This window comes from Quercus robur, chromosome 2 (genome assembly GCF_932294415.1).
Source record: "Quercus robur chromosome 2, dhQueRobu3.1, whole genome shotgun sequence".
NCBI classification, from domain to species: domain Eukaryota; kingdom Viridiplantae; phylum Streptophyta; class Magnoliopsida; order Fagales; family Fagaceae; genus Quercus; species Quercus robur.
The window spans coordinates 64191089-64262148 of record NC_065535.1 but is presented as its reverse complement, the minus strand read 5'-3'; the positions used below and the strand labels follow the sequence as shown (position 1 = coordinate 64262148).

Sequence of the window (71060 nt, the reverse complement as noted above, 5' to 3'; positions counted from 1 at the left end):
GCTTCTCGAATCTACTACACCATAGAGTTCCAAGCAGCTTTGCATATTTTATAGCCCAAATACTCAAGTGGCCTAAGAAAACCCTGCTTTTACTCACCCTTTATTTTTTTAACCCTCCAATATGCAAATAGAGGGAGAGGACTTCAAATCATTGGAATATCCCTCGAACCTCCTGTACTATTCAAATTTAGAATTGGTTGCACTTCTCTTTGAGGATTATCTATACTTAAAGGTGTGTTTGGAATATAAGAAGATGGGAAGGAGAGAAATATTAGAAAAAATTTAGGACCACAATCAATTCTACACTCATTTTCACAATTATCGATATGACTGATTATGAGTGGTAAAAAAAAATTAGTAGGCTTATATGAAAGTGACAGATAATTGGTCAATTTGCCACATGAAATATTATGAATATTAGTATAAAATTGGTTGTGATTCTAAAATAATTAGAGATAATGGACTACATGTATTTCAGTATTGGGGTAATTCCATCCAAACATTAGGTAAGTGAACTCTAAGTTATAAAGCATCCACCTATCCTCATGGTGAGTTGTCCAATCTTAAACAGGCCAGACTAAAAGGTGCAATACATTATTTATGTTGTCGGGATACCTTGTTGATTGAAACATATCGGTCTTAACGGAAAAGAAAAAATGAATTAGAAAAGTAGCTTTAATTTCACATTCCTAAATTTCTACACAATGAACAGAAATAATTCTTAACAGGACAACAGCTAGTAGAAAAGGCAAAGCACCACAGAGCTCCTCTTATGGTCATTGGCTATTACACAGATAACAAATGATTTTCGCAGCATGTAAAGTGGTTGGGTAGGTAAAAGCACATGAACATCGGTGGGCCTAAAAGGCAAAAGTACTACCAAAAAAATAATAATAATAATATTTCAAAATGTCCACCGTCATTCATCAAACACATTCCAAATATCTACTGTGATAGCTCACCATTAAAGTAAACCAAAGTGGAGGACATTCCAACGTTACAAATCCATACATTACACTATCATCATGATCCCATATCCATTAAATAAGATCCCCAATAACTAGAAGAAATACTAATATATAGGCAAACAAATGGATGGGAAAGAAAAAAGTTCAAAAAAAATTTACAATATGTATGTGAAATATGGGAATGGTAGATCCAAAATGGATCTATGAGAGTGCATGATGATACATAATAAACTTAATTAGTGAGTTCCTCTAGCAAGCATTTGCTCATATTGCAAATCCTGGTACTGCAGCAATTGCCTATGGCTTTGTACCCTTAGCTGCTCATAGAACCTTCTGATGAATTCCTCAGCTTCATGATCAACTTGTTCATTTTCACCCTCAATCTCATCCTCTGATGAATAATTAGATACCCTTACAGAAAATGGAGACAGTAAAGGGCTATGCTTTTCGCCGGAAGCAAAATCAGACGCATGATCAAACCGGAAGTTGAAAGTGTACTCCGGGGTCTTGGGGACCAAAACAACAGCCTTAGGTTCTTGATGAGGTTGAGGTAGTGGTTCTTCTACTTCTTCAAGAACTGCAGGGGCATTGATGCAAGGGAAGTAATGGTGTTTACGCTTCGGCACGTGGAAAAAAACAGGATTAGGGCTGTTGCTGCAAGAGAATTCGTATTCCTGTATGCCATAGCCAGCACGTGCCATGTTCTTGGAGTGGTGGTGATGAGACATGAGGTTGCTTAATGATTTCCTCAAGAGCTTTCCTCTCTTCATCATCAAGTTCATGTCCATGATCAACTTCCTCTTTGATATCAATCCCTTCCTTATCATGAAGAATGTTACCCTCAACACGTTCCATAGCCTCTTGGCTATCACTGGAGAATGTACTTCCATGATACAACACTTGAAAAACAAACACTACTTGGTTTATATTATATGACTAGGAGCGAGCTTGTTCAATTCGCTCTTTAGAGTAAAGGTAATGATAAAAACAAGAACAACAAAGAAGAATGGAATATAAGAAGGTTTTGATGATGAGAAGGGGATTGGGCGGGTTTTCTTTTCTTGTTCCTGCGAGGTTTGGTAGACCTCGCAGAAGAAAAGAAAACCCTATGATTCATGGAAGGTGAATTTGGTTGGATTTTATAGCTGGGAGATGATAAAGCTCTAATGATTATAATAAAGGATTAATAATTTTTTAAAGAAAAACATTGCTGTTATAATCATATGGACCCAACGAGCGCTCCTCCTAATTTCCCTTTTGATTTATTTGAGAGAAATAAAAGAAGGCATACAAGAAGAAAACATTTGTTATCAAAAAAATTGAAGCAAACATGTGGGTCATAGGTTTTTTTTATTTTTTATTTTATTTAAATAATTATGACAGAAAGTAAAGATTTGAAATTGGAATGTCTTCCTTGGAAATAACAAGAATATACTAACTGATTAAATTATAAAACGCTTTACTATGCAAGTTTTTGTTAATTCAACTAATAAAGTCTATAAAAAAGTAAAAACAGAAAAGGCATACACAACTTATAATATATGCTATAGGCCTATAACCTTAAACATATTAGTTGAGGTGCTGAAGTTCAATACAGCTAACACAGTGTTTGAAAATTCTAAAATAAAGTGGATTAGTGTTGGTCGGAGGGAGAAATATCAAATTAATGTGTTTGCTTTTTCAACGGTTCATATACATTATCTGGCAAAAGCACACAATGGGAGCGTATATGTATCTTTTTAAGTAATGGGAAATTCATTTCAATTTTATATTAAATTAGCAACTAAGCCTGCCTGTATTAATTACATTTTTTGAATAATCAATGTGAATATACAGAGGCATTCTTCACGTACTCATATTGTTACATTACATCTTTCAATTTTCTGCATTGAGGCTCTCCCATTTTTTGAAAAAGTATCAAAGATATAGATGCTCCCAAAAAAAAATTTAAAATTGAAAAAAAATCGAGCCATAATGGCGTTTATAAACCGCGAGCGTAATGCATTGGTCGGCTTTTATAAGTTGAGTAGGGTTTTTCTAAAAAAATTATTTATTAATTTTAAGATAGCTACCTTAAAGAAGAGAAATTTAAACCTTGAAAGTCTAAGATACCAATAGGGAATTTGATAAGTTTAGTAGCTTTAAAGAGGGGAAATGAGAGATTCAAGTCAATTTCAATGTTTAATGTCTTGTCTTAACGTGGTATGATGGAGAAGTTAAACGAGGTTTAGAAGGACAAGAGACAGAACAATGGCTGTCTAGGTCTTTATGGTTCATGGTTGACCTCTTCAACTGAAAGCTGGAACACACAGAAGTTGGTGGTCACCGCGTAGATGAATACTAATTTAAGCTTGATTGTCCAATAATTAAGAGTTAATAAAATAACAATATTTCTCATCTAATAAATAAATGGATTGTGAGAGGAAATTAATAACTCACGTTAGGTGTTTTTTTTTTTGGGTGTAATTCAACAGGACCAGCTTAAAAAATAAAAATCATCATACTATTAGCTGTTGGGCCACAATCTAGTCTTATATGAATTAAGGAAACCATTTAAGAATTTTAATCAATATTTAAAATATATTATCATCGAAATTATCCAATCAAAATATCAATCATACACAACAATACAAATATTTTTATGGAAAAATTTTATCTTTAAATGAAAAATCATGAAACAAACTTCGAATATAAATATAATAATGAATTTCACAAATATAATAATCAATTACAATTTTTTCTCAAGCTTGTAAACTCCATGAATATAATAATGAATTCTCTTTAGGAATTAATATGAACTCACTTGACATCTTCGCTCACTTTAAATACAACACTTATATGTGAAAAAAATTTCAAATTAATGCATCTTTCCATCTAAAAAGAACTCTGTTTTTTTTACACATTATTTTTCTCTCTTTTTCCTTTTTGCACCCGCACTATGAGTGCGGCTTGCACTTTCTTTTTACGGCTGCCTTCTCTTCTTTTTTTTTTTTTTTGAGAAAAGCCTTCTCTTCTTTTTATTGCACACACTACACAGTGGCCTTGATTTTATATTAGCAGCACCAACATGAAATTTATTTTATTTAATTTTTTTGCATGATCATTTAATGGTCATATTAATTAATGATACTTTAAATCCACTATTTTACATTTATATTTTCACACTCACTTTTATTTTTTAAATATGGATGTAAACATAGATTATTAGCATATTGTAATTATTTATATATATATATATATATATGTATGTATATATATTTAAACGAGTGGAAGATGATATTTTCTCTAATATTAATTATTAAAAGCAAGAAAATTGTTGTGGGCATTAATTTCATGTGAGTTGGACCTAATGCTCTCGCGCACCCAGCAACAATTTGATAAGAAACTCATTCATATTTCATGGTTTGTGCTAAAAATATGTCAAGGTTACAAAGATAATTAGCTCATTTTCAATAATTTTCCACTAAAACCTCTTTTAAATTTGGGCTAGGATTTTAAATGTCGTCTTTCTTTACTTATAAACCACTTTGAATAAAAAATAAAAACAAAACAAAACAAAAAGTACATAAATACAGAAAATAATAAAACAAGGAAATACATAAAACATTAAATAAAAGTCATCATTTTCTTGGAGATGACAGTAGGCCCATTGGGCAGTGGTTGAATAACAATTTTAATACAATTAATCATTCGACAAAAGAGGTGCACACTCCACACCACGGACCAAAATACACAATAAATCAAACAATAATAGCAGCCAACAGGTAAAGTGAAAGAAAGATGGAGGAAAGTAAGTTTGGCTACTGCCAAGTTGGTCTTGTATTGCATATATATTTTATCCAAATCTAACCATATAATATATATATATATATATATATATATATACACACACTTCATATGATATAGAGCTTTAAGCACATCAAATTTCTCCATATATACCTAGAAATTTCATGCGAAACACCAGTTATCTGTGTGGTAATTAAATTATAGATAGAGGCTCAATCATGCAAGGTATTGCTTGGTGCTAGGCGGCTAGGAGTCATCTTTGTTGCTTTATATGATGCTTGACAGGAATAGAGTTGTTTTTTTTTGTTAGATAGGAATAGAGTTGTTCAAGTTATATCACTTCAATGAATGTGTTTTGCATATGATGATATTAAACGTGGTATTATCCATTGCATATCATATAATGTGGAGTCAATGAACTCACATAAGTGATCCTATTTTTTATTTAGAAAATAGTAAAATTATAAAGACACTATAAAAAAATTATTAAAAAAAATTAGAGGCAGAAAGTACGGTCGAAGTTCCCCTATTAATTTCTCCTTTTCAACGCATAAAGTACGGGAAAAGCTAAAGTTTCATTTTCATTTTTGGTTCTGATGGCAACCACTACGAAATTGACAAGAAAACGATAGCGAAGACGAACAAGGCAGGTTCTCTCCCTTTTTTTTTTTTCCCACTGGGTTCCACACTTTTTAACTCTCTTCATTCCTTTTCCGTCACTTCAAAGGGACTGACTTTTGTTTGTTTAACTCTGTTTACTTTCCGTGTTTTAGGCCAATCAAACTAGTTAACAATGGGATGAATTAGAAAGGGAACAAAAGCCCACTCAAATCCTTGACCAAACCCCCATTTGAACTTTGAAGTTCATTTATATATTATATTTTATTTGAGCTTCTTCATATAATGGCCAACGTTTTATTATAATTATAATTATTTAAATTTTTTGAAAGTATGAAAAAGATATTTTCGTTGCCACGTTAATTTCTTTATTTTTGAGTAGATGTTATATATGCATGTAACGTGATAGACCGTTTAGAAATAAATGTTAACACTTAATAGTATCAGAACAAATTGATTATACACCAAATATTTTAGACATATAATAGAGAGAGGTAATCTTATGAGTTTTTTTTTTTTTTTTTTTTGTGAGATGAGCCTTGCTCGGGGGGGGGGGGGGGGGGGGGAGTGTCCCCTGACCCCTCAAAAAATGACTTTTAAATGAAAAACTTTAACTCTTTTAAGGTCTTGTCCTTCTTGACATGAGAAAAGAAAAAACAAAGAAGCATTCCCACAATAACCCAACCTATATTACTGAATTAATAAGCCTAGCACCTAAGAAAAAGACACTAGTTCTCACTTATTGAAAACCACTGTCACACATGATTTCACCACACCACACCATTCCCACTACTCTTTTATATTTTCTCCCCAATCTTTTTTTTTTTTTTTTTTCCCTTTCAAACCAGCCACAACAACTCAATCAATGGGCCCCATATTAATATTATACACAATATAACATAATAATAATAAGTAATGTTAGAGACACAACAAAATGTTATAGCAATTATAGTTGTTTACAGTTTATTTATTTATTATTAATATTGATTGATTTTCTTTAGGAGTGTTAATTCGGGTTAGCGTGTCAGGTTCGTGTCATGTCGAGGTAGGAGTATTCGACTAAATGGCTCAACTCTAACCCGATCCATTTAATAATCGTGTCATGATCCTTCAACCCTAACCCGACCTGTTAATAAGGCGGGTTGACCTAGCCCAACCCATTTGACACACTTAATAAACGAGTCGTATTGGGTTGATATGAATGTAACATAACTCATTTTAACCTGCATAATATTAAATATAACATCCATCTAGATTTTTTTTTTTTTTTTTTTTTTTTTTTTTTTTTTTTTACATCCTAAAAGCAATGCATACACTTCAAGTTTTCAACCCACATTCTTGTAATCTTTAAAAGCAATACCCATCAGATCTAGTTTATAAACTATCTCAATAAACCCACTTGCAAGATATGTAGACGTGTCAAACACTAATACAAAAAAACAAAAACACACGGCACAAGACAAAGCTACAACTGTGGCCTTAATCAACAATTAATATATCTCATATATTAATAAAGGCACATGGGTTCAAAGTTTGTAGAGCAAAAGCATTGTATAGAAAAAAATAAACACATGAGAGAGAGAGGGAGAGAGAGAGAGAGAGAGTGAAATAACTGGTTTGAGACTTTGAGTTTAAGAATTCGGCGTGAAACTATAAGATAGTAGAGTGAGTAGTATAGCTGAAATTTAAAAAAAAAAAATTAGATATTTATAAGAAGGTTTAGAGATTTAGGGCTTTTAGGGTTTGTAAAGTTTCAATTTCCAATTATATCCCTTGTAAGTTTTTGTAATTACTCACTTTTCTTTTTAAAATTAATATATATGTTGGATATAAAAGGTATTTGACAAATTTAAAATAAAATAAAAATTTATTTATTTGGTATATAAATTAAACAAGTTATGTTAAGTGGGTCATTTTGGGTTGACACAAATAATTAGCGTGTCAAACGTGTCTATTACAAGCTACGCGAGTTGACTCACTTATGACAAATTTTTATCGTGTCGCTTTTGGGTTGATTCATTTATGACCTAAACCCATTAAGGACCAACTCTAACCCGAAAAAACCCGTGTCGGGTTCGTGTCATGTTCACAGGTTGGGTCGAGCATTGACAGCCCTAATTTTCTTTAGGCTATATATATATATATTATATATATATATATATATATATATATATATATATTGTCTTTTAATTTCTCTCCCTAAACTGAAATCATATATATATATATATATATATATATATTGTCTTTTAATTTCTCTCCCTAAACTAAAATCATGGCTCCGCCACTAGCATTGCTTAAAGTGATAAAACTGAAATAAAAGATTTCATAATTTTTTAATTTTTATTTATTTTTTAAAAAAAAAGTGATAAAAGGAGGCTAAAAATCTCGTAGTTCAATTAGTTGAATATTTTTCTTGTTTTTAAAACATCTAAGTTTCAAATCCAACCATTGTAACTATTGAATTATAGAAAAAAAAAAAAAGTGATAAAATGAGGAAAATAGATCATCAAACATCATAACAAAGCCACCACAAAAAAAGAAAGAAAAAGGAAATATAGAAAGCACCTGTGGCCGGGGCCTTTTCTTAGGTTTAGCTTTATGTCACAATGGGATTAACCAACTTGTGGACCCTAGTTCAAGGAGAGGAATTAAGTCCAAAACTCGCAGCTAAATGGGCTTCTCGTTCAGCCACATTTGACACACTTTACTGACTTAGGCCCAATCTATACATCCGAGACCATATTGCCATTTTTCAAGAGTGGCGTCCAAATCAGTGAAATAGTATAGAAAGATGATGATTAATAGAGGAAGTTTTGCGTTCAACGATTAAAGTCTTCCCAATTTAGTCGTGAGAATCTTCTTTGTTATGCGATAGGAAATTTGTCAATTATGGATGTGTGACAAAAAGAATGGTAAAAGTGTTCAGTTGAGCTAAAAATCAAAAGTTCAAATTATTCATTTACTAATTATTTTAATAGGGTTGAACTCGAGCTCATTACCAAATTAGATTATATATTCAATATTAGTTTATTTTTTTTCGAATAAGTTCAAGCTTTGTTTATAAGTTACTTGATTGTTTTTTCTTTCTCTACATAGAATAAGAGTAGTGTGGATGAAATGGAGAAGTGCTTTCTACAACGAAAACTGTGGTGGTGGCATAGATGATTTGAGAGAGAAGGAGATGATTTGGGAGAAATTAATGGTGGCGCAAATGGTGTAGGAGAGAAGGAGATGATTTAAGGAAGTAATAATAACAAAAATAAATAAATATTTTAATATAATAGAGTATAGAATTGAGAATTAAATGTGAACATTCATTGAAAAGTGATTAGCCAAAATAGAGAAAATATATTATTATTTTAAAATAAGCTTTATGTGAATAATTTAACTCTTGTAAAATTACATTTGGTGTAATTCTCTCTCTATATATGTGTGTGTAAATTCTTTGAGATTTTAGAATATTAATTTATTATGTCATTTAGAAACTGATTGACATTTTGATGTATTGAGGTTTAAAATTTCTGTCTATTGGATTTTTTTTTTTTTTTTTTTTTTTTTGGGTGGTAATGTGGGTGTATATGGGTCGGGCCAAGCTGAGGTTATACAGGCCCACGATACAAAATTAAATGTAGTGCTGATCAAAGCCCAGTACAAACTTATTATAATTATTACATTTTTGAGAAACAGCCCAAACTTAATATAAAATACATAAATAGGTCCTGGTCCGGCCTGTTTTTAAGTATCCCATTGATTAATATCAGGATTCAGGACCTAAAACTTAAAGGAGCCACTAGACAATGCTACAATTTTGTCTTGTTTTGTTTTGTTTCGTTTTGTTTTGTTTTATTTTGTTTTGTTTTGTTTTATTTTTTTTAAAGAACAAATTACTGATTGATTATTGTTACCATACTGATTACTAGTTTATTGAGTGTAATTAAGTAAGGTTCCTTAACTCAGTTTTAGTAAGTAATAATTAATCCCTTTCTCTTTCAGTTTGGAATGCACGGAAGATGGATGTTTGTCTTCTTTAATGAAAGTTCTCTCTTTATCAAAAAAGAAAACCATGTAAGATTTCCAACGTTATTATTTTGGTCATTGTGTGTTACACTCACACATGCCTTCCATATGCTTTTGCTATGTTATGACAACCTTTCACACGTGGTTTTGCTTGGATTAAAACTAACTAAACCAAATCCAGAAGAAAAATGTGTTTCGACTTTATAGATAGATTTTAATAGTCAGAATAATTGCTTATAATAGATTTTTGTAATCTAATTCATGTTATAAAAGAAAATAAGCTAGCTAGAATCAGCCTAGAATGGAAGAATTAGAAGGCACTATCCATGGGCTTTATCAACTTTTGTTACAGATCTTTACAGGCCATAGTGCACCAAAAACACAAGCTTATTCTTTCCAAAGTAGTCCAATACAAACTTGTTTACCCAAAACTTTAAATAATATATATCTACTTCAACTTTTTCTAACTTTTCAGAGTGTCGAATAGAGGGAGCCTCACTTTCCATCTTTTGTTGTGTACTGGAGCTAGTCTTTCAATCTTTCTGTAATCTTGAAATTATTGTACTTGCAACTGTTGGTTTTTTTGAAATATTTAGGTTCATGAATATAGACCTCTCATATTAACAAAAAGTTTGTTTAAAAGTCAATATTTTGATAGGAAAAAAAAAAGGATTCTATTACCTATTACGGAAGCTCTTTCTGATGGAAAGTCTAAACAAATGACATCAATTACATTATGGTAGACTTTGAATGTAACAATTGTAGCATCACTCTAGGTCTCATCTTTTTCTCCTTACTTATATAGCAAAAATAAAAATAAAAATGATTGCATTACTCTTGCAGATTTCCCATATTCTTGAAATTAGGGTGAATCACTGACTGCTATAGCGAAGCAAATAAGTGTGCAAATGCCTTTGTTAGGAAAGGAGTAGATTAACTAGTTGATTATATATGTTAAATTTTCATTGTTCTCCTACGGACATTTTAGATGTCTTTTATTCTGATCTTAATGGGTTGAATGTTAACAAGTTATGTCTTTATACAAGTGCTTTTAATTTGTTTAATCTATGAATGCTCCAACCTCCATTTCTAATTAAATCATTATTATAGATATATGAAGGAGTAATATATTGCACAAGACCACTTTGGGATAAGGCTTGTTCCATTTGCAACTTAATCTTGAGGAGGAGACAACTTTAATAATAAAGACAAACACTCTTATATAAAATAAAAAAAAAGGAAGGAAGAGGAAGACAAACACGGGCATACACGTGTAAAGAGAAGAAAATCATTATTATAATAATAATTATTATTTTTTGATAATAATAAAAAGAGAGAGTTTGCAGGTGTGATCACTATCCTTAACCTACTTAAACCCTATTCATGAATGGTGTAAGACCACTTCCACAATAGTGGAGCTTACCACTACTTGTACTCACAAGGTGATGAGTTACGAGGGCTTTCTATTACTAGGCCACTTCCATAAGTGGTAGAAAAGAAGATCATTGTATAAAAGTAAAGAACATGAATTGTATAGTTCTAATTAACCCAATAATCTAATAAATAGACTAATGCATGTTAAGGTTTGGTGGGTGGTAGGTCCTAAGCATGAATCCTGATATAGAAAGAGCTTAGGATTTTCTTCAGTCCATTGGCTCGATGTCAACTAGTGCCTTTGTTGGAGTTGGGTTAGGCTATGGCTTAACAAGCTCCCCTACTTCATAGGTCAAGTTCTAGCAAGTAGGATACAACTATGGTGAAACCCAAAAAAGGATCCCACCTTCTATCACCCTTTGTTACCCTTTTTTTCCATTAAAAAAAAAAAAAACTAGTACAAGTTGGAATTGTAAAGGGAAAAAATAAAATTTGTAGGACTTCAAATTATTATTATTACTAAATTACTACTACATCCTAAAAGTTTGGTGTAATTTTGATTTGCCTCCTAAAGTTTTAAATTTTAGATTTGCTTCGTTAACATTAGGATCTGTTTGGATCTACTCATTTTCATCCATGCGTCATGATGAGCTTCCCATTGAGTGCCATGTCATCCTTTTTTTTTTTTTTTTCATTTTCCTTTTTCTTCATCTAATTCCAGATGCACAGCCAACAATCCCCTCATTTTCTCAGAAATCACAATTTTATGGGAAAACAAACTCACTAAAAAGCTAAAAAGCATCTCTCTCTATACTTGGGGATAAAGCCATAAATCTGTTCTGTATGAAATTCAATTGTGTATAAATATACACGAACATGCACAAACTCATACATATATAGTTATATATGCATTTAGTATTTTGCTTGAAAAGGTGATTGAAAATTTTAAATTCTCAAAGTTTTGTGAACGTTATTATTTTTGGGAAGTTATTAGAGAAGTTTAAGTTTGGGGGGGGGGGGGGGGGGGGGAGGTGGGAATGTGCTGTCTAGTGTATACAATAGCCTCTTGCAGGCTAAGTAAGAATTTGCACAATAATGATAGGTACACTAAGTGAGTTAAAAAAGTGTGTAGTGGTCAATAACCATTATTCAAAGAAGCAGCCCACCTTTAGACTTGTTTACAGCCTCGAGTATTGAACACAGCACGATTAAGCAAACAAAATTCCCATTCTACCTATGGTTACTGATAGAATTCAAAGAACTGGATGATTACTGTGGTGCCCCCAGAATCAGATGCGATTATGCAAAAGCTAAAAAGCATGCGGCTATTTTTGTCACTAGCTTTACCAAACGAAGTTGTAATTCCCAAATTTTGCAATAGCAGTTGTCCTTGATGCTTGCTTAGTTGGGTTCCTCATAATTGTCACATTATCTTATCCCATAGTTAATGGGAAAAATATCCTTAATCAATCATTTATAGCTACTAATTTACATGAATGTTTACAATCCATGAAAAATGTAAATATTAACATCTAAAACATGAAAAAAAATGGATGTAAAAGGCCTAGTTAATTTCCTTCAAAGGGTCAATAATAATTAGTAGATATAATCAATCATTTATATCTACTAATTAATTTACACGAATGTTTACAATCAATGAAAAATGTAAAAATCAGCATCTAGAACATGAAAAAAAAAAATGGATGTGAAGGCCTAGTTAATTTCCTTCAAAGGGTCAATAATAATGCCTGGATTTCTCCTCCTCGCTAAGGAATGCCCTACTAGTCTCTATCACCTTCTTTTCTGGTATTTGTGACCTAAAAAAAGAAGGGTTCGAATCCACCTAACCATAAAGAAGCCAATGGAATAGGGACAGCTAGCTGTCCATCACTTTATTAACGTTTTTTTTTGCTTTCACTTCTCTTTTTCTTTTCTTAGCTCGCACCCTTTCCTTATTATACACTCACACTTGCTCTCTCTCTCTCTCTCTGAGTGTCTCCTAGGAAAATGACACAATTATCATAAAGAGTAAAGGCATACAATCATACATTGCTAATGCTATATAAGCAACTGCACCCACCTCTTAGTCTTTCATGCCAATTCCACTTCTTTTGCTTTTGCTTGTGCAAAGAACAAATTCAGTACCACAATCTCTCTCTCTCTTTAGCTCTTTTCTTTACAATAATATATCCTTCTCTATTGTGTCTCAGATATTTTTTTTTGGTTTCTGGAACGAGCTTAGCCTTGTAGTACTTCTTCTCTCAGTCCAAAGATAGTAATTAAGCCAAAGATGAAGAACAAAGCATCTACAATATTGAAGCAGATAATAGCCACTTTGAGCTCCATGGCCAAGGCTAAAACCCTTGCTCTCAAGAACAAAACAAGGGCCATCAAGACTCGCCTGATTATATTCTCCTTGCTTAAGAACAAGAAGATCTTCATGAGCTCCCTCTCTCACAGTATTCATCAGAAGAAGAGCTACATCTCTCACAAGCTCAACGCTTTGCTTAGCCATCATCATCATGACAAAGACTCCAACGATTTTGAAGACGATTTTGTAGACCAAGACAAGGCCATAGTACAGTACAAAGACAACCTTGATGCCATGGCTCACAAGTACCTCCCCGACCCAACTCACACAGAAGAGGCAGATGTACAGAAAAATGACAAGTACCCCGACCTGACTCACTCGCTGTTTTATTCAGAGGACTTGGACTTTGAATATCCAGGAGGGTCAGTGATAGACTTGGTGAAGAACTCAAAGGAAGAAGCAGGGGAAGAATTCATGTTGGAAAACGAGATAGACCGCGTGGCAGACCTTTTCATAAAGAGGTTCCATAAGCAGATGATGATGCAGAAGCAGCTTTCTTTGAAGAGGCACCAGGAGAGGCTGGAGAAGAGTTCCTAGCTTATATTCTTTGCTTCTATATATAATAGTTTATTACTGACCAATCCACTACTAGTATATATCATCTTCTAAGAGCTAGAGAGCCCTGTGTTTCCGTTTGGATAAAAAGGATGAGAATAACCCAGGCGAGTTCAGAGTTGTCTCTGCAGATTTCGTCGACCTCCAAAGTTTGGGAGATGCACTTTCTATAATTGCTGTCATATATGGATAAATTCCGAAGTAAGAAAATAGGGAAATGTCTGTACACAACCTTATTTTTTAGTGTGTGTACCATGTCTATGCGTGCAAATAGTGTGTAATAGACGCTCCCCACAAAAATATCTCCTTGAATTATATGTATTTGTTGTACCAAAATAGGATTATCAAGTTATTAAAAAAAAAAAAATAATCTAATTTTGAACAAATGTTTGATTCTTAAGTATACTAGTACATCCATTCTCTGAAAAAAGCAAACCTTCCCACATGTAGCACTAGCACCTTTTTCTCTAGAAAAAAAGAAAAAGAAAAAGCAAACCTTGGTAACGTCACTTTCTTTTGATTTTTCTTTTTAAGTTTTAACGAGTTTTTGAGCAATTTTAAGAGCATTCATGGTAGTGGGGCTAAAAATTTAGTAATCTAGCACTACAAAAATTACTTTATCTATTTTACTTACACGCATGCTGTAGCAGAGGATCTATTTTAGCTTTCAAGACAATAAAATAATATAAATATCACAATAAAATAAAATATCTACTATAATAAAATAATATATCTACTACACACAACCATCACAGCCACACATGCACAACCACTACACATAAAATAGTATTTTTTTTAATTTTTTATTTTTACCTTTGAGCTACAGTGCACATCTAAAGATAAATGTGCATCATAACTGAGAAGTTAAAATTTTTAGCTTTAGCTCCACTGCTAGAACCCTTTTTTTTGTGTTTTGGTGTAGCTAAAATAGCTATATAGCTATTTAGCTACACTGCTACAAGTGCTCTAAGCAACTACAATTTTTGAACAAATTTATAGTAGAATATTAATACTACTACAATTTAAATTAAAAAAAAAAAAAAAAAAAAAAAAACTTTAACATTTTCCTTTTAACAATTGTCGAGCAAAGATTTCAAGACCATTAGAATCTTATCTCTTAAGAGCACTAATTTTTTATTTTTTTTTTACTTACACACATGTTGTAGTAGAGGATCTATTTTAACTTTCAACACAATAAAATAATATAAATATCACAATAAAATAAAATATCTACTATAGTAAAATAATATATCTACTACACACAACCATCACAGCCACACACGCACAACCACTACACATAAAATAGTTTTTTTTTTTTTTTTTTTTTTTTTTTTTTTTTTTTTTTTACCTTTGAGCTACAGTGCATATCTAAACATAGATGTGCACTATAACTGAGAAGTTAAAAATTTTAGCTTTAGCTCCACTACTAGAACCCTTTTTTTTTTTTTTTTTTTGTGTTTTGGTGTAGCTAAAATAGCTATATAGCTATTTAGCTACACTGCTATAAGTGCTCTAAGCAACTACAATTTTGAACAAATTTATAGTAGAATATTAATACTACTACAATTAAAAAAAAAAAAAGAAAAAAAAAAAAAAAAAAAATTTAACATTTTCCTTTTAACAATTGTCGAGCAAAGATTTCAAGACCATTAGAATCTTATCTCTTAAGAGCACTAATTTTATTTTTTTATTTTATTAAAAAAAGGTGTACCGAAGGCATGCTCGTATAGGAATATCTTAATTAATTTTAATAGGCAAAATTTATGTATAATTCTTTAAATATTGTACCTTAGATTTTTTTTTAATTAAATTTAAGCATACAATTGTACTAATCAATGAAACTTAAACATGTTACCTATAAAAAAAAAACAATGTCACATTTTTCAAGAACAATTAAATTCAATGTAACTATATGTTTGAATTTAAATTTTTTTTTTTTTTTGAAGGTAATGTGTTTCCGTTTGGAGAAAAAGGATGAGAATAACCCAGGCGAGTTCAGAGTTGTCTCTGCAGATTTCGTCGACCTCCAAAGTTTGGGAGATGCACTTACTATAATTGCTGTCATACATGGATAAATTCCGAAGTAAGAAAATAGGGAAATGTCTGTACACAACCTTATTTTTTTAGTGTGTACCATGTCTATGAGTGCAAATAGTGTGTAATAGACGCTCCCCACAAAAATATCTCCTTGAATTATATGTATTTGTTGTACCAAAATAGGATTATCAAGTTATATATAAAAAAAAAAAAAATCTAATTTTGAACAAATGTTTGATTCTTAATTATACTAGTACATCCATTCTCTGAAAAGCAAACCTTCCCACCTGTAGCATTAGCACCTTTTTCTCTAAAATAAATAAATAAATAAATAAATAAAGAAAAAAAGAAAAAGAAAAAGCAAACCTTCGTAACGTCACTTTCTTTTGATTTTTCTTTTAAGTTTTAACGAGTTTTTGAGCAATTGTAAGCAACTACAATTTTTGAACAAATTTATTGTAGAATATTAATAAACGTAAGCTATACTACAATTTAAAAAATAAAAAATCCCTGGTAAAACTTTAACATTTTCCTTTTAACAATTGTCGAGCAAAGATTGCAAGACCATTAGAATCTTATCTCTTAAGAGCACTATTTTTATTTTTTATTTTATTAAAAAAGGTGTACCAAAGGCATGCTCTTATAGGAATATCTTAATTAATTTTAATAGGTAAAATTTATGTATAATTCTTTAAATATTGTACCTTAGATTTTTAATTAAATTTAAGCATAAGATTGTACTAATCAATGAAACTTAAACATGTTACCTATAAAAAAAAAAAACAATGTCACATTTTTCAAGAACAATTAAACTCAATGTAACTATATGTTTGAATTAATTTTTTTTTTTTTTTGAAGGTAATGTTTGAATTTAATTTGATAATTTAATATATTACACTTAAGAAATTATATCTAAGTTTTACTCAATTTTAATCGGTCATTTAAAAGATTAATTCCTATTAAGTCCAAATAACATATAACGTGCGTTTGGATTGGGCATTTTGCCCAATTTGTGCGTTCTGCGTTTTCTAGTAGGTCTTATGGGTATTGTTCATTTTTCTACCCAACTCAGCAAAACACAAATTTCAATGCATTTTTGGGTCTTATAGTACTATTCACATTTTAAAAAATTATTTTGTTACAGTATTTTCAGCAAATAAGCGATATCTAAATATACCCATAGATAGTTGTAAACATGCAAGCACAAGAAAATTCCATAAAGATACTATTCAATTTCTTGAATAGTTTCAAATAATATTTCATCTCGATCGATAATGTAATTATCTCGATAATTTAAAGAAGGATTTTAGTTTGCGATAACTTAATTAAGGAGTCCATGCTCCATAGCAAGCTTAAAACCTGATTTATCTCTCAAAAAGAAGCTAAATCACCATCGAACCTGATTTATCTTTCTACGACCTCATCGTGATCCGTCTCCACCAATGCAACAACATCGTTGCCATCCTCACTTGCATTGCCGACCGAATATTAGGATTAGTTTACCTTATTTTTGGTTCTTTGTGTTGAATTTGATGACTTGGAATTTCCATTAGTTCATTGGAGTTTTGATCTTGTCCAAGATAACGTGATTATTCAACTTGGTGTCAGTAAAGGAAAGAAAGCTTGAGAGAAAGAGAGTCGTTGAAAAAAAAAAAAAAAGATAACTCAACTTTAGTTGCTTTCTCATTCTGGAGATCACGTGGTATATTAATTTTTTTTTTTAAAGACATTACCATTTCACCAAGCCTTTATTATAAAATTTTAGTTTTACTTTTTTGTTGGTTCATTTTCAATCTAATTTTATATTCTTAAATCTTAAATTATGTTAAAAGCACAAAGGAGACATTGCACCTAGATGACCTCCAGGCCTAGGAGACTTTCGATACACTTAGACGATACAATATGAAGTTAAACCCAAGCAAGTGTGCCTTTAGAGTATCATCGGGGAAGCTCCTTGGAGTCATGGTCTCGTAGAGGGGGATTGAGGCAAACCCTGACAAAATCCAAGCAATACTAGGCATGGAGCCACCAAAGAATGACAAAGAAGTGCAAAGCCTCATTGGATGAGTAGCATCTCTCAACAGGTTTGTCTTAAAAGCTACTAACAAGTGTTTGTCATTCTTCAAGGTGTTAAGGAAAGCATTCAAATAGACGGATGAGTGTCAGGAAGTATTTGAAGAACTCAAGACGTATCTCACAACAACTCCCTTATTGAGTTCGTCCAAGCCAAGTGAAGAACTGTACCTATATCTAGAAGTCTCTCCTCAGGCAGTGAGCTTAGCCTTAGTCAAAGAAGAAGGGAAGGCACAGAAGCCCGTCTACTACACTAGCAAGGTGTTAAGAGGAGTTGAAGGATGATATCCCCCAATTGAAAAGTTAGCTTTTTTCCTTGGTAATAGCAGCAAGGAAGCTCTAACCTTACTTCCAAGTTCATGTCATCAACGTCCTAATGGATCACCCACTCAAGAAGGCCATGAATAAGCTAGAGGTAGTTGGACGACTGATCTAGTGGGTAGCTAAACTCAATGAGTTGGACATAAGGTATCGACAAAGAAAAGCAATAAAAGCCCAAGCACTTGTGGAGGTCATTGTAGAGTTTACTCTAGTTCATGACCAACATAATGAAGACTAGGGGGGCAAAAGAATGGATCATCCACCCAACATGCAAGAGGAGTTCGAGTAATCTTGCAATTGCCCAAAGGAGATCATTTGGAATACGCATTTCATCTATAATTCCATACAACAAATAATGAAACTGAGTATAAAGCTCTCGTCAAAGGCTTGGATTTGGCTAAGGCATTGGGAGTCAAATTAGTGGTCATCCAAGGAAATTCACAACTGATCATAGGCCAAGTGAATGGAACATGCGAAGCCAAGGAAGAATGAATAAAGAGATATTTGAGCAAAGTCAAGCATTGCATCAAAGGCTTTACAACGGCAAAGTTCCATAAGATCTCAAGAGAAGAAAACACGGAAGCTAACAACCTAGTTAGAGTAGCCTTTGTGGATGACTTGATTGACGATCAAATTAAAGTCATGTATATTCCGAGCATAGACGCTCCCGAGGTGCAACAAATAGACGAGGAAGCTAACTAGACTACACTAATTGTGTCCTATCTCAAGGACAAACTCCTCCCCGAGGATAAGGAAGAAGCTTGGAAGCTAAGGTTTAGAGCAGCAAAATTTTTTCTTATGGACGAGGTGTTATGGTTCAAAAATGCCACTACATCCCTATATTTAAGTAAAGATAAAAGTAAATGACAATCCGATAAAAATACAACTCTAACTCTCATTAAAACATTGCCTAAAAAATAGGCCACTCTCTTGTTGATTTTCAAATTTTTTTATCTACTTATAAATTAGATTCTCAAAATAAAAATTATATATATAAAATAAAAAAACATTAATTTTCTTTTGTTACAAAATAGGACCACTAAAAAAAATAAAAGCCTTATCGCACGCGCGAAGCGCATGTGACGAGGCTAGTAAATATATATATATATATGTATGTATGTATGTATACTACTATTTAAGAGACTTCCCCTATTTGAATTCCTAATTTTTTGGTTTAAAAATGCTTTTACACCCTTATGTTTAAATAAAGACAAAACTAAAGGAGAATTCGGTAAAAATACAACTCTAACTCCCATTATAACATTACCTAAAAAATAAATAGGGCCACTCTCCTGTTGATTTTCAAATTGCTTTATCCATTTATAAATTAAATTCTTAAAATAAAAATTATATATATAAAATAAAGGCATAAATGCACTTTTAGTCCCTACATTTTGACTTTTTTCTATTTTAGTCCTTACATTTTATTTTTACTACTTTTAGTCCTTAAACCAATTAACGTGGGATATTTAAGTCCTTGAAGCACCATTCCATCACCAAACTAACAGGGAAACTGACGGATCAATAAAATAATAATAAAAATTCACTGTAGCACTGACACATCACCATATAAATTTAAAAAATTAATTTATTAATTTTAACTAAATAAAATAAATAAAAACATAATTAAAAAATCATGTTCAAACCTTGCCCAGAATAAAAACATGTGTTCTTCCCCATTAATCATGTTCTTCATTTTCTTCCCAACAAACCTTGCCTAGAAATTTAAAAAATCAATATTTTTGTTTCTCTTCTTGCATTTTCTTAGCAATCAAACATGCAAAACACACAGCAATCTTCAAATGAGAACAAAACCCAACAATCACAAAAATACAGATCTCCTGTAAAATCAATTTCCAACAAAGAACTAAACCCAAGTCTCCAATAAAACAACCAAACCCATAAACCCAACAACCAAACCGATCTCCGACAAAGTAAACCTTAACCTTCAAACCCATAAACCTTCTTGGGAAACAAATACAAAAAATCTAGATTGGTTGAATTGTGAGAGAGAGAAAATGAATCGTTGATAAAGATCAGGTCAGAGACCCATAGGAAAAAAAAAACCAAAACCCCCAAAATTCTCAAACCCAAACAAAATCATCAAATCCAAAAACTCAAAGTCTCCCATCGTTTTCTCTGGATCAAGAATCCATGGCATCCATTATTTAAACCTTGAAGATCTACCCCTTGCTTTGCTCTTCATTGGTCGAAGGAGAACCCGAAGGGTGAAAGGGTCGGGTTTAGAGATGGACCAAAGGGCGAAAGGGCCGAGTCATTAGGCACAATGCAAGCTTGCAACTCGGCGAACTCGTCCATGCCTTTCCGAACTCGAACTAGAATTGAAGTCTCTTTCTTCTTGAACGACTCGTGCAAAGTCTTCTAGACTCCACCTTTTCCTTTCTTGAACGCCAATTTGGACCAACTCGAGTTTCTGATTCAAAGCTCCTCAGCTATGTCTCCGGTCTAGAGAAAATTGCCGGTCCACTTGTCGGCGGTGGAAGTACCATTAAGGCACTTGATGGAGAGGACCGTCAGAGAAAAAGAAATAAGAGAAAGCCAAGAGAGGAGTTTGACCCAAGAGGGAAAGGGAGAGAGAGATCTAGGAAAATGAAAAATGAGTTTGGCACTGTGTTTGAGTTTAGCGTTTATTGATGATTTTGTGTTTGGTTGACAAGAAAATTTAAGAAAAATTGAGAAAGTTACTACAAGTTTTTTTTTTCTTAATCTTTAAATCATAATTCATGTGAATTTTGATTTTTAATTCTATTTTGATTTTTTTTATTTAGTTAAAATTAATAAATTAATTTTTCAAATTTATATGTTGATGTATCAATGCAACAATGAATTTTTATTATTATTTTATTGATCCGTTAGTTTTCCCATTAGTTTGGTGACGGAATGGTGCTTGAAGGACTTAAATGTCCCGTGTTAATTGGTTTAGAGACTAAAAGTGGTAAAAATAAAATGTAGGGACTAAAATGGAAAAAAGTAAAAACGTAGGGACTAAAAGTGTATTTACGCCTAAAATAAAAATACAGATTTTTTTTTGCTACAAAAAAATTTTCATTGCACGCGTGAAGCGCGCGTGATGAGGCTAGTGTGTGTGTATGTGTCTATAAATATATATATACACACACTATTAATAACAGAATTTTATGATTGGGTTTCAATATTTTGCATACTAAAATACCCTCACATGAATTCTTAAACTCTCTAAGATACCCCTATCTTTTAGTTAAATAATTTTAAATTAAAAAACACAAACGGGTTAAAAGCGTAATTTACTGTTCCTAAGTTTTAGGTTTTTTCTTTTATCTTCTCCATTCAGTCTAAAATTTAGAATACTATATCTATCTCATTTTTAAACATTATTCCATGTTACCTTACATTTTTATTTTTTAAATACAAATGGTTATTTTCCTAAAAAAAAAAATACAAATACAAATGGTTATTTAATAAATCACTTTTAAACATTATAAAACTAAACCAAAAAAACAAATAAATAAAAAAGAGTATTATTGTATGCATAAAAAGCGTGTGTAATCAATCTTGTATATATATATGTAGGGGTAAAATTCCCAAAGTCAACAATGGGCCTTGGGCCCCGCACGGAGCCCAACCATGACTCAAAGGGAAAGCTCATGGCCCAATCTTGTTGAGCCCAGTTTGTTTTAAAAGACGTCCGAGGAGGAATGTCTCCTTGGACACACAAATATGGGCCCAATGTGCGCCCCCTCCACAGTGAAGAACCATCCCAGACAAACGTGGGTAGTAGGATGAGCCTCACACAGCAGGAAAGAGGAAAATGTAAGACGTCTAAGGAGAAGCCACAACTGCCGCATTAAATGCAAGGAAGCTACTTTTTCAGCCGCATTAATGTGGAGAAGACAGGCAAACAGTGTTACATTGGCCAATGCAACTCACAGAAAGATAAGATGGATGTCTGATGGGACAGACACTCAAGTGAAGGTCCAGATGGTTAACAAGTGTAAGGTCCTTATCAATTTAAGGAGGCTATATAAGAGAAGGAAATCCCCATGAAGAAGGGATCGGGGAATTTAGAGAAAAGAGAGAGAGAGGTTAAAGAATTCTGTAGTCTGTAACAAGAGCAATAGGTGCAATTATACGTCTCCTCGGACCAGTATCTTGTAAACTTAAATGGAATATTCTCACGTTCAGACTGTTGCATGGCATACAACTAACTAACGTTCACTTCGTCCAGCCCTAGTTCTGTAACTCGTTCTCTACAAATTCATTGTCTAGGGACTTTTGGGCCAGAACCACTTACTTTTTGGGCCTGGGCTCCAAAAACCGCCCCTACAATTGGCGCCGTCTGTGGGGAGAACTTGTGTCTCGACAAGTGAAACTGTAAGAAATGGAAGGATCAGGTCCGCGCCAAATCGGACGTGCAAATTCCCAACGGCAGGACAATTTTTTGAATCTCAAACGAGAGAAGGACCAAGATAATTAGCGAGAGGGCAGTGTGAACACCTCTCACACGAGTAGAAGCCGATCAAAAGGGAAAGATCATGCATCCCATAAGCAAAACGATCGAAAGGCTCTACAGCAAGAAATTGATGATTTGAAGAAGAAGCTGCGCCGAGCGCAGCGAAAACGTCCTTCACCCGACTTGGACACTAGCAGTGATGAGGATAACGAATACAGGCGAAGATCAAGAACCTCTCCGAGCGAGACTTTTTCCTATGAGGAAGAGCGGCCTCGCAAATGCGGCCACAAAAGCCCATCTTACCAAGGCCTGGCCAACGATGCCATGAGCAAGGCCCTGGATCGTATCTCCTAGTTGCCGTTCACGCGTAGAATAGAGAGGGTAGTGCTTCCTCGGAGGTTCCATCAACCAACGTTTGCCATATACAATGGTCGGACTGACCCAATAGAGCATGTAAGCCAATTTAATCAGAGGATGGCCGTCCACTCCAGGGATGAGGCGTTAATGTGTAAGGTGTTTCCATCCAGCTTGGGACCTATAGCGATGAGATGGTTTGATGCCCTCCAGCCGAATTCCATAGATTCCTTTAAATAGCTGACACGGGCTTTTGGTTCCCACTTCATCACCAGCAGTAGAGCCCCTCGGCCCCTCGATTCCTTCCTATCCTTGTCCATGCGGGAAGGAGAGACGTTGAAGGCCTACTCAGACAGGTACTGGGAAATGTATAATGAGATAGAAGGAAATTACGATGACGTCGCCACTAGTACGTTCAAAAGGAGCTTGCTGACAGAGCATGGCTTAAGAAAGTCCCTCACTGGGAAGCCAGTCACCAGCGTGCGCCAACTCATGGACAAAATTGATAAGTACAAAAGGGTCGAGGAGGACCAGCAGATGGGGAAGGGCAAAGCAAAGGTTGTCCCTCAGAAGAGGAAGGACTTCAGGTCGGACCGCTTTAACAGCAGTAACAAGCCGAGAAGAGACTACGCGGAACAGTCCGGATCTACTGGGGCTTAGGCATTCCATGCTGTGTTTCGAGAACCATTAAACAAGATCTTAGAGAAGGTGAAGTGCGAACCTTTCTTTCAGTGGCCGAACAGGATGGCAGGTGACCCCTCAAAACGTAATCAGAATTTATATTGCGCGTACCACCAGGAGCCAGGTCACACCACCGATGATTGCAGGAATCTGAAAAACCATTTGGATCGGCTTGTCCGAGAAGGGAAGTTGAGGCATCTGTTGCACCGCCCTGAAGGATGGCAGGAACAGTCAAATATCGAAATCAGACAAGGCACATTGAGGCCACCCATTGGCACAATAAATGTCATTCTTGCCGCACCTGGAAGGACCGGTTCCAACCCTTTCAGAGTAATGTCAGTGGGCAGGTTCCCGACTGAGCCGGACGAAAGGGAATCTAAGAGAGCCAGAGTGAGTACCACACCCTTAATCGGGTTCTCGGAGGAGGACAAGCAAGGGACCCTTCAACCCCACGACGATGCCCTAGTTGTCACGCTCAGAATTGGAGGTTATGACGTGAAAAGGGTGTTAGTTGATCAAGGCAGCGCCGTGGAGGTAATGTACCCTGATCTGTATAAGGGTTTGAACTTGAAGCCAGAAGACCTGTCGCTATACGATTCCCCTCTGGTCAGCTTTGAAAGAAAAATCGTCACACCGAAAGGCATGATTAGGCTGCCTGTGCAAACAGACTCAGACGTGGTGGAGGTGAACTTCATTGTCGTAGATGCATACTCCCCCTACACAGCTATCGTGGCCCGACCGTGGCTTCATGCACTAGGGGCTGTGCCATCAACCTTGCACCAAAAAGTGAAGTATCCGTCAGGAGGTCAAGTCAAAGAAATAATAGGGAACCAAGGAATGGCTAGGCAATGCATGGTGTCGGCAATCTCACGACGACCAAATAGTGAACCTTCCACTTCAGCCGAGAACGACTTATAGCAATCAATGACCCCGGTCCCAACTACGGGTGGTGGAGGACCAGCCACGGAGGTGAGCTGTGAGGAGCTGGAGAAAGTACTCGTCGAATTAGACCCTGAGAGGTTTTTTCAGATTGGCTCAGAATTACCACCACAGGAGAAGTCAACACTAATTGATTTTCTCTGACGGAATACGGACTTATTCGCCTGGGATCCCTATGAGGCCCCCAGGGTTGACTCAGATCTCATATGCTATCACCTTAATGTTAACCCGGTTATAACGCCTAAGAAGCAACCTTATCGACGATCGTCAAAGGAACATGCAGACGCTGTGAGAGAAGAGGTCAAAAAATTGAAGAAAGCTAGGGCTATCAAGGAAGTATTCTACCCCGAATGGTTAGCCAACACAGTCGTGGTAAAAAAGAAGAGCGGGAAATGGTGGGTCTGCGTAGACTTCACGGACTTAAACAAAGCCTGCCTGAAGGATCCTTTCCCAATGCCACGGATAGACCGATTGGTAGATGTGACTGTCGGACACCCCTGAATGAGTTTTTTGGATGCCTTCCAGGGCTACCATCAGATATCCCTGGCTGTCGAAGACCAAGAAAAAACTGCTTTTGTCACCCCAGTTGGAAACTATCATTATAAGGTGATACCCTTCGGCTTGAAGAATGCCGGGTCGACCTATCAAAGGATGATGACTAGGATGTTTGAACAGCAGATGGGTAAAAGTGTTGAAGTGTATGTAGATGACATGGTGGTAAAAAGCAAATTGGTGGCAGACCACATCAGAGACCTCGGCGAAGTCTTTCAAATTCTGAGAAAGTACAGGCTACGACTGAACGCATACAAATGTTCATTTGGGGTGGGATCAGGAAAATTCTTAGGCTATATGGTGACCCACAGAGGAATAGAAGTTAACCCTGACCAAATAAGAGCCATTCATAGCCTGCAGCTTCCTCGGAATCCCAAAGAGGTCCAGAAGCTCATCGGCATGATAGCTGCTTTAAACCGTTTCATCTCCCGCTCAGCGGACAGATGCAGGCCTTTCTTCCTCCTATTGCACAAGTGGAAGGGTTTCGAGTGGATTAAGGAGTGTGCTTTAGCTTTCCAACAGCTCAAGGAATACCTCGCCCGACCACCGATTATGTCTAGTCCTGATGTCGACGAGGTGTTGTTCGCCTACATCGCAGTAGCCTCTCATGCGATGAGCTTAGTGCTAATCCGAAAAGACAACGGCACGCAGCGACCCGTCTATTACGTGAGCAAATCGCTGCAGGAGGCAGAGACCCGGAATATCCCCCTCGAAAAAGCTATCTTGGCCCTCATACAAGCCACGCGGAAGCTCCCTCACTATTTTTAGGCACATACAGTAGTTGTGCTAACTCAACTTCCGTTGAAATCCGTCCTCCGCAGCGCCGACTACACAGGTAGAATTGCAAAATGGGGAACGATCCTGGGCGCCTTCAACATTAGATACATGTCTCGCACCGCCATAAAAGGTCAGGTCCTCGCCGATCTAGTAGCTGAATTTGCGGAGCCCACCCTAGAAGGAATGGAAGTGTCGGGATCACCAAGTGCTGGTGAGAAACTGATCAATACAGTCTCTCAGCATGAACACAATTGGTGGAAAGCACACATCGACGGTGTAGCGAACCAAAGGGGTTCAGGGGTGGGGCTCATTCTAGTCTCTCCCGAAGGGATAACCATAGAAAAGTCGTTGAGGCTCGGATTCTCAGCCACGAATAACGAAGCCGAGTATGAGGCGCTATTGGAGGGGATGTCAATGATCCGGAAATTGGGTGGAAAATTCGTAAACACGTTCTTGGATTCTAGACTCATCGTGGGACAAGTAAACGGGGAGTTGGAGGCGAAGGATGAAAGAATGCAAGAGTACCTAGCCCGGGCTAAGCACCTGTAGACCCATTTCTATCACTTCCGTTTGACGCATGTACCTAGGAGTGGGAACACCCATGCTGATTCTCTCGCAACGCTGGCCACCTCTTCGGCTCAGCCCTTTCCGCGGGTTATTTTAGTTGAAGATCTCTACCGCCCAACAACAGAGAAGGCCAACGGAATTCGAGTACACAACGTCAGGGCAGGACCTAGCTGGATGGACCCTCTGGTGCTGTTCTTAAAGCACGACACCTTGCCAGACGATAAGGTTGAGGTCTACAAAATCAGAAGGAAAGCTTCTTGATTCTGGCTGTCCGAGGACTCCAAACTTTACCGACGCTCGTTCTCGAGGCCATACCTGTTGTGTGTGCACCCAGAGGCTATTGACCTCATCCTGGAGGAGTTACATGAAGGGATTTGCGAAAGTCATACGGGGGGTAGGTCCCTATCCCACAGGGCCATGACACTGGGTTACTGGTGGTCGAGCATGCATAAAGAGGCTCTGGAATATGTGAAGAAGTGCGACCGGTGCCAAAGATTCGCCATGAACATACACCAGCCAGGCGGAGAACTTAACCCGCTGTCCAGCCTTTGGCCATTCGCACAATGGGGCCTAGACATACTAGGACCATTCCCCAAAGCGGCAGGGAACAAGAAATTTCTTCTCGTCGGCACCGATTACTTCACAAAGTGGGTCGAAGCTGAGGCACTGGCAAACATTAGGGACGTCGATGTCAAGAAGTTTGTGTGGAAAAATATTATCACTAGGTTCGGGATCCCGCACACCCTGATCTCGGACAACGGCCTCCAGTTTGACAGCAAAGCCTTTAGAAAATACTGTAATGAGCTGGGAATTATTAATCGATACTCCACACCGGCCTACCCACAAGGTAATGAACAAGCGGAAGCCATCAATAAAACCATAGTGAATGGGCTGAAAAAGAGGTTGGACGATGCGAAAGGGAAGTGGGTTGAAGAGTTAGCACACGTCTTGTGGACATACCGCACCACGCCTCATAGGTCCACGGGAGAAACCCCCTTTTCAATGACCTACGGAGCCGAGACTGTCATCCCACTGGAGATAAACTTCCCAACACAGAGGACTACTACCTTCAGCCCCATTGCAAATAACAAACTTCTGGAAAAAAGCTTGGACCTCCTCGAAGAAAAAAGGGAAAGTGCAATGGTCCACCTAGCATACTATTAGCAAAAGCTCAAACAGGGTTACGACGCCAAGGTGAAGTCAAGGCCATTGGCGCCCGGGGATCTAGTACTGAGGAAGGTCCTGGGCACCGCAAGGAACCCTGCATGGGGAAAGCTTGGACCAAACTGGGAAGGCCCATACCGTATCACTTCCGTAGCCGGCATAGGAGCCTACTTTTTGGAAGATTTGGATGAACATGTAGTGCCACACCCTTGGAATGTAAATAACCTAAAAAGGTACTGTTATTAATGAAAGACATCATTCTTGACGCCGTATTACTGTACAGCTACTTGGATTAAGTGTTAAATAGAACCCAAGTCTTGCCTGGCTCCTTGGACCACAGACTTGGGGAAAATTAACCTTGCAGCTATTTTCACTAAGTGTTAAACAGAACCCAAGTCCTGCCTGGTTCCTCGGACCACAGACTCGGGGGAAATTAACCTCGCAACGATTTTCATTAAGTGTTAAACAGAACCCAAGTCCTGCCTGGCTCCTCGGATCACAGACTCGGGGGAAATTAACCTCGCAGCGATTTTCACTAAGTGTTAAACATAACCCAAGTCCTGCCTGGCTCCTCAGACCACAGACTCAATGGAAATTAACCTCACAGCTATTTTCACTAAGTGTTAAACAAAACCCAAGTTCTGCCTGACTCTTCGGACCATAGACTTGGGGGAAATTAACCTTGCAGCTATTTTCACTAAGTGTTAAACAGAACCCAAGTCCTGCCTGGCTCCTCGGACCACAGACTTGGGGGAAATTAACCTTGCAGCTATTTTTACTAAGTGTTAAACAGAACCCAAGTCTTACATGGCTTCTTAGACCACAGACTTGGGGGAAATTAGCCTCACTGCCATTTTGTCTAATTACCGACTATCATTTTTTACACATTCATTTACTCATGTTTGGTTTTCAACAGTTAATGGCAGAATAGACATCCATTCATGATGAAAACAGAAGAGAAAGTAAAACAACAAGAATTAAAGGAAACGACACCTTTCATTAAAATCCAAAAGCGATCCTTTTACAAACATTAACAAAACAAAATATAAAGGGTTTAACAAGTAAAATCCTACACTACTTTCCTAAATCTGAACCCTGAGTAGGCCCGGGTTTGTCGTCTGCTGCCTGAGGCGCTGGAACAATCTCCTTAGCCTGTGCAACAACCTCCCTGATTGAAAGACTGTTCTCGGGCAACTTGTCCTTCACGGCCGGCTGCACATCCTCAGCTTCAGGCATAGAGGAGTTCGAGGCTGAAGCCTTCGTTGGGAGAGGCTCTTCAGGGGCAACCACATCAGGGATCTCATGAATGTCCTCTAGAAAAAAGATATTCTCAGCTTTCCTGAGATCGGAATCCGCTGGGACTGCTGCCCGATCCAAGGCTACACCCCAAGACAGGGTGATGTATTCCCTGCATACAGCGGCCACCTCCTCGGTCAGCCTGACCTCAGTGTCCCTGACTCCGCGATCATAAGAGGTTGCCACTGCTTTCTCGGCCGCCTCCCTGGCCAGACGGGCCTCCCCCTTGACCTTTGCAATCTTTGGCTTTGAGATCTGAAACTGCCTGCTTCTCTGTCACGAGATTTTCCTCGGACTGGCGGAGCTGTTGGTGCAGATCCTCAGCCTGCTTAGTGGCGTTTTTAAGGCCGGCTTCCGCGCTCGCACGACCCTTCTTTGCCACCTTTACTTCATTGCTCAGGCGATCATTCTCCTGCTTGAGGTCGCCAGCAGTCCTCTCGGCAGCACAACGAGACTGAGCCTCACTGTGAAGGTCCTCACGTGCCTTTTTGGCCCATTCCTCAACAACAAAGATTTGCTGAGTGACCTGCGCCAGAAAAGTAAAGGCTTAACTATAAGAGAACGATGGATAAATAGATACGTAACAAGAGAACGAGATAGGAGAAGTTTTCACTTACCATAGCCATGTCCCTCTTCAGCGACATGAAGAGGTCTGGTTGCCGAGTATCCCGGAGCCCTTTCATATCGCGAGGCAAAAGAAGAGGCTGCTGCAGAGCCTCGGCCAAGAATGACGCCTGCCCTCGCTGGGATTCCCATAGGGTCGCATCCCAGGAAATTGGGGCGCCGTCCAGTTCGAGCCGTGGCGACCAGATCTGCTATTCCCTCCGAATAGCCGCCTCGTCTCGGCTATCAATGGACCTGGTCCTCTTCTCTTTAGGCTCTTTGGTCTCTTTGCCTTTCTTCTGAGGCTTGGCTTTTTCTTGGCCAACCTCGCCCTCCTCCAATTTCTCCACAGGCCTTTTTCGCCTCAAATTGGGCGTAGGTTGCAGTGCCGCATCCGATGTGGGAGGAAGAGGAGGAGGAGCCTTAGAGGTCGGCTGTTCCTTTGGTACATCCTTGGAGGACTGCTCTTTGTTCCTGTTGGAAAGGAGGCCCCTGAGACCAGACCTTTGTTTCAGATCCATTCCTTCTTCTTTAACCTCTTGGCCAGTATCAACTTGTGCGATTACTAAACCAAGATCAGGGGCTGCCGAGGCGTGGTCTAAATCTGAATCAGAGTCTGAGAGCTCTATTGGCCTGGCCGACACCTCTCCCTCCTCGGCGAAATGGAACTGGTCTATCTGGTCTTCCAAAGACAAATGCGAGGAACCGGCTTCTTCCACTAGGATAACTACAGCGGGAAAAGCACGCTGAGCAGGCAGCTAGACGGGAGGTAAATCTCTCGAAGCGAGAAAACCTGGTACGGAGACGTCGATTCGTGCTAATCGCGGACTGCCAGCCCTGATTGCTTGACCAGCCTCCACTAGAGCACGAGTAAGGGGCTCGTAGTCCAAAATCAGAGGTGCAGCCCGCAATTGCCCTTCTGCACTCACGTAAATCTCAGACCTTAGAAGGAAATTGAGTGCTTGGACGTTGACCAAACTTAGCCGAGGAGTCGTATGCGCCTTGTCTGCAAAGCCCAAAGAAAGGGTTATGTTAGTCCGAGGAGGCAAACGAGTGAAGTTAAAATTGAAACGAAGAAAAAGAAAGATAAAAACTAAGATCCCTTCCAAGGGATCTAACTCTATAGTGTCCCACCTGGTTTTCCTGCCCTGACCGGGCAGTGAATACCGTCGTGCCATGGTCTAGAGACGATCAAAAGGTCGTCCTTCAAGCCTTTGTTGGACTTGGGAAGACAGGATATCAATTTCACCTCATCAGACCTGGACTTCAAGTAATATGAGTCGCCGAGGTTGTGCAATTCATATAGATGAACCACGTCATGCCATGAAAGGCCGAGGTTCATCTGATTGTTTAAGACGTCTACGCACCCTAGAATCCGGAACATATTTGCGACGCATTGGTGAGGGGCCAACTTATGACCACACAAATAATCCCTAGTAATCCTCCCCATAGGGATGGTCATTCCTCCTTCCACAAAGGCTATCACTGGAATGGCAACCTGCCCCGTTCTTCTCTTGATTAAGACTTCCTCCAGAGAACAATACTCTAGACCTACCTCCGGCGGAATACAGTATTTAGCCCTGAAGCCTTCCATACCGGCCGGGGAATCTACCATTTTCTCAAGCTTACCCATCCCCCTAATCTTAGGTGACGCGAAGACGATTTACTTAAGGAATAACGCCGGAAAAGGCAACGGAAAAGAAATGTGCACTTACAAGTGAGGAACTTGCAGGAAATCTTCAAGGGGACGACTGTGAAGGCTTGAACGCTTTGAGAGGGAAAGTACTAGAGTGCTCTGAGTGCTTGTCCAAAAATGAGAAGGAAATGCCTTTGAAAAATCTTATATACCCGGGAGAAGCTGGACAGACATATTCTCGCCTAGAGAAACGAAAATGATCCCAACCGTTGATCTAGCATCCAACCGGCGGATTGAAAAGATATAAAACCGCTAAAAGCAATAATTAGCGCCTCATGGGTCATTAAACACCTCCGTCATTAATGAGGCACGTGAGAAGCATACCTCCGCACGGGTGAAGCAGGAATCCACAATTAATAATCTTATGAATGTCAAAATCCCGCCTTTCCTCCTCGGACAAGAAAGAAGGAGCCGGAATTTTGAGGGGCTATTGTAGGGGTAAAATTCCCAAAGTCAACAATGGGCCTTGGGCCCCGCACGAAGCCCAACCATGACTCAAAGGGAAAGCTCATGGCCCAATCCTGTTGAGCCCAATTTGTTTTAAAAGACGTTCGAGGAGGAATGTCTCCTCGGACACATAAATATGGGCCCAATGTGCACCCCCTCCACAGTGAAAAACCATCCCAGACAAATGTGGGTAGTAGGATGAGCCTCACGCAGTAGGAAAGAGGAAAATGTAAGACGTCCAAGGAGAAGCCACAACTGCCGCATTAAATGCAAGGAAGCTACTTTTTCAGCCGCATTAATGTGGAGAAGACAAGCGAACAGTGTTACATTGGCCAGTGCAACTCACAGAAAGATAAGGTGGATGTCCGATGGGACAGGTACTCAAGTGAAGGTCCAGATGGTTAACAAGTGTAAGGTCCTTATCAATTTAAGGAGGCTATATAAGAGAAGGAAATCCCCATGAAGAAGGGATCGGGGAATTTAGAGAAAAGAGAGAGAGAGGTTAAAAAATTCTGTAGTCTGTAACAAGAGCAAGAGGTGCAATTATACGTCTCCTCGGACCGGTATCCTGTAAACTTAAATGGAATATTCTCACGTTCAGACTGTTGCATGGCATACAACTAACTAACGTTCACTTCGTCCAACCCTAGTTCTGTAACCCGCTCTCTACAAATTCATTGTCTAGGGACTTTTGGGCCAGAACCACTTACTTTTTGGGTCTGGGCTCCAAAAACCGCCCCTACAATATATTTTATAGGAACGTGGGATAGATAGTTAGTTAGTTTTTATTTTTTTTATTTTTTTATGATAAATGTTGGGTAGGAGCTTTGTATTTATCTAGTATCTAGTATCTACGAGGAGTTTTTACTGATAGATTTTTTTTTTTTTTTTTTTTGTCAATTTGAGGTTTTAACCTCATTTCTCATGTTTTAAGAATAAACTAAGTTAATTAAATTAGGGGTGTTTTTGGAAGAAAAAAAAAGTAATAACTAATTTTTAGAATCCTCTTCATAGAAAGAAATGTTATGTCTATAACATTTTCACAACAAATCCTACGTGGCAGATTGTTACTTGCTGTTACTAGTGGACAAAAAAGTAATTTTAATAGTAAATTTAAATTAAAAAAAATTTGTACTAGCCTAATAACTAGAATTTGTTGTGAAAGTATTGTAAAAATATAGTGGAAGTGCTTTTCTCCAAATTGATACTGATTGCAGCAAACCTTAGGGTCCGTTTGGTAAGAAATTTGTAGTAACGTTGTTTAAATTTTGTGAAAATATGTATAAGTAAGAAAGTATATGAAAATGTGTATTATCTATACTATTATTTAAATGGTTTATCCTGTTTGGATTCCTCATTTTTTTAGTTCAAAAATGCCCCACACCCCTATATTTAAGTAAAGAAAAAACTAAAGGACAATCTGGTAAAAATACAACTTCAACTCTCAATAAAACATTGTCTAAAAAAAGGACAACTCTCTAATTAATTTATTCACTTGTAAATTAGATTTTCAAAATAAAAATTATATATATAAAAAATAAAATAAAAAAACATAATTTTTTTCTACAAAATAGAACCGCTAAAAAGAAACATCATCACATGCGTGAAGCGCGTAAGATGAGATTAGTGGTGTTTAATCATCAATTTGCGTTGTTTAAACACAGTTACCAAACGCCTTAATTTTCCAATTCGATTGTTTTGGGTCAAACCAAAACCGGTCCGACTCGGCACTCTTGTGAGGCCTACTCATTCATATATACCAAAAATTTTGGCATAATCGGAACTAGTGTCTTAAGCTGAAAAGTTTGGAAAGCATATCACAAATTCACCGTCGTCGGCGACACTGAGAAGTCGAGAGCATTTGCCTAGATTGGTATGCCTCTTTTTCATTTGTTCAAAGCATCCTCCAACAATACGAATCATTTAAATCGCAAATTTGTATAGTAAACTTCTTATTCTGATTCTATACCATGGATTCGAGTAAATTTAGGGACTATTCGATTGAGTTAATGTATTCTATACAATCTGAATGATCTATTGAACATTTGAACACCCTTTTGGCTATTTATAATTGTTAATTCTCTTTTTTTTTTTTTGGACAAAATAGTTTTGTCATTTATTAGACATATGTAGATTAGTTTATCTTAGCGTAGACGAACTCTACCTTAGCTTTGAATCGTCAAAGCAAGTCTTGCTGTGCTGATAACTGTTTTTGTTTGTGTGGGATTGTTGCATTTTTATAGGATTTGGCTGAGACTGCCTGTTCCTGAATTTTTCGTTAACTGGGGTCTTCCTTAAGTACAATCCATGGAAGATGGGAACTGTGATACTCGATGCAAGAGTCCAATATTATCAACAGATGGTGAAGAATCTAATGGTAATATCATAGAACTATGTTAATCTTAATCATTAAATTTAAAATCATAAACAAGATTTAGACAATCTTCATTTGCTTTAACTCCTATGATTTCCTTGGCTGATTGCAACAATTTACAAGTCTAATTGCATTTACATAGCCATATATTTAGTTCTAACATGTTAATCGTGTATTGTTTTGTTTTGATTTTTTCTTTTCTTTTTAATAGGTAACAATTTTAATGACAAGGACTTTTTGAAATTTCTTTAGTATGATTTCAAATGAATAGTTATAGGTGGAATGTCAACTCTGGCATCCTTATTACTTAATACCATTTTGATTAGAACCGTTTAAACTTTAAAACTATTACTCTTTATTTTTTAAGAGTGACTGCAAGAACTAGTTTTTTCTATAGTGGAGCTGATATATTGCAAATTAGAAGATAATACATGCATGGAGTTTTTTAAGTCTATAGGCAGCTCGTGAAAGAATTCTCACTTTAGACTTGTGAGTTATGAATTTGTTTATAATTCTTGATGCAGAAGATAAAATTAAAGAGAGGTGTTGGGACCAGAGAGAAGCTGTACTAGGGGAGCCTAAATGTGTCATATGTGGCCGCTACGGTGAGTATATATGTGACCAGACAGATGATGATATTTGCAGCTTGGAATGTAAAAACACTCTACTATGCAGGGTTGCCAACTCACAGAAGCCAGTTCATCTCCCACCTGCTAAAAAATTACCTGCAACTGATGAGTGCTTTTATGTTAGAGATTCTGATGATAAATCAGGATCTCTATCTTTGCCTATGGATCAAGCTGAACTTCTCAGAAAGAAACTTGAAATTCATGTGAAGGGTGAATTAACTGCAGCACCCATTATATCATTCTCTTCATCTAATCTTCCTAAAAAGCTTCTGCAAAATATAGAAGCTGCAGGATATGAAATGCCCACACCTGTGCAGATGCAAGCAATCCCCGCTGCTTTGACAGGCAAAAGCCTGCTTGTTTCAGCTGACACAGGCTCAGGGAAAACTGCTTCCTTTCTGGTTCCAATTGTTTCTCGTTGTGCAAGTGTTCGCCTTGAGAGCTCCACAAACCAGAAAAAGCCATTGGCAATAATTTTAACACCAACTAGAGAGCTCTGTATACAGGTTGAGGAACATGCTAAGTTACTTGCAAAGGGTTTGCCATTTAAAACTGCACTTGTTGTTGGTGGTGATCCCATGGCTGGACAACGACATCGCATTGAGGGAGGAGTGGAATTAATTGTCGGAACTCCAGGCAGGCTTATTGATCTTTTAACCAAGCATGATATTGAACTAGATGATGTGATCTTTTTTGTTCTGGATGAGGTCGACTCGATGCTCCAAAGGGGTTTCCGAGATCAGGTAATGCAAATCTTTAGGGCTCTATCACAACCACAGGTCTTAATGTATTCAGCAACAATCTCACCTGAGGTAGAGAAGATGGCTAGCTCTATGGCAAAAGGTATTGTTGTCATCTCTGTTGGCAAGCCTAATAGGCCAAGTAAGTCTGTGAAGCAGCTGGCTATCTGGGTTGAATCAAAGCACAAAAAGCAAAAGCTTTTTGATATTTTAATGAGTAAGCAGCATTTTATGCCCCCTGTTTTGGTGTACGTGGGTTCAAGACTTGGGGCAGATCTACTATCTAATGCAATTACAGTCACCACTGGGTTGAAAACTTTATCAATCCATGGGGAGAAGTCCATGAAGGAGAGGAGAGAAATCATGAGGTCATTTTTGGTGGGAGAGATTCCCATTGTTGTGGCCACTGGAGTTTTGGGTCGGGGTGTTGATCTTTTGGGTGTGAGACAGGTAATAGTGTTTGACATGCCCAATTCCATTAAAGAGTACATCCATCAGATTGGGAGGGCATCCAGATTGGGAGATGAGGGTACAGCAATTGTGTTTTTGAATGAGGAAAACAAGAATTTGTTTCCAGAGCTGATTGAAATTTTAAAATCCTCTGGAGCAGCTGTACCTCGGGAGCTTGTTAATTCACGGTATGCAGTTGGTTCTTTCTCTGTTGGCAAGGGCCAGAAAAAGAGAAAGCATGGTCGCTGAAGTCTCAAATGCTTTATAGAATTTTTTGGCTTCAATTCGGTACCGTGGACATGTTCCATGACCCAAATGGACATTTTGCTACTAGAGGAAGGCAAAATGATGTTTTGCTCTGCTGAACTCCCTGTGTAGCTGCATTAGTCATGATTACAACAAGTGAACTCACTGGATATCTGCATGGGGCCAGAGATAATGGTGATAGCACTTTCTACACACATTGATAACTTTCATGTTTGGGGTTGATAAACTTATTTCACAGTGGGGCAGTTGTGGGCACACAGTGTAGAGTTCAATGTATAGCCAAAAAATACTTTGATGAGAAAGATTCTTCAGTTTGTAAATTTGCTGTTCTGGGGCTGTTTTGAATGCATAGTGAAGCAAATAGAGTGCACAATGGGGGGGCTTTATTTCAAGTTGCTCAGTGCAGTTAGCAATTCTGTTGGATTTGGACATTGATACAAAATTGAGGCATATCCTTTCTGCAATTGCAAGTAAGGTATGCCGAATAATTTTGTCTACACCAGGTTGATGGATTTGTTATGTGGTAAAGCATCAGATAGACAAATTTCAAGGTGAGTTTCTTGCTGTCTAGAGCACATAGAACCTATGTCAAGGCTTTTTGTTTGGGCTTGTAAGTTAATATTCATAGGCATTAGTATGTAAATTTCTCGTCGACCTTCTAGAGCTTTGTATGCCAAACAATGAGCCACTTCAGATGATTGTAAGATCTCCAATAGAACATTAACAACAGGAATTTTTGTAGCTTGTCAGCTGGCTTCATTGTTTTATGTTTTACAGACATAAGACCTTCCAGCTGATTGGTTGTTTCCAATCTATCTGTGTGAATCCACTAACTAATCTATTTACTTGTGTAGTTTTAAATGCTCCCATTTTCTCTCTTTGTATCACTTTCAGAGTTTACGAAATGCTGGATTGTCTTGTTGAAATTCTGTCCCTGCATTGTAATGTGGTATATAGTTGGAATGCAGGTTACTATTATTTGTTTGAAAATTTTCTGAATAGTAAGTAGTCTAAAAGAATTCAGACCTGGCATTGGGTGATCAAAGTACTGCATTTTTTTTTTCTTGTTATCCTTTCTTGTGCCTAGACCAAGGGGAGAAAACGAGCATATTTGGTGGGTTGTTGAGCTTGGGAAGTTGATTGTTTGAGGTAAATGGACAGATGCTATGTACCAAACGGTATTGACTGTACCACACATACTGATTTTAAGTGAGGACAATATAAATTTGTTAATTTGGACTGATGATATTTCCTAGCACTAAATCTTTTGCAATGTGAAGGGAAAGTACTTATGGTGGTGGTAGTGGATTTGAAGCTAAGCAACAATATCAATCTAAATTCCCAAATTTTTTAATCTGCTCAACAACGTGTTGACTAAGAGCTTTGCTTAAGATTGGGTGGATGATATGGTCTGATTTGAAAGTCACAGACTGTACAATAGTCTTCCATTATAGGCTGATTTGATGATGAATTTGTTTGAGCATTTGATGACCTTGTCTTTGCTGTATTACTCTATATATAAATTTATGGTGTTTTCCAAATGGTGAAATCGTTTTTTGAACATACCAAGTTTCTTCTCGAAAACAAGATACTCTTGCTTGTTCAAAGGAAAAGAAGTAAATAATTTTCTTGTCTCTTATTTAGTTTCGGCTTCCAAAATTTGGATTATGTCAAATGCCTTTTAAGGTCAAATTAACGAATCTGTTCAAATTATTACCAAGTCATGGCATATTCTGCATCTTAGAACATTCGTCATGTTATTTTTTTTTTTGAAAGGGAACAAAGATTTCATTGCTTCACGAAATTGGCATACAACAGGAAAGACAAAAGGGAAACGGACCCAAAGGACCTAACCTGCAGGCGCAGGGCCAGCAATCCTAAACAACCAAAACACAACTAAAATGAACCAGCTAGCTAGGCAACTTAACAAGCAAACAATCCTGTTGAACACCCTTTTCAAGAAGGCAAATCAAACAAACAGAGAAAATAGTAATCAAATCACTCAAACGTTTGTAAATTCTATTTTTCAATTTAGCAATAAAATAATTGTCCCATTTTATATCCTTATATTTTCAACATTTTCTCATAAGCCTAATGTGGAATATAGAATTATTTAGCAAATTTAAGCTTAGACTAAGTGTAAAATTTTATTTCTTTTATTCCAGTGGCACAATAAGAAAGTGAGCCATCATGGCGGTCACGTAATACTTTTTAAAATTACCTAAACTACACTACTTGGGTACATTTTTAAGCTAGATGATATTTTTTTCTTTTAATCATTACAAATGTGCACAATTTCATGATACACTATGATAATTACCTAAACTACACTACTTGGGTAGATTTTCAAGCTAGATGATATATTTTTCTTTTAATCATTACAAATGTGCACAATCACATGATAAACTAGTATCATGATTAGGATGGATCAAATTGGATCACATGGTTGTATTGATCAGAAAATGTTAGAGACACAAAAAAGTTCACAATTTTTGCCACAACTTGTCACGTGGAGTTGTGCAAAATTTGTAGACTTTTTTTTTTTTGAACAAAACTTAGGTACAATAACGTGACGAGTTGTGACAAAAGTTGTAAACTTTTTTTTTGACAAAACTTAAGTACGGTATCTTAGATGCTGTTCCTTAAGTCCCTCTTTTAAAATTCAGTTATTTGGCTACTTAACTAAAAAAAAAAAAATACACTTATATCCCCTAAGAAAAAATCCACGTGACAGAATCTTAAGAGAGAAATTTAAGGAACAACACTTAAGTCTTGCCTTCTTTTTTATTTATTTATTTATTATTATAATATCCTTGACATTGCTCAATATTGGTCACAACAATAATTACCATGTTATTTGTTCTAAGGAATAAACGCAATTAAATTCAAGGATGTGATTAATTGATAATATAATTATATGGTCGAATTTAATTTGGAAATTAAAGATACACCCACATATAGAAGTGTATCTAAGTTTTACCCATGACTAAGTGGCGTCTATCAAACAATAAATGAAGTGATATTAATTTTTTATTAACTTTTTTTGTTGTTGATAATTTAATAGTTAAAAGATAGAAAGAATTTGAATTCTAGATGATCTTGTTAAAAATACTCTAAGTTACTAACTAGTTGAGTTAAAAGACTCATAGGCATAGCCATTATTCAAACACATGGATGCATTTAGAATTAAACATAATTTTTATTATGAAAATATAAATAATAGTCAAATTATTAAAAAAAAATAGCATATAATACAGGCATATGTATAGATACATTTAAAATTAAACCCAATTTTTATCATAAAAATATAAATAACTAGTCAAATTATTTTTTTTAAAGTAAACATAATTAGTCACATATTAAAATTCTTTCCTAAATTTAATACTACTTATGATAATTTTTTTTCTTATTTTTAATAAGATAAAATGTGTGATGATATTTGTTGTATGGTAATTTTTATTGAGTATATGTGATTGGTTTTTTTTTTTTTTTAATTCATTAATAGTAGATTTTTAGATTTTGCGCTCATTAGCTCACTTAGTACAAAGATTAAAAAATTTAAGTGGACACATGGTACAAATTTAAGTCAATAATTATGGTGTGATTCTCACATAAATTTAGACACATAGCGCAAAATTGAATTCTAAATATATATATATATATATAATGGTATACTCCTTTAAAAATAATATTCTTCCCATCAATTTTTTTTTTTTTTTTTTTTTTTTTGGGCAGCAATCAGCTTATCATGTTAACAAATATTAAAAAAAAAAAAAAGAATTTGACATTATTCTTAAAAAAAAAAAAAAAAAAAAAAAAATTTGAAAGGGCAAGAGAGTTGTGGGTCCACCAAATGCTCACAAAAGGTAGGATATGATATGAAGCGAGGGTAGTACCAAATCATCCGCGACCGTGTGTCCTGTTTCTTCCCGGAAACTGAAAGCTAACCAACCGCCCAATATTTTAATTAATTAATTAATTAAATAAAATAAATAGGTGTTTTTACGAATTGGTCGTCTAATCTATCATTCTATCTATAAACTATAATCTATCCTACTTTTTTTCCATTCATGATTTCATGATTTGGTCATGAAATCATCACCCCCTTCTCTTCTTCTTCTTCTTCTTTTCTCTTAAACCTTTTTGCTCAACCAACCCAAAACAACCCATCATCATATATATATATATATATATATATATATCTCTATATATCTATCTCCAGTCCACACACACACACACACACACACACAAAGAAAAAAAAGAAAAGTCAATACGAATCTCTCGTGTTACAAAAAGTGTCTCTCTTTGTCCAAAAAAAAAATAAAATAAAATAAATCTTACAATACAATCAAAACAAACCTTTTTTCAAGATTGTCCATCGCATTCCCAGGTATTCATGTTTTGTTTCATTTTCATGTTCTTTTTGCCTTTTTCTTTTCTGATCGTTATTACTGCACCGACACAGATTCAGGATCAAACTTGTTTGCATATGTAACTCGTTGTTTCTGTTTTTTTTTTTTTTTTTTTTTTTTTGGGTTTTCCATCTCTCTCTTGTCGTGCTTTATCGTAGTTTACAGATGATTGGATTGAATTTGGATGATGCTCTTCCTCAGATGTATGCATTTTTTTGTGTATATTATATTTATAATTTTCATTTGGTGCGGTCTGTGTTTTTGTGATTTTATTTAAGATATGGGTCCTGGATATATTTTATATTTGTATCTTTTTTATTTATATTAGATGTTAGAGCTGTATTAATCCAAATCAATCAAATCTAATCGTTTTAAAAATTAAAAATTAAAAAAAAAAAAGTTGTACTCAGTGATTGATAGGCAACCTTAAAACTTTTTATTTATTTATTCGGGTACAGAGGCATTGTCTTTAAATTTGTATCACCTGTTGAATAGGATTAGTGTATATGATTGATCATCCATATTTACACCTTATTCTTATGATATGATATGAATAGGCTTGGTGTTATATGAGATCTTAGTAATTAACGTACATAATTTGTTAGATCAATTTGTAACAATTCCCTGTTAAACATACCTTGGTTTCTCTATTTTTGTACAAACCTTATAAATTCTGAGAAAATATCTTTGTCAAAACTTGTACCTCGTGTTCCAATATGGTATTTGACTATTTGCCAAGCTAGATGGTGCAGTTGGAAACCTTGTACTTGGTTTCTATTGATACTCTTCATTCCAATATGGTATTTGAAGTGTTTGTAACAGTGATAAGATTTTAACTCTGGCAGTTCAGCAGCAGAGGATTCTTTTAGTCTCTGATTTCACGTGAAGAAGTTATTAGTAGTTTCTGAGATACATTATGTGGAACGGAGCTCAGAATGGAACTCACAGTGTGGGTGAAAGTTCTAGTTCAACTTCATTGAGCAGTCAGCAGGATATTGAGGATGACCGGATGATTGCTGCTGTGCTATCTGAAGAGTATGCTAAGTTAGATGGTGCAGTGGGTAGACGCCTTTCCAGTTTGGCATCTATTCCTGTAAGAATACTTTAACATTTTTTCTTTTCTTGTTATATTGTAACTAGGCTTTTAATTTTAGTTATTTAAGAATAAATTATATTCAGTTATCTTTTTGTGGATATGTATCTAGAGCTTAGTTCAGTAATGAATTCAAAATCTTTTTCATAATTCCTATAGAAATTAAAAAGGAAAAGAAAAAAGAGTATGATGGAGAAGATTTATTTCTTATGTTTTGTCATTTTCAATTCAATTTACTCTCTTATATTTTTCTGCTTAATTCCCCCCTCCCTTCTAATCTTATGGACTTTGGTTAGATATAATAATTTATTCTCAGAAAATTATTATCCTGCATCATGTTTTACATGATCTGATTGTTGTAGAATAAATCCTCGACTTCTCTGATTATTCATTGCTTCTTTGATGTGGAGCACTTCTTATTCAATGAAACAAAATTCCCTTAGTAATTTTTCTTTGCTTTTAACTTCTTGAAATTCCAGCATGTCCCACGAATAAATACCTTCATCCCTGACTTTAATGATGCAAGTTTGGATCACCAACGGCTTCTCCAGAGGTATGTTTTTACACTTGACAGTTAAAAAAATTTGTCTACAGATATCTTGAAGGGGAATCTTGTAAAAGTGTTGAATAGATTTTATTGCTGGAAAATAGTACTAGTAGTAGCAGTATGTAAAATGACACTTTAATATTTATTGGCATGCTTGTTCACTCACATGAATGAGCATTGATTTAAGTGCTTAAACATTAATTAAGTTGCTTGTAAGTCATAACTCGTACAGTGTATAAAAAGATTTCAACTTTGCCATATACATTTACAAATTAATGCGTGAAAAGGATTTATAATCTTCCAAAACTCTAATATATATACATATATTGTCTAGTTTGCTATAAATATGTGAATCTAATATCCAAAAAAGAAGTTAACATCTCCTTTCAAAGTCGTGCTTAACGATGATTTGTCATAGCATAAAATTTACCTTTGTAGTGAAAGCAATTTCCTTTTCAATATAATTACTAAATTTTCAATAAAAAATTCATTGGCTCCTTGGCACCACGGGCGTTAGTTGATTTAGTGAGAAATAAAGAAGAGGGGGGGGGGGGGGGGGGGTGCAATAGTGTAGCCGTATCTCTCTTTCTCTGAGAGAATAGTTTCATTTTAACTTTGAAAATAAATCCCTAAATATTTGTTGTGACCTTGGGGGGCCAGCTCTTTTGGAAGTGGGGAGGTGCAGCTCTTTTTTTTTGGCCAAACCTCTAAAAATTTCAATGTTTGTGTGTGTGTATAACTCTAAGTCATGTTAGTTTTTATTTTAATATTAGCGAGTATGAATTTATGTCTCCAAGTTTCATATCATGGTATTTTTCAAGATGGGTTAGATGTTATTATCTGGGTGGGAATTTCATTAAGTTCATCCTTGAAATTGTTCACATACAGAAACATACATTGTGATTTGTTTTCCCTTTCTAAGTATTCATATTGAGTCAACCAATTAATATATTCTTGAAACTGGGTCTTTTTTATTGTGTGAACGTGAAGATATGGCCTTTGGAGTATCTAAGCTTATGCTGGAAATTATTGATAGGGAGGTCTTGTGAGATGTTGTGCAATCTTGGTTTAGTATTAAGTAAAATTCTTCTTATTTTCTCTCAGGCTGAACATCTATGGTTTATATGAAGTGAAGGTTTCTGGGGATGGAAACTGTCAGGCATGTGCAATGATTCTCAAGAAATGCCATTTTTTTTTCTTTTCTGTTTTTATTTATTTATTATTATTGATGTTTCCCTTATATTGCAGTTTCGTGCACTTTCAGAACAAATGTACAAGTCACCTGAGTATCACAAGCATGTTCGGAAGGATATTGTGAAACAGGTAGGGTGGATTTGAAAGGCCAAATGCATGGGAGATTGATTGACAGATGAATAACTAGAACTTCATTCAATGATATTCTAATTCATTACCTTATAACAAGACTTCTAGAGAAGGGAGAATGAACAACTAAAAAGAAAAACTGAATATTACTGACATGGTCACCACCATTACTTTATTGTTGATTTTAATACCTCTGTCACCATTGCTGTCAATACCATTGCTCTTGCTGTTATCCTAGTACAATACCAAAATTGCTGTGGTTGATATCAGTGCTACCACTTCCTTCCTCATTTCCTATCCGTAGGCAATCACCACCACACAACAATCTATAGTGACATTCATTACCGCCATCTCCATTTTCCTTTGTCAACATTCTGTCACTCTTACCACTGGCATTGCTTATCACCACTTCCTGCCATGACTTGTCATTACCACTATATAACCATCGGCAATCTATCATGGCCACCACCATCAGCATTCATCCCTAATTACCTCTGCCTCTAACAATGGAAAGTACACTGGTCTCAACTAATAGGAAACACCACCACCTCTAACTCAAACTTGGAGAAGGATGTATTATGATTAGCACACAAAACAACAAAAGTAGCAACATTACAAGCCACATATTTTTAACAAGGTTCTGCCGATTGCTTACGTCCTTGGTGAATCCACCATCAACGATAAGGATTACAAAATTTCAACTCTAAAACTCATAAACTAACATTCTCAGACCGAAGAACTAAATACATTCAATGGTGCTCTCACTCTAGCTCTAGACAAACTTTTGTTTTTCAGTTCTCAAACACTAACAGAAAAGGTTATACTGCGACCCTTATTTATAGGGATTGTCACACCTCCCTAGTTTTTGTATGGATTTGGGTTTACCACTCTTATATGGGATCTATTGCACTCATTTACTTTTTCCTTTTCAATTTTTGATTCCAAAATGTGTAAGAAAATATTTAAATTTACCAACTCATGGGCAGGTCCCAACTAGATGGGAATCAAAATGATCCATCCTAAGAACAAATTTTTTATAATGCCAATGAACTTTAACTCAAGTTGCACACCTCCACCCCTTTATAAAAACAAGGTGAGGAGGTGGTTTCAAAGCCCATTGGGTGTGTGTTACTTTCCTATTCCAAGATTTCAAACTTTTTGGATTAAATTTGTAAAGACCTTTGATAATTTTTGGAACTAAACATAGTGGTTGCTTTCACATTTTTTAATAGATACTTGTTGAAGTCACACCACCTTTCTTATGCTGTTTTGGTACAGGGGGACTGTAGTTGTCACAAATGCACCATGTAATAAATATAAGATGTGAATGGTTACAAATCCCTCTATCTGTTGTAACAGTGGTCGTTTTATTGAAATAGATAGTCATGAGTGGTCAATTCAAGTTTGCTTATGTTGCGCTACTTTTTCCTGTTACAGCTCAAAGACTACCGTACTTTATATGAAGGCTATGTCCCAATGAAGTACAAACGTTATTACAAGAAAATGGCAAAGTAAGTTTTTTTTTTTTTTTTTTTTGGGATACATGGAAAAGTATTTTGGTTAAAGGTCATTTCTTCCATTGTTTGGTGTAGTAAGCATTTAAATTTATGGATGTTTTTATGCTGTGGACTAGTAGTACTTCATCAAGTTGCTGGTAGAAAAGATTTCTATCTTCACTTTCTGATATGTTGAATTATGCAGATCTGGTGAGTGGGGGGACCATATTACCTTACAAGCAGCAGCTGATAAGGTCTGGTATTTTTTCCTAAAGCATCATAAGCTGTAATTTTTTTTTTTTTTTGGTAGAAGATTTAGGTAGTATTACTATTTCATGGCTGCATCATAATTCATACTTTTAGTGGGGGGGGGGGGGGGGGGGGGGGGTAGGGTAGTAATATTTTGTGTTTGTAGAGTTATTATGTCTTGTAAATTTTAGTATGGAACGAAGGTAAAATAAAAATGTGTCATTTGGGAGTGCCATATTGAAAAATTGTGTGACCTTGGGGAGGCTATATATATACTTTCATGAAAGTGTCCTTATATATTATGGGGTTCACCTAGGACTGCCCCTGGTTTCAACAGAATTGACACAATGCACTGTCAAGCTTCTTTTTTTTTTTTTTTTTTTGGTGCAATGTTGTTAACTTTTATTGTGTACCGTCATTTCATGTACTTCAACATCAGCAGGTAATAAACAGTTTCCTATTAACATGCAGTTTGCAGCAAAGATATGCCTTTTGACATCATTCAGAGATACTTGTTTTATTGAGATCATACCTAGATCCCAGGCGCCTAAACAAGGTAAGACATAAAAATACCACCATCACCATATGATTTTATTCTGTTGCTTAAAAATTACATCATATGAAAACTGTGTGTGTGTGCATGCGTGCATTGTATTTAAGATTCCTAAAGTTGCTGGCCACCACACAGCCTCCAATATCTCCAAATAAATCCTGTTTGTCTAACTCTTCTATAGCCATTACTTTTTCTGAACTATTCGCCATGTGAGTCATTGAAATTGCATGTTTTAGATTTTTTTATTTTATTTTATTTTAATTAAGTTCCAAGTGCTCTCTATGTGTAGGGTATGGTAGTTCTTTTGTTTTTCAGAATTAGAACTTTAACAATTGACTTCTTTCTCTAAATTGCTCCTGGAATCAACATTAATAGGCAGTTACTTTCTTACAAGTATTTGAGCAAAGAGAATTTGTCTCAAATGAGTTATAATAGCAGGCCTTCTATTTTATGGACACGCACATCTGGCAAAGATTTTTTATGTACCTGGGTATTAGGTGGAAAGGAAAAATGTAACTCAATAGGATGGGGTATGGGGACAAGCTTTATCTCCAGAAATGGTCATTTATACCCTGTTTGGATGGAAGGGGGAACGAGGGGGAGTGGAGGGGAGTAGAGTAGTGTTAGTTAAAAATAAGCTAATTTTGTGTTAAGTCTACTTTACTCTACTCTGCTCCTCCTCCCTTCCCTTCAATCCAAACGGACCATTAAGATATAGAGTAACTTTCAGTATTCCTTACAAATTTCTTTTCTTTTTATTTTTTATTTTAGAAGTATTATTCCTTACAAATTTTATATTCTAACAGTTTCCATTTTCTTTAAACAAAATGGTGCAGAGTTGTGGTTAAGTTTCTGGTCTGAGGTTCATTACAATTCATTATATGAGATTCGAGGTGTGTATTGCCTTTAAGACCTGAATTTCTAGCAGTGAACTTCAAAGTTATTGGGTTATCAAGGAATATCGAATAGTTTAATAATTTTTTGAATTACTTGTTGCTTTGCAGATGCTCCACCTCACCCAAAGCCTAAGAAGAAACACTGGTTGTTCTAGGTGAAGCAGATTGTTCATTTTGGTATAGCATTCAGGATTTTGAGAGATTATTGTGCATATTTTCCAACATCACCCCCCTCCTTTTTTTCCCATAATTTTATACTCTTTCATTATTCTTTTTTTTTTCATCCCATTTAATTTTTATTTTGGGTGTATTTATGTTAATAACAGTTTTACTACTATAAATTTTATACAGTGCGTATTGTTATCTTGATGTAATTTTTAACTCATTTTTTTCGTTTATTTTTTTTTTTAAATATATATATATTTTTTGTAATTATGTCTAACAGTTTTACTACTATAAATCTTAAACAGCGAGTTTTGTAATTTTTTTTTCTAAGATGGATTCTTTTATTTGTTTCAACGAAATCAGATTGATTTATCCTAAAGAAATGTGCAGTTAATCTATGTTGACTATGACAATGTAAAAATCTTTTTCTTAATATCTTTTATTGCTATCTCAGCTTAAAAGATACAAAGAAAACAGAGGAAAGTTATTACAAGGTGAAAGAATTTCAAATCCGTACGACATGGGAACATTTATGTAAAATTCTGTGGCACTGCCCTTAAACCTTTCAGTCTTCTTGAGCTTTTCAAACTGGGTTTGGCTGTCTTTATGGTGGATTGTACATGGAATTATTATTATTATTATTTTTTGGTAAATAAGAGAATAATATTAAACACTACCCAAGAAAAACAGTTGTTTGAGGACGAATCATCTCATAATACATGCCCAATTTGGTCATAATACAAAAGCATAACAATGTCCACAGGCGGACTATCAAAAACAACAAAGTCTTACTGAATAATTGGACATTTTTGGGCTAGTGTATCTGCACACCTATTGGCTTCACGAAAGCAATGCATCATCCTTACTCGAGGCACTTGTTTGATGAGAATCCTGTAGTCCATAATAAGGGGAGAATGATTAAGATTAAAGCTATGTTCATTTGTCATCCATTCCAAAACAACTTTAGCATCTACTTCTATCTCTAGAGCCATAAGGTTGAGAGAAATGCATAAAGAAAGTCCATCCCTTAGCGCCCATAGCTCTGCTTCTACACTGGAGGAAATAACAATGTTGCGAGTAAAACCTTTAATCCATCTTCCCCTTGAGTCACGGATCAGACCACCACTGCTCACCCTTCTAGGATTCCCCAATTATACATGGAATTATGGCTTTTAGGTATTAACATCAATTAATCTTTGTAAAAATCATAGGAGTCTTGTTAAGCTGATGACTTACACTGATCTAATGAACCTTGTGGACCGTATGATTGCTCATTTTCTTTTGAAGATAAGCCATACCATTTTCCTATTATGACAGCCAATTCTACATATATTTTCTAGTGTATGGTCAGTTTACATTACACTTAGAAATAGCAAGTCTTCGAATCAAATGAATGAGGAAATGCTATAGCCATAAACTTTTTTACAAACTTAGTTGGAAAATTCTTACTGGTTTTCGATCTCATTTGGGCCTATCATTTATATAACTATTTTTTTTGAGTTGGAATGCTTTGGATTTGTTGACGATTAATATATCAAGGATATTATTGTCATGGTCTATACATAAATAATATATATAGATACATTTTTATGTTCAGAAGTTCATTTAGTAGGGTTCACTCTAAAGTCTAAACACACATGTTTGCATACTCTCATAATGGTCATGAATGATAGATAGTGTCTTGAGATTCAGTGAATGAGTCAAGAAGATCAGAATGAGACCAAGAGCAAAATTGGGTAGTAAGTTCGCCAACTGAGTTGAAAAGCATCACAAAGACTAAAAGATGGATTCATTTAGAAATTAGCCAATCTACCATGTGTTCGTGTCCGTATTTTTTTCATTTATCTAGGGGGGGTGTTGTCTTCTCTCTGTGTTGTTGCAAGATCCAACAATTCTGATAAGAAAAGGAAAACAAGAATAGAAAAATCTTGTCATGCATGTTGAGGTGATCATCTGTGTTGGGACAAGCAATCTGCAGCGTTTACTTTACTCTATGGTGTTACGGTTGTTATCTGTCCTGAGTCTGTGAATCACTCTCAGTTATTAATGTGAAAATGTCAGAAAATCCTAGAGATCTCCATTATTGAAACTCGAATGCATGGATTGGCAACAGTTTTTGACGGTCACATCTTATTTTTTAGTTGTCTGCATTACAATTTTTTGCATTGATATTATTTTGTATTTATTTATTGTTTAGTAAAAAGTTTGGTGCTTCTTACAATCACATAACAGAGTCATAACATAAAGAGCTTATTTTGTGTGACCTTGTTTCTTCATCTCAACTATTTTGGGTGCTTGTAAAAAAAAATATATAATCATTTTTGTTAGAGAATGGAGATGACAACAAATTTATTTATAAGGGAAGTGTTTGTTACACACTAGTGTTTTGCAATTGAAAATGTGGGTTCAATCCACTATTTTTTTAATAAATTCATATTTAAAATAGGTATTCTTAACTTAAACCTATCTTTCCCATTCTTAAAGTATGTTTACCAAAATAGACCAAAGTGGACTAAATCAGCGAAATGGACAGCATGGACTGAATTGAACTGGAGTGGACTGAAATGAACCAAAATGGACTTTGATGGTGAACCAAAAATTGGACTATCTCCAGTTCGTTCATAGCGTCGTCCAAATCCAAAAATGTTGTCCCAATACAAGAAGGTTGTCTAGCATAGAAGTACTTGGGCGACCTCCCAACAATTAGAAACTCTTAGAGAAAATCTCTATCCTAAAGCTTACGATTTGGACCATGTTCTACTATTTTGAAGTATGAGCAAAATCTTTATTCATCACTCTAACTTCCCACTAAGTTCCTAACTTCTCACTAAGTTCTTAACTTCTGATAACAGTTGTGGAAGTTAAGTCTAAACCTTTTAACTTTCATCCACGTTGAAAAAATTACTAAACAAGTAACCGCTCTAAAGCTCACTATAAAAGGACTCAGTCATATCAAATGAAAGTAAGTTTTTACACTCCTAAAGTTAGAATTCCTGAGTTCTAGGGAGAAAACTAACTTTAGCATCGGAGGATTCTTGGCCGGTTCACCCCGGTCATCTTTGATCTTGTGCTTCTTTTTTTTCAGGTCTTCCAAACAACCATAAGCCCATTGAAGCCCGGAGCATTTAGCCTACTAATTTTTTATGCATCATTAGACTTAATGGACCGAAGTAAACCAAATTGGACCAAATCATCGGCCACATCACTATTTTTATATATTTATTGATTTTTTCTTCTAATTTTTTGATAATATTAAATATATTAATAGGTTGACTTTACACATTCATCTTGGACAATATTTTCCTCTTTTTTAATAATATCTTGGAGGATTTAATATATTTAATAGGATAAACTACATATTTGGTCTCTATCTTTTATATCATATTTCAATTTTTTTTTTTTTTGAAATGATATCATATCATATATCAATTTAGTCTCTAACTTTTCAATTGTATTAATTTGATCTCTAACCTTTTAGTGTCATGTTAATTTAGTTCATGCTATTATCTTTTGGATGGAAAAGTCCGACGTGTCAGACGGCCTAAATAAATTAAAAAAAAAAAAAAAAAAATTCCACATCAACTAATGGGTCATTGGGTTTGTTTACATTTTTAAACTCCGTTTCATCGTCTTCTTCATTTTGTATTTTTCATTGATATGAAAAGTTATGGCACTACTAAGAATTACAGATGCATGTCTTAATCTTCACAAATCAGTTATAACTTATATCCATCAACCCTTGTGCTCTAGTTTCACTTCCTTTCACTAGGAACCACTCTTCCACATCAAATTCTCATTGACCCATTTGCACCAAAACTCACAATGACTGATCTTTTCTTTCAGATCTCACCACCATTACAAATGGCCTCATTTCCCCCATTCACCAAGCAACCTTTTTCCCCACACAAAACCTTCATCTTCCTCGTCATTTAATAGTGTCAAAAGATGATGATTTTTACGGAAGATAGCTAATTTCGTATAAAAGTTTTTAAAAGCATAAGTTTTCGAGCAATTGTAAGGATCATTGGCAGTTTTATTGGTTCTAATTTAATATATGGATCCAAAATGTAAAGTGTGGCCACATTCCCAGCAATATGCTATCTTTTGACTTTATTTATGAAGAGTTTGTTTGTATAAAAACAAGAATATAAAAAGAGTAGTACCTTAACTTTGAGAGAGAGAGAGAGAGAGAGAGAGAGCAATATGCTATCTTTTGACTTTATTTATGAAGAGTTTGTTTGTATAAAAACAAGAATATAAAAAGAGTAGTACCTTAACTTTGAGAGAGAGAGAGAGAGAGAGAGAGAGAGAGAGAGAGAGCAAAACGTGAACGTGGGTTGTGGTCCAGTGAACCTTGTGGTGTGGGTTGTACTTGTAACAAATTCAAATCCATTTCTATTAGGGATTTTGATCCCAAATAGCCCCTCTAACCATTTTTTTTTTTTAATGTAATCTGACTTGGCAGTACGGGTGCCAGTCTGTGTGGCAAGAAAATAATATTTATTTAGGCTGTTAGCTACGTCCGTATTTTCCATCCATCACTTAACATCAGAGACCATTTTGACACAACTCCAAAATGTTAAGGACTAAATTGACACATTTAAAAGGTTAAGAACCAAATTGAAATTAGCTATAAAGGTTAGGGGACCAAATATGTAGTTTATCATATTTAATATTATCAAAATATTTGAGAAATAAATCATTAAAAAAATGGTGAAGTGGTTGATAACATGGTTCAATAGGAATGTAGCAAAAATGCAACATTAGATGCTACATTTTAACTTTTAAATACTAATCGATAGATGTTAGTTTGGTTGACTTTCTTGTAAACTCTGCGATTTGGGGTGGTTTTTCGTCCAGATTATCATACAAATGATTGGCAAACTTCATGCATTTTCAAATCCAATGCCACTTACCAAAGAAACTTTCAAATACAATAAAACAAACAAGAGTTAACAGGTCATCTTGCAGATAAATGGAGTTTCTTTTGTTGGCTGGGCCTGGGATGATCAATTTAATAAGTTTTTACTAACTATGAGATGACTATGCATACCAGTACCACATCGGAAGAAGTCACTGGATTTTGATAGATTTACACATCCGGTACATCTGGTTTGGCAATAAGAAGTGCTAGAGATTCTATTGTTATTTGATGGAACTTATTACTGTTTTAAAGCAACAAGCCACACAACATTAGATGCTTAAAAACAAAATTTGGTGTTATCATCAATTGGGTATATGACCTTATCATTACGAAATGGAGTGTTCAGAAACTTTAGGTGATCGACAATGGAAAAGTTTCACATGATCTCTGTTGCTGATAATTTAAAAAAGAATAGAACAAAGGAGCTCACGTGGGGATCCAAATTGCATGCCAGGCACAGCACATGTCATGACAGCATGACGCCCCTTAATCCATCTTGCATTGGCTAACACATCACCGCCTATACTAGTAGAAGAATTCTATTCACAATTTTCGACAGTTCTTAATCAATTAGACAATTAAAGCTTGTCCAATTGTCTCTGCACTCAGCACTCAGCACTCAGCACATTAAGCTTGTTAGATGAGTTAACATTAGGTGATGATAGCCCTCATGGCCTTTCCATGACTCCATTTACTAAGCCTGAAACTAGAACCATAATATACCGACAGCTTGGTACTATTTTTTTTTTTTGTTTTTGGAATATATATTTTACTAGAGGATTCAGTCTTGTCCGAATTTAGAAATATGGATAAGAGAAGACCATCTTATCCCTTTTAGTAGATATCCTCATGTGTGTAGATGGTCATGGATAAACCCAAAACCTGTTCATGTTATGCATGTATTCGAAAAAAATAATGTTCAAATAGATTGTTGTACCCGAAGTTTATGTAACTAGGTAAGGGGACTTCTAATTTACTCCTTATTTTTTAATTATAAAAGATTCTATCATTGGAAAGATAGTGGTCATGACTCATGAGACTCATGCTTAAGATTAAAGATTTTTCTCATATGAACCACATGATTAGAGCTTGATATAAGGACTTCCAAATTAATATCATTAATGACGAAGTGAGATTGTTGTTACATTTTTAAATCATATCGGATGATGAAGTGGGCTGCGATCTCTATGACAGATTGCCTCTTACACTTACAAAGACACTCTTCCTCCGTGTGTGTGTGTGCACACGCGCGCGCGCGTGTGTTTTATGTTAGTACTACGGTTATATAATATAAGGACTATTTGCTTATACATAACTTTTAACTGGTGAAAGGGAAACTAGAAAAGATCACCTCTAACTGCAACGAAAACAAAGATATTATCATGGCTTCTAATTTGTGGACTATATGCCTAAGTTTCTTGCTTTTGGCCTCGGGGGCAATGAGTGCAACGCCTAGGAAAGCCATAGACGTACCATTCGGCCGAAACTATATACCAACGTGGGCTTTGGACCACATCAAGTACTTCAATGGCGGTTCAGAGATTCAGCTCTCACTGGACAAATTCACAGGTAAGGCAATTACCATTGCTCATTGAAATCTCAGCATTTTAGTAAGTTCTTATGTTTTAAACTTTGTTCTGCAATATTGAATAGGAACTGGCTTTCAATCAAAAGGATCTTACTTGTTCGGTCACTTCAGCATGCAAATAAAAATGGTTCCAGGAGATTCAGCTGGAACAGTTACTGCTTTCTATGTAAAATCCGGTTCCCTATTCTTTAGTATAGGAGCATACATATACATAGTAGATAAAGCTATTGGGTGATTTTTGTTGGTCTGGTCACAGTTATCTTCACAAAATTCGGAGCACGATGAGATGGACTTTGAGTTCTTGGGGAACAGGACAGGGCAACCTTATATTTTGCAAACAAACGTGTTCAGCGGAGGGAAGGGAAATCGAGAGCAGAGAATTTATCTTTGGTTTGATCCAACCAAAGCCTACCACACTTATTCTGTCCTATGGAACTTGTATCAGATTGTGTAAGCCTTCCGTTTTGTCCTTTGACCACTTTCTCTTTCCTTGAAATTACTATTATTTTGAGAGAATTCTTATGTTGCACTTTTTTTGTTCTTTATACTGCACCAATTATAGTTTGATTATGTAAATTTGATTGGATAAGCATGTGTATTGATTCTTGTATGGAGTGTTTATTAAGTCATACTCGCATATAAACTAATTATAACTTGATAATTAGTTCTTTTAGATATAAGAACACGTGACTAGCACTTTCCTTGGTCAAGTACAAACTTTGGTAATTAATTTACAAACTAACTAGAATGAAGGTATATGAATATGATGCAGGTTCTTTGTGGATGATGTGCCAATAAGGGTGTTCAAGAACAACAAAGACTTAGGGGTAAGATTCCCTTTTAACCAACCCATGAAGATATATTCAAGCCTCTGGAACGCAGACGACTGGGCCACAAGGGGTGGCTTGGAGAAGACAAACTGGTCCAAGGCTCCCTTTGTAGCCTCTTACAAGAGCTTCCACATTGATGCATGTGAGGTATCAGTGAATGCAAGGTTCTGCCAGACTCAAGGGAAGAGATGGTGGGACCAGAAGGAGTTTCAGGATCTTGATGCCTTCCAATACAGAAGGCTCAGTTGGGTCCGCCATAGATACACCATCTACAATTACTGTACAGATCGTGTTCGCTTCCCTAGCCTCCCACCCGAGTGCAAACGAGACCGCGATGTTTAGAACTTAGAAGTTTTTTAAGTTTTACTACTACTGCTATTTATTAATGATGTTCTTTTGTACTACTACTACATTTTATATCATTATCTGTTTTCACATACATCGGATTCCTCTGTCGGTGTCTCAGAGGCACAAACTCTGTAGGTTACATTGATTTACATACACGCTCTTCTTATAGGATGTGGCTGCACTAGACAACAACCTCCTAGTTTCAAGATTTTCGTCCACAACACCAACTTACTAGTTCCAAGTCAAATTTCAAGGTTTGTCTCTAGTGAATATTTCACCGGTTCTTGCATCAAGTACATGGGGGGGTTTCTTTGGTGACTTAGAATGACGCTCTTTTGCCAAATTAAATCCCAAACAAAGTAGAGAACATGAGTCACATCATAATTTTTATATTTTTTATTTTATAATTTCAGTAGTTATAACAATAAGGAAAATAGTTTGTAGTTTGTACCATGGTTTTTCTTTTAAAGGGGAGTAAGTAATGTCAGTTACAAGGCTTGATGCAATCATAATTTTTTATAATTATTTATTTATTTATTATTCCATAGCTGAAACTATGGGAGTCATGGGACATGGGGATCTGTACCCCTGGTTCACATGGTAAAAAAGAACAAATAGTGCCAATATATTACAAAACTCTTGGCACAATCATAGTTAACTATAATTCCAATTTGGAGTAATAAATCTTCATAGATGAAGGCTTCAACTATGCAAATTTTTGGAAAGGACTTTGATTCTTATAGTGCCTTGGCTAAAAAAAATTATTGCTTTTCTATTTGACTTTTCTTGGAATGAAATGAAAGTCCGTTCTTTATAAAAAAGTAATGAGTTACTTGATAAAAAAGTAATTGGTTTTTTTTTAAAAAATTTTTTTTTTAATCCAGCAAGAAATGAGATTTGAAAACCTTACATATAAGCAATATAATAAAGGACTTAATAGCTATGGACGAAAGGTCCTGTGGAGATGATAAATGTGTTAAGAGAGTACTAGAGGAGGTTACTAATTATAATTAGCGTTGTTGATGATACTTAGCCAAGATGGGTGTGATGTGTGATCATAAAGAAATCTGAATATGTAGGAAAAAGATGCACATGCCCATTGAATATGGTTGGAATTACCAAGATCAACTTGTAATAAAATATTTATATTTGAGAAAACGTGTATGAGGTTATCAAGATGTACTTTTTTTTGAAAAGGGAAAAGGGTGGCTCACGACCACGCCCCACAGGTACATCACCTATGGGTACCACCAGCTCATAATGGTGCCCCCCACTCGGACTCTACCGAGAAAGTGCACGGATTAAACCTAAGTCCAAACCCCACACCCATGGGGTATGAGGACTCGAACCCGCACCAAGTACAGCCATCAAGAAGTAGGCAACCACTACGCCACACTAGCTGGTGGTATCAAGATGTTGTACTTGATAGGGAATAAATCAAGATGAGCTCAATTACATAGTGGCTTACATGGTGACCAGTAGCATTGGCGAGTTAGCACCTTAATGTTGTCATGATAGGGAATAGATTAGGATCGATAATCTTGCAAGCAAAAATATGGATTATTGGAGATCATAGAAGTTCGAATTTGATAATTAATGGAGCTCATAAAAGTCTGACATTAATACCATATTATATTAGTAAAATATAGCTTTGATACTATGTTAGAAAATGAGAGACATAGCTTGGACACATGTTAATGTGCATGAGAGATATAAAGAAAGCTAAGAGAGAGAGAGAGAGAGAGAGAGAGAGAGCATGATTTGGCTTTAAAGGTCCACAGCAAAAAGTGTTTGATGATTACACTTTACTATTAATCTTTATGTTTTAAAGTGATATTGAAGGATATTTATATTTGGATCATAGACTGACCATAGATTAAAACAAGATTCTAATACTTGCACTATAAGTATAATTATGATTAGTTGCAGTCCAAATAAAATTATAATTACTTTAATTGCACTTGAAGTAGAATTAGATACAATAGACTTGTTTCTCAAAAAAAAAAAAGATACAATAGACTTGGATGAGAGTTATATAACTGACTTGAACCTTAACTAGGATTGGGCCTTGATATCTCTTATTAGGTGGATCAATCACTAGGTCCAACAAGCTTTGATTTGTAGTTATTGCATTTGAACTTCAAACTTAGCCATTTCAAACGTTTGATGTACTAGGAAAATAATCAAAATATATATATTTCCATTCTGCTCACCTTGTGTTTATTGCTTAATTACATTAGCACAAGTGCACAACTAGAAGCTTATATAGAGCGACAACCACGCCATAATATACAATAATTATTTGATGTATATATTATTCTTCTCACAATTTGTGTATTTTACAATCATGTGAGACTCATACAATGTGAGAAAGAGAATACATATATCGGATACATGAGATACTTTTTTCGTAAGGCGTTACTTTGAGGTAATGAAATGTTACCGTCGTTATAAAATAGCTTTAGCAACTCTGTTTCCAACAAGAAGAATGAAGAAAAGACATATTCAAAATTATTGAGGGTCAAAGGTACATCCAAAGGACCTACATCAATATTAGGTGGTATTGCTTAAATGAAAAGGGTAAAAAAGAAATGTAATTCAGAAAACAAAACATAAAATGAGAGGGGCAAAAATAGAGACAACAATGCAGTTGACAACGAGTTTTTATCACTTCCAGTTGTCGGCAACAATGTGAGCCAAATCCACAACCCTTTGAGAGTAACCCCACTCGTTATCGTACCAAGCAATTACCTTCACCATGTCATCTCCCATGACCAATGTCAATGATGAGTCAACAGTTGAGGACACATCAGTGCACCTGAAATCCACTGAAACAAGGGGCTCATCGCAAACAGAAAGAATACCATTGAGCTCCTTATCAGCACTTTCTCTGAAAGCAGCATTCACCTCTTCGGCAAAGGTCTTCTTAGATACCTGGACAACAAGGTCGACCACAGACACATTTGGAGTAGGCACACGCAGGGCGATCCCATTGAGTTTGCCTTTAAGTGATGGCAGGACAAGGGCCACAGCCTTTGCTGCACCTGTTGAAGTGGGAACAATGTTTAGAGCAGCAGCTCGTGCACGCCTGAGATCGCGGTGGCTGGCGTCAAGTAGCCTCTGGTCACCGGTGTACGAGTGAGTGGTAGTCATGGTGCCCTTGATGATGCCTGTCACATATTTGCATTTTTATTATTTATAAACAATGGGAGATTAAAATTTTCAAATTTGGGCATGAAATTTTCAGTTGTACAATTTGAAAATTAGCTTCAAAAATCATAATAGACCTAGATAAATTCTAAATATTAACAACAGAGTACTCTAAAGCTAAAAGTGAACTAAATACGGTTATAAACAACATTTTTTTTTAACTACTGACCTGACTTAATGTGATATTGAAGTAACATTATTTTTACTTTGATCCATCATTAAGAATTTAATACCACTTTTATTATGAATCAATTATAACAAATTATGCTAATAAATTGTGAAAAATGTACGTATTTAGACTTGTTGAAAATCTACAGGTTAGGGGAATGGGATGAAATGTGAATTACCAAACTTCTGGTCAAGGACCTTGACAAAGGGAGCAAGGCAATTAGTGGTGCAAGAAGCATTGCTGATGATGGCCTCGGCTGGGTTGTAGGCGTCTGCATTGACTCCTACAACGTAGGTAGGGATGTCACCCTTCCCAGGGGCAGTAATGAGCACCTTCTTAGCCCCAGCCTGAATGTGCTTGCCTGCACCCTCTCTATCAACAAACACCCCGGTCCCTTCGATTACCAGGTCGATCTCCAAGTCCCTGCACTTGTGGTGGCAAGTTCCTTTTCATCAATTCAGTCTCTAAAAAATGTCAAAAATCTCAATGCCAAAGCCATTCATTCACTACTTACTGAACAAAGAAGTGAACTTACTTCCAGGGTAGGTCGACAGGGTTACGGTTTGATACGACCTTGATGATCTTGCCATCAACGGAGATGGCTTTGTCGCCAGAAGGCTTGACATCAGCGTCGAAGATGCCGAGGGTGGAGTCGTACTTGAGGAGGTGGGATGCCTGCTTCACACCTCCAGTGTCATTGATGGCAATGACATCCAAAGGGGAGTCCTTGCGGCCATGCCAGCACCTCAAGAAATTTCTGCCTATTCTACCGAACCCATTTATGGCCACCTTTAGCTTTGCTTCCACTACCCCTCTCCTGTATCCTCCACTTCCAGCCTAATTCATCATGTTAGAACAATAATTGAAATGATTAACTTCATTTATAATTGTTTTGGAGATAAATGATAATTTATTATAGTATCAAAATGTGTTCTTGAGTTTAAATACTATATATTCACTCTATACCGTGCTAATTGACCAATTCACGTGTGTGACATATACACAGTGAAGCTCCCGCGCCCAATTAAGTTTTTCAAACGAACATGGTCACACATCACACATGTTCAAGTTAAAGGCCATTCACTTTAATTTTATCATGTGCCTGCTCGTCTGTCTAGGTTAGAATGCTGTATGGAATTTTAGAATCGTAATTCACATGCTGCAATTTTAAAGAATTTTTTTGTTTTCAAGCAAATGTAACTTGACTACTTAATGATATCAATATTCTATATGAGACAGAGAATTTTAAATTTATTAGCTACTCAAGACCGTCCGAGATTTTCATAAATTCCAATGATTTACATACAAGAGCATATATTTCTTGTAGGTGATGATTGTCATTTGTCACCCTTCATATCTCTGATTACTAAAAATATTTAAAGAATGCTAATTAGTATACACAGGTGTGTATGGAGTGTATTTACCATGTCAATTGAAATCATGTCTTCAAAACACAATTTCAAAATTTCAAAATTATCACAGTTAAAACACACTTTCTAAAAATGTGTACGAATGTGTGCAACAAACTTTCATAATATTTAAATGTCCATTGTTATCCTTTATATTAGTTAAAAGTATTCATTACACATTTCTTCTCTAACATATATTATTGGATCAAAAAGTTTAAGTAATATAAATAACAATTATCATGGAATTAAATGTTATAAATTCCAAATCATATCCAATTTCTAAAATTAAAAAAATTAAAAATAAAACCGGTATGGTGAATAATTTTACCAAACAAGATTATACGATTAACTGTATGCTGGACAAGAGAAGTACGACTGGAAGTGGAACAGTAATGGTCAATTATGCATTTGGCGAGTAACTCACAGAATGTGTCTGGATAGCGACGATTGAAAAAATGTCATCTGAGCTTTTCCTCCCAAAGGAAAGGCATGCTGATGAGTTGCGTAGGCCTGAGAATTCTGCAAATCCTTTTCCATTTGCCTGAAGAAAGAAAGTAAAGAGCATATAGTATTGGTTTAACAATTCGATCATAATCAAAACAAGCTACAACATGAACAAAAAAGCATTGTTTTTTTTTTTTTTTTTGGGATTAACGAACAAGTATATTGTACTCTTTCTTATGTATTTGAAGAGAGAGAGAGGTGCATGAACCTGAAGAGATGGTTTGGCTACAGAAAGAGTAGCCGAAGCCATGGTTGGCAGCCAAAGCGAGAATTAATGTATAGTAGTAAATTAAAAAAGCGTGGCTGCTGCAGCACAAGTAGTAGTACTACTACAAGTAGCAAAAACCCTGACCATCAACGTTGCATTATCTTATTAACAAGTAGCAGAAGAGGTTACGGTGTGGACGTTTGGGAAACAATGAGAGGATGAGATTTTGGATAGCCCTCTCATTCAACGAATGGTTGTGGTTGCTGATTTCTTGTGTGCCTGCTTTCTCCTCTCCACCACTGATCTCTTTTTCTTTTCTTTCTTTTTTTTTTTTGTTTTTTTATTTCGGTTTAGGAGAGTGGTGTGGACTGGACAGAACTGCCCAATTTCCATCATCTGGCTAGCTTTAGGTTCCCTGTTTTTGGACTTTTGGGCCTAGGCCCTCATTCTTCATTAAGTGGGCCAAATTATGACTCTGCAATTTTCACTGTGTTAAACAGTTCTTTTCCCCCCTATACATGGTCTTTGCTACTTGTAGAAGTACTAATTTTGGGTTTCATTGTGGCATTTAACAAGTTACGCTCCTCAAGTATTTGGATATGAAGAGATTGGCCCAAGGTTTATATGCCTTTAAAGCTATGCACCAACCTAATTTGGAGATGAATGCCTTGTTTAGATCGTGAGCTCTTCTGAATCCAAGACCTCCTGAGGTTTTTGGTTTGCATATGGATTCCCGAGCCTTGGGATAAAGAAGGTGCTTTTGAGTCCATTAAACCCCAAAAGAAGTCACGCATTTTTTCATTAATTTGGGAACAAGTGGATGTTAGCAATTGAAAGGAGGACATCCAATAAGCTGGAATGGATGTAAGGACAAATCGTATTAGAGTGAATCGAGCGAGAAATTATTGTGTACTCCCAGAGTACCATAAATGCATACTACTTCCTTTTACATGAATGGTGGGTCCCATTAATTAAATTCATGGTGGAACCCACTATTCATGTGAAAGGAAGGAGTACGCATTTATGGTACTCTGGAAGTACCTAATAATTTTCCGAATCGAGCTGCCTGTGAAAGTAATTTAGGCCATGTTTGGTTTACGAGTTTTCATCACTCATTTTTCAAATTTTGTGGATCCCACAAGAACTTGTTTTATCTTTTCCTAACTCAATTTCCATAACTCAATACTCAAAAAAATTGAGTTTGAGTTGTAAAAATTGAGAACAATGTTTTGATGTTTTCTAATGATGAGAATCAAGTTTTAGTGAAATTTTGTAAAATTAAGCAAATGAGTGGGACCCACTCACATGACTAGTCTCATCACAATCCGTCTTTATGCAAAAATCAGTTGGCCTCAATCACTCTCTCTAACCTATGTGCTCTCTCCTTTCCTTCTTCATTTTTTTCTTCTACACAGCTCTCTCTCCTCATCGAACCTCCACTACTCCTCCACAAACCTCCAATCACCACTACCACAAGCCACCAACACGAGCAACTGCGAGATGGCTCTCACTCTCAGGCCCCACCGTCTCAAGTCTCTCAATTCAAGCTCAACCTAGGTGAATCAAAACTCACACACACACAAAGGAGAGGGAAAGAGGTTCTAATACAAAGGCACACCATAACTCCACTAAAAAACCATGGTAATATTTAAACATGAGAATTAATATTTTATTAAGATTAAAAAAGAAAAGAAAAAAACAAACAAAACAAAAAACAAGCCCCAAACCATTGAGATGGATGGTACTTCGGTTGGAATTGACCGAAAGGGAAGCAACGTTAAGGATGGAATTCCAATTTTTTTAGAGTAAAGTGAATCTGAACACACTTCATAAGTCTTGCTTGGTTGCTTGAATTAATTTACTGTTTTTTTTTAAGTCAAAAGGTATGAAATTTATTTTTACAACCACAAAAGAATTGATTTCTTAAAATTTCAATGGCTAATATTTAATAGGCTGAATAATTTTTAATGTTAAAGACAGTATTGAGCCTTAGTATTTCCAACTAGGAATGACAATTTTGCCCTACCCCACTTGACCTGCCCCTCCCCGCTTTACCATGTGCGGGTTTTCCCCATCCCGCAAAGGTAGTGGGGTGGGGATGGGACGAGATTTTAGACCCGCACCACAGGGTGGGGTGGGGATGGGTTTACACTTTTTAGACCCACCCTGCCCCATCCCCGCATTAATAAGAGTTAAATTGTAATTTTTTCATACCCTAAAACCCTACTATTTAAACAAAAATATCATTAACTTATTTTATTCTACCTAACGTGACTCTACCGCTTTTTTCTCTCTAGCAAAGTTGGAAATAAGGTACCAGTTTTAACTTTTTTTTTTTTGTCTTTATTAGATACAAATTTATATACTATTGAATTACTGGTTTCATTCATAATTCATACATCTTTCTCAACTTACTTTTCATCATGAACATAATATATATATATATATATATATATATTTTTTTTAATGAGGTACGGGTCTGAGGCTCTAAATATTTGTGTATGTGTCATTGTTTTTGTAATTTTGTGTGGGCATTTGGCTGCTTAACAACACTGCTTCTTTATGCTTGTCAAAATCCATATCTATTTTACAAGCTGGGTTTTTTTTTTTTTTTTTTTCTTTTGGAGAACGAGATGATGCGGAATATGTTTCCCTATTGGTTTGATTGCAATATGATGGCATCAATCATGTACTAGCTCTAGCTGATCGTTCTCGTTCTCCACACAAAAATTATATACAATTTAATTTAGTTTTTTGTATTTTTATTAAAAAACATAAGGTATAGGTTTGAGACTTTGTCCCATTTTCTATGAAATAGTCACAAAATGGGAGGAATTAAATAATGCATACTACTTAGTATAAAGGAGATTTGTTTTGGTGTTTTTTAGGCCAATGAAATATAAACATTTAGATAATATTATTTAATTTTTGCTAAAAATTAGTTTGATTTGATAGGATAAATTTATTTATAATTTCAAGTATTTTTTATTATTGAAACATGTCATTTTATTTGAAAAAATGGTAATAGTTGTAGGGAAAATTAACAAGAAATAAATTTTTACGGTGTAGGGCGGGGTTTCGCGGGGCCTTAAAGGGCGAGGATGGGGCAAGAAATTTTTCCCGTCATGCGGGGCGGGGTAGGGATGGGGCAAGAAAAATCCATGCAGGATAGAGGCAAAGATCTCATCCTTTGGTCCTGCCCCGCCCCATTGCCATCCCTATTTACAACAAGCACATCTACGACTCAAATCACTCCTCCTTTAATTATTATAAAAAAAATAAAAAATAAAATAAAAAAGTGCAATAACAAAGTTGTAATACGATTTACCTTTGTTTGCAGAAAACACAAGCAAAAATGATAACAAAGATAATAGTAGAATTGAAAACTTTATGCATATTTCTCCTCAATTCTGCCTAATAGAATTACAAAAAAGAAAAGAGTACATATTTATAGCACAAGTAACTTTGTTATATTTCAAAATGATGCTAATGCCAACCATGGAGTAGTCCAAAAAATAAAAAATTGAAGGGTTAATTAGATTTGAGTTTGAAAAATAGTAAGAACAGCTTTAGAGTGTGAGTGAGAACATCCTTGCCTCTCCTCTAGGATTTTGGAGTAAATCCCCTAATGGTCCATTTGGATTGAGAGATAGGGGGGGAAGTACAGTAGATTTGACCCAAAAATAGCCTATTTTTAGCCAATTCTACTCTATTCCCCTCGATTTCCCCTCCTTCCTCCCTCTATTCAAACGGGCCCTAAGTCTCTAAAGAATGCAAGAAATATCATTGTGAATCCAGCCTTCTTGTCTTAAAGTTCGATTTTATTTCAATGCCACCCTCTAGGATTTTGAAGGAATTTTTCCCCATTTTTTTCTTTGTTAGATTTGTGTGTAGGTTAGGTTTGTTATAATGCCAGAAATATTTTTGTTTGTATTGTTATGGAAATTGGGATCTAAGAATGCTAATTGTTATGCTTTTCACATGTTCTTGATTGATCTTTGCATGTTTTTGGTTGTTCTTCACTTTTAAACTGAAGGAAGAGAACACTCTCTTAGGCTATCTTGTGGATATTGAGGTGAAGATCAATGACATCTCAAAATCAAAGTTGCTTAAATTTAATTTTCTTTGGAGTTTCTTGCATCAAGGTAAGTATTCTTTGAACCTAAATCTAAAAAGAAAATAGAAAAGAGCATGTGTTCTAGCATTTTAAAAGTAGATCTTGGTTTTGTTTTTCTGTTGCACATAATATGTATGAGATGGATATGATTTTCCAACATTGTAACGTCTATTTCATGACAATTGTTTTTTATTATCATGCTAGTAAACTAATTGGTCTTTTTGGTGTAGGTGAGGTTCGTAAATCGTACTCTCAAATCTCTTATTTGTTGATAAAAGATTTTATCATTTGAGTTAATTGGCCAATTGCAGTGTTTTCCAAACGCCATAATAGGCCCTATGTTTGAAAACGCAGCAAAAGACCCTTAAAAATGTGGCTATTGACCTCCCTACTGCAGCTCTTTTAAAGCGCTGCTATAGAATAGAATTTTAAGCGGCATTTGTTAAAAATGCGGTTATAGGTTGCCTATAGTAGCGTTTTTTGAAAACGTGCCACAAAAACACAGCTATAAACATGTTTTTCTTGTAGTTCTTTTACAAATAATTTCAAACTTCAAAATAGTATACAACTTATTTATTTTATCTGGTTTCTCTTTTCAATCACGAAATACAATCAATAACAAACAAACCCCAAGTACAAACTATTTTCACGGGACACTAATCATCATCATCCTTTATTTTATATATCTCATTATCTCTCTCTTTACCCGTGAGTTCCATGAAGCTTTAACTCATCTATATACTACTAAAAGCTGAAGTATAGCATTTATTGTTGTTATGCTCAGGTTGAGTCATATCAATAGCCATGTCATTACTTTTTTTTTTTAGTAATAAACTAAATTATTTTATTTCCATTCTTTTTCTATTAGTCTTTTAATGATTCCACAATTTTCACTTCAGCTTCCATAACAGCCCTAACTCCCCCTCTCTCCATTCCTTTCAACTTCCCATGCTCTTTAATGCCTTAGACTCTCCCTCTCCTCCTATCTTGGCTCTTCATCTTCTCATTGAATCCAACCAATTCATACATGTTCAATTGCCACCACCATCCCTATAAAATCAAAGAGATAATATATAAACCGTTAGACACCCTTTATCTCTCTTAACCAAAAGATGAATGGTTTTAAATTTAGCTCCTGCCAAAAAAGAGCTCATTTCAAAGCAGTAATCCTATATTCTTGAGTGGGTATATCGCTTTGTTCCTTAAAATCATATGGTATGTCAAGTCTGATTTATATATTAGAGTGTTATGTGTTTTTATTTATTTATTTATTATTATTATTATTATGTCTCTTTTACTATGATTTGTTGTCAAGCAAATCATAGTAGTAGTAGTAGTAGTGATAATAATAATAATAACAAAATTCTTGTTTAAAACGGTTCACCGAATATAGAAGTCATCAAACACGATAAGAATGACTTTTTGTTGGCCTAGGTAATACAAACGTATGAATATATGAGTATGTTTTCTATTTTTTTAATTACTTTAAATTACAATCAATAGTCTTCTCCTCCATTATATTAGAAAAAAGAATTTAGGTTTTAATTTTTTTTTATTACATAGTATCAATAAATCACAATAATCAAGGGCGGAGCCACTTGGCTCATGGCCCCCCCAAAAATTTTCAAATTTCCACTAAACTATGTCAAAAAATTACATTGGCCCCCCCCATATTTTTCTAGAGTTCTAGACTTATAATCCAATACAACTTCAAGCCCCACCAAAAAACTTGGCCCACATCCAGCCCCACTAGCCAGCCCCAATTCCCTAAGCAAACAACTAAAACAAGTTAATTCTTTTCTAAACCATAACACTTCCAGCCCAACCCGAACCAAACTCTAAAATACATAATTAAACACAAACAAAAGGCATTCAATCCTCACTGTCTGGAAAAAAAAAAAAAAAAAAAAAAAAAAAAAAAAAAAAAAAAAAAAGAAAAAAAGAAAAAAAGAAAAAGAAATCCTCACCATCTGAACAATCTAAAAGAGAGAACAAATGAACAATCTTCATTCACGCTTATCACGCCTCTGCTCTGCCTTACGCCCCTGCTTAGTTTTTTACCTTCTTGCTTCTTAGTTCACGCCTCTACCTGAGTCAGCTTGATTGCCTCACAGCTAGAGGTGGCAAATAGGTGGGTTTGGGGTGGGCATAATTGAGTTTGGTATATAAAACTCATTTACTCATTAAAACCCATTTAACTAATTGCTTCTAACCCAAATTCAACCCAACCCAATTATTATGGGTAAACCCCAACCCGCCCAATTACCCAATTATCAAAATTGCAAAAATGCCACTAAAGTGAAAATGACAAAAGTACTTTAAAATCTTCAAAAATCCTAGCATTTTCTTGGTAACCAAACATAAAATTTTCCCAAGAAACTCAACACAATAATTAATGAGCAAAACCAACAACCAAAATACTTAAAATACAATATTTTGGGCATTCAAAATTTTCTCAAGAAATCAAGATTTTCTATCCAAACAAACACTAAAAAAATTACAACTCAAATTAAAAACCCATTCGAAAATACATAAACAATTTCAACAGGGCACATATCAAAACCCACGGATCTACAAGCCCTCATTTCCCAAACCCAAATGAAATTCTCAAGCTTTCATAACCTAATCACCAAATCAACCGAAGGATAAAACAAAAAGAGAGAGAGATCGGCGGCCATCAGTGGTGGAGACCCCGTTGACTTGTGCTGTTGTGTACAGTGGCCGTACTCGTGAGGTACCGGCATGGCTGAGCTTGAGAGAGAAACCTTCAATATTAGAGAGATAGAGAGCCAACCTTCTGTGGGTCGCGGTGGTCGTTGGCGGCGACTGAGGTTTGGTTGCATGAAGCTTGGCCACTAGCACTCGATCTACCCCACGCAGCACCTTGTTTGGGTTTGGACTAGTTGTCGAACCAGAAGGTCCAAATCCGAGATTCGAAGCTTACTAATGAGTGATTGGAGGCCGAGAAGTTGAGGGGGAAAATGAAATCCTAACCCTAAAACGTGATTGGAGGCCGAGAAAGTGCTAAGAAAATGAAGGGGAAAATGAAAACCTAACCCTGAAACGTCTGAGGTGAGGGCTGGGTTTTTTTTTTTTGGGTGGGAATGGCTGGGTTGAGTTTGGGTATATTGTTATCGGATTAAATGGGGTTCAATGGGTTTTTAGTTAAAACCCAATTATTATTGGGTCTAATTGGGTTGATGTCCATTTAACCCAACTAATAATTGGGTGGGTTTGGGTTTAATTAGAGTGGGTGGGTTTGGGCGGGCAACTGGGTTTGGGTTTATTTTGTCACCCCTACTCACAGCCTCAGAAACCCCGCCAGCTCACCGTGACGCCGCTGCCTCCACCAACTCACCAAGATGCCGCTGCCTCCTCAAGGTATCTCATTCATTCTTTACTTGGCTTCTCTCCCTTTTTCTCTACTACTGAAGTGCTGAAGCTGAACTAAATACTGATACAGTGATACTTGAATAGAAATATGAAAATATCAAATATGAAATATGTGTATGTCAGTATGTGATTAAAGTGATTTCCCTTTGCTGGCAATTTATACTTTGTCTTTTGTCTTTTTGTGTTTGTTGTTACTTGTTATTGTATTCTTTATTATTTGCATTGACTCTGAGACTCATAAGTCATACCACTAAGACCAGCGGCTAGCCCCCTTTTGGCTTTTGTGTTGTTTGTCTAATTGTCTTGTGACTCTTGTCTCTTGAGTGGGGGCCGGGTGGGGCTTACCGACTTGCATTGTCATTGTGTAAGTAAAATATATATTAAAAAAAAAAAAAAAAAAAAAAGATCTATGGAAGGAAATTGGAGTAGTGGGCTGTGAGCCTATGAGTCAGAGTCTAGGTATTTGGTTTATGTTGTTTGTTTATGCTTTTGAGTGATTTGTTTATTTAGTTTTTTTATCCTAAAAGGTCACTAGTCATTACTTAACTACAAGTGTATTTGTTTATTTAGTTGAATTGATTTTTTTTTTTTTTTTTTAGGATTGAAATTAGGTGTCAAACAATGAGCAAACAACAAACAATTGATGCATTCTTTAAGAAAAAAGATATTATTCATTCACAACTTAGGACTTCTGTAGAAACAAATGTTGATACTTCAATGCCTAACGAGCGTCCCTCCAAATGTTCAAGAATTGAATCTAAAGGGATAGACCGTGATCCAGGATCACGTAAACAAATATATGAATTCCCTGTCAATGAACAAGATGAAATTCGACGTGCTTATCTCATAGCCGGTCCATATCAACCTAGAGACATAAAGTATCCATACAAAGGACCGAAAAATCATCGCTGTAGTTTTCAATCTTCGTGGTTTGATTCACATTCAAATTGGTTGGAATACTCACCTTTAATAGATTCAATCTATTGTCTACCTTGCTACCTTTTTCGTAAGAAACCAACAGGTCATCCTGGATCAGATGCATTCACTGAAAAATGTTTTAATAATTGGAAAAAGGTGAAGGATGGGATGAATTTTTCTTTAATTGGTCATGAGGGGAAAGAACCTAATACACCACATAAAATTGCTGAGAAATGTTGTGAGGATTTATTGAATTATTCAGGACATATTGACAAACTAGTTGAGAAACAAACATCAAAAGAAATGGAGAATAATCGATTGCGGCTCAAGACCTCAATAGAGTGTGCTCGATGGCTAGCATTCCAAGCTTGTGCTTTTAGAAGTCATGATGAAAGCCTTGATTCAAAAAATCAAGGTAACTTTATTGAATTGATAAAACACACATCAACTTTCAATGAAAATGTAGCTAGAGTTGTCTTGGAAAATGCTCCACGTAATGTCAAATATACGTCACCCACAATTCAAAATGAGATTTTGCATATTCTAGCTAGTAAAGTGCGAAATGCTATTCGTGAAGAAATTGGGGATGCAAAATTTTGCATTCTAGTTGATGAGGCTCGAGATGAGTCGAAGAGAGAGCAAATGGCCATCATTTTGAGGTTTGTTGATAAAGAAGGTTTCATTAGGGAGCGTTTCTTTCATGTTGTGTATGTTAGAGACACTACTGCATTAACTTTAAAGAATGAGATATGTGTTGTCCTTTCTCATTACAACCTCTACATTGAAAATATTCGAGGTCAAGGATATGATGGGACTAGTAACATGTGTGGTGAATGGAATGGATTACAAACTCTTTTTCTAAAAGATTGCCCATATGCTTATTATGTACATTGCATGGCTTATAGGTTGCAATTAGCTCTACTTACAGCATCTAGAGAAGTAAAAGATGTTCATCAGTTCTTTGATCATTTGGTTAATATTATCAATATTGTTGTTGGTTCTAGTAAGCATAATGATGAATTGCAACATGCTCAAGCAGAACAAGTTGAGAATATGATTGCTTCTAATGAAATTAAGACTGGAAGAGGTGCAAACCAGATTGGTACTTTACAACGAGCTAGAGATACTAGGTGATGCTACTTGCAAAGTTATTTGTAGTTCTTATCTCATTTTCAATCTATTTGTAGTTTGATTAAAATGTTTGATGCTATTTGCAAAGTTATTAACACTATCTCTAAGGAAGGGGCTAACTATAAACAACGCGGTGATGCCAAGGGAGCTTATCAAGTATTAACATCATTTGAATTTATTTTAATCTTGCATTTGATGAAAGAGATGATGAGAATTACTAATATGCTTTGTCAAGCTTTGCAACAACATTCTCAAGACCTTTTAAATGCCATGCATTTAGTTTCAACTACAAAATCACTTATTCAAAAGTTGAGAGATGATGGATGAGAGCCTTTACTTGCTAGAGTTATATCATTTTGTGAGCAACATAAAATTGATATTCCTGATATGAATGCTCGTTACACTAAAGCTCGAGGTAGATATCGTCATCAAGATGAAGATTTAACAATGGAACATCATTTTAGAATTGGCATATTTATAGTTGCAATAGACTTTCAATTGTAAGAATTGAAAAGTAGATTTTCTGAGCTAACAACGGAACTTGTCATTCTTAGTTCAACTTTAAATCCCAAGGATACTTTTAGATTATTCAAAATTGTTGATATATGCAATTTGGTTAAGAAATATTATCCTCAAGATTTCACTGAACAAGAACAAGAACTTTTGGAGTCTCAATTGCAACATTATGAGCTTGATGTGATAAAACATCCAGATTTTTAGAATATGAGTACAATTTCCGAACTATATAGGGGATTAAAAATTTCAGGAAAGTCTAAAATCTATTTTTTGATTGATAGACTTATTCATCTTGTGTTGACCCTTCCAGTTTCTACGGCAACTACAGAACAAGCTTTCTCAGCTATGAAGTTGTTAAAAACAAGACTTCGCAATAGAATGAGGGATGAACTTTTGGTAGATAATATGATAGTTTATATAGAGAAGGAAATTGCAGGGAATTTCACTGTAGAGATGATAATGGATGAATTTTATTCCATGAAAAAATCGTCATCAGGCATGATTTGATGTGAATGTTCTTTTTTGTATGTCTACATTGAACTAGACAGTTTTTCATGTTTATTAATGTTCAAGTATATAATGATATATGAAAGTTGATAATTTTGTATCCAATATACTTAAAAATTATATTTAGTATATCTCTATTATAACCCGGCCCCCCCAAGTATTTATTCTTGGCTATGCCCCTGACAATAATCATTAAAATAATAGTTACATTCTTACTCATCTAGATATATATGAACAAATCAACATACTATAACATGGAGTCCACAAGTATAAGAGTAATATTCAAGTCTGATTTATATATTAGAGTATTATGTGTTTTTATTTTTTATTTTTATGTCTCTTTTACTATGATTTGCTGTCAAGCAAAATGGTTTGCTCTCTATTTCGATGCTAAATGAAACGTAAGCACGTGTTTGATAAAATGACTATAAAAATTATTCAAAAAAAA

At 35.7% G+C, this 71060-nt stretch overlaps 7 protein-coding genes and 1 pseudogene across 9 annotated transcripts; 6 read left to right on the top strand and 2 right to left on the bottom strand.

Moving 5' to 3' along the window:
• Positions 1-1204: 1204 nt before the first annotated feature.
• Positions 1205-1858, bottom strand: LOC126701858 (uncharacterized). The gene has a single exon (XM_050400283.1). The coding sequence runs from the start codon at positions 1856-1858 to the stop codon at positions 1205-1207; it is 654 nt and encodes a 217-aa protein (XP_050256240.1).
• A 10911-nt stretch (positions 1859-12769) lies between these two features.
• Positions 12770-13960, top strand: LOC126714461 (uncharacterized). The gene has a single exon (XM_050414620.1). It carries the CDS (start codon positions 13054-13056, stop codon positions 13669-13671), a length of 618 nt encoding a protein of 205 aa, XP_050270577.1. The 5' UTR covers positions 12770-13053; the 3' UTR covers positions 13672-13960.
• A 19358-nt stretch (positions 13961-33318) lies between these two features.
• Positions 33319-36973, top strand: LOC126714460 (DEAD-box ATP-dependent RNA helicase 41). Of its 2 annotated transcripts, none has more exons than XM_050414618.1 (3): positions 33319-33519; positions 33890-34023; positions 34545-36973. In XM_050414618.1, the coding sequence occupies exons 2-3, from the start codon at positions 33954-33956 to the stop codon at positions 36086-36088; spliced, it is 1614 nt and encodes a 537-aa protein (XP_050270575.1). In that variant the 5' UTR covers positions 33319-33519; positions 33890-33953; the 3' UTR covers positions 36089-36973. The 2 variants fall into 2 exon arrangements, with proteins under 2 accessions (XP_050270575.1, XP_050270576.1); XM_050414619.1 differs by lacking the exon at positions 33319-33519 and having other exon boundaries at positions 34545-34625; positions 34696-36973.
• Positions 36974-40133: 3160 nt separating this feature from the next.
• Positions 40134-47049, top strand: LOC126714459 (OVARIAN TUMOR DOMAIN-containing deubiquitinating enzyme 12). 2 transcript variants are annotated; one of them, XM_050414616.1, is made up of 10 exons: positions 40134-40496; positions 41364-41611; positions 42091-42164; positions 43263-43317; positions 43407-43481; positions 44919-44992; positions 45183-45231; positions 45698-45782; positions 46616-46672; positions 46784-47049. In XM_050414616.1, exons 2-10 carry the CDS (start codon positions 41435-41437, stop codon positions 46828-46830), a joined length of 693 nt encoding a protein of 230 aa, XP_050270573.1. In that variant the 5' UTR covers positions 40134-40496; positions 41364-41434; the 3' UTR covers positions 46831-47049. The 2 variants fall into 2 exon arrangements, with proteins under 2 accessions (XP_050270573.1, XP_050270574.1); XM_050414617.1 differs by lacking the exon at positions 40134-40496 and adding an exon at positions 40703-40721.
• Positions 47050-52964: 5915 nt separating this feature from the next.
• On the top strand, positions 52965-54621 carry LOC126714458 (xyloglucan endotransglucosylase protein 2-like). The gene is made up of 4 exons (XM_050414615.1): positions 52965-53333; positions 53418-53518; positions 53609-53802; positions 54125-54621. Exons 1-4 carry the CDS (start codon positions 53147-53149, stop codon positions 54522-54524), a joined length of 882 nt encoding a protein of 293 aa, XP_050270572.1. The 5' UTR covers positions 52965-53146; the 3' UTR covers positions 54525-54621.
• A 2398-nt stretch (positions 54622-57019) lies between these two features.
• On the bottom strand, positions 57020-60287 carry LOC126714457 (glyceraldehyde-3-phosphate dehydrogenase A, chloroplastic-like). Its single transcript, XM_050414614.1, has 5 exons — positions 60031-60287; positions 59743-59859; positions 58445-58746; positions 58088-58332; positions 57020-57700 (listed from the first exon to the last, which is right to left on the bottom strand). The coding sequence occupies exons 1-5, from the start codon at positions 60070-60072 to the stop codon at positions 57198-57200; spliced, it is 1209 nt and encodes a 402-aa protein (XP_050270571.1). The 5' UTR covers positions 60073-60287; the 3' UTR covers positions 57020-57197.
• A 2369-nt stretch (positions 60288-62656) lies between these two features.
• Positions 62657-62742, top strand: LOC126716227 (small nucleolar RNA Z102/R77; annotated as a pseudogene).
• Positions 62743-68161: 5419 nt separating this feature from the next.
• LOC126701852 (uncharacterized) lies at positions 68162-69592 on the top strand. The gene has a single exon (XM_050400272.1). The coding sequence runs from the start codon at positions 68162-68164 to the stop codon at positions 69590-69592; it is 1431 nt and encodes a 476-aa protein (XP_050256229.1).
• The last annotated feature ends 1468 nt before the right edge of the window (positions 69593-71060 follow it).

What these genes read in the sequence shown, in the direction of transcription:
- LOC126701858 (XM_050400283.1), bottom strand. Translation starts at nt 1,858, where the DNA reads ATGGAAGTACATTCTCCAGTGATAGCCAAGAGGCTATGGAACGTGTTG.
- LOC126714461 (XM_050414620.1), top strand. Translation starts at nt 13,054, where the DNA reads ATGAAGAACAAAGCATCTACAATATTGAAGCAGATAATAGCCACTTTG.
- LOC126714460 (XM_050414618.1), top strand. Translation starts at nt 33,954, where the DNA reads ATGGAAGATGGGAACTGTGATACTCGATGCAAGAGTCCAATATTATCA. An exon ending in AGATGGTGAAGAATCTAATG is followed by an intron (nt 34,024 to 34,544) that starts GTAATATCATAG and finishes TTCTTGATGCAG; the next exon opens with AAGATAAAATTAAAGAGAGG.
- LOC126714459 (XM_050414616.1), top strand. Translation starts at nt 41,435, where the DNA reads ATGTGGAACGGAGCTCAGAATGGAACTCACAGTGTGGGTGAAAGTTCT. An exon ending in ATCCCAGGCGCCTAAACAAG is followed by an intron (nt 45,783 to 46,615) that starts GTAAGACATAAA and finishes AAAATGGTGCAG; the next exon opens with AGTTGTGGTTAAGTTTCTGG. An exon ending in TTCATTATATGAGATTCGAG is followed by an intron (nt 46,673 to 46,783) that starts GTGTGTATTGCC and finishes GTTGCTTTGCAG; the next exon opens with ATGCTCCACCTCACCCAAAG.
- LOC126714458 (XM_050414615.1), top strand. Translation starts at nt 53,147, where the DNA reads ATGGCTTCTAATTTGTGGACTATATGCCTAAGTTTCTTGCTTTTGGCC. An exon ending in CTCACTGGACAAATTCACAG is followed by an intron (nt 53,334 to 53,417) that starts GTAAGGCAATTA and finishes AATATTGAATAG; the next exon opens with GAACTGGCTTTCAATCAAAA. An exon ending in TGGAACTTGTATCAGATTGT is followed by an intron (nt 53,803 to 54,124) that starts GTAAGCCTTCCG and finishes AATATGATGCAG; the next exon opens with GTTCTTTGTGGATGATGTGC.
- LOC126714457 (XM_050414614.1), bottom strand. Translation starts at nt 60,072, where the DNA reads ATGGCTTCGGCTACTCTTTCTGTAGCCAAACCATCTCTTCAG. An exon ending in TAGCCAAACCATCTCTTCAG is followed by an intron (nt 59,860 to 60,030) that starts GTTCATGCACCT and finishes TTCTTTCTTCAG; the next exon opens with GCAAATGGAAAAGGATTTGC. An exon ending in GGTCCTTGACCAGAAGTTTG is followed by an intron (nt 57,701 to 58,087) that starts GTAATTCACATT and finishes AATATGTGACAG; the next exon opens with GCATCATCAAGGGCACCATG.
- LOC126701852 (XM_050400272.1), top strand. Translation starts at nt 68,162, where the DNA reads ATGAGCAAACAACAAACAATTGATGCATTCTTTAAGAAAAAAGATATT.